Source organism: Schistocerca serialis, chromosome 5, assembly GCF_023864345.2.
Source record: "Schistocerca serialis cubense isolate TAMUIC-IGC-003099 chromosome 5, iqSchSeri2.2, whole genome shotgun sequence".
NCBI classification, from domain to species: Eukaryota; Metazoa; Arthropoda; class Insecta; order Orthoptera; family Acrididae; genus Schistocerca; species Schistocerca serialis.
In genome coordinates this window covers 727,597,877-727,669,965 of record NC_064642.1, presented here as the reverse complement: position 1 = coordinate 727,669,965, position 72,089 = coordinate 727,597,877, and positions in this window count along the sequence as shown.

Below are 72,089 nucleotides of genomic sequence, written 5' to 3'. Positions count from 1 at the left end.
TTTTTAACAGCATTAAAAAAATTGGTTTACGGAAAAATGGAGTTATCCCCTTCTTTCACTGAGTTCTTCAGCTATATATAAAACGGTAAATCCTGGTTGAACATGAAATAATCACTAATAAATGACGTGGCAACTCAAAAAATTTCTGTTATATCTAGCAAAATATAACTTTCTCGCACACACAACAGAAACCGGCGCAGGGAACTATGGATTTCAACCTGGAAATCTCAGTGGAATATTTTGGTGAAAAATGTCGCCACCATAGGGAACAAAACAAAGGCTGTTAGCCAATAGGTTCTCATCACCACCACCTAAAGAGATGGTGGTGTTCTCATTCACACCGCCTCCAAAGCGAAATTTTTGAGATTTCAGATGCTTTTGAAACACGAATTTGTTCGCTTGACACATTTGCAGAACAAGTCAAAGAACTGAAGACGCAAGCAATAAAAGCGGGACTCCAGATTTCCTTCGAGAAAACGGAATGTATTAAATCATGCGAGATCCCGGGTTACTACGGGTAGAAGGAGAGGAAATCAAACGGATTGAAGTATTTGAATACCTATAAGGGTTGTTGTTTTACAACACCTCCAATAATAAGGCCCAGAAAAACGTGTGTTTGCAGAAATCAGTATCAATTAATGTCAATGATACCGGTGTGACACTACTACACATTTTCATTTCTTTATTTGTTTCATTTCTATTGCCAATGAACAATACAATTACACATGTGTAAAGACTGCATAATCAATGCTGGGATATAAATACATACAAAAAAGGCAATTTAAATTATGATAAAATCATAAATAAGTACATTTAGAATTTATGGCCACAGAATTCCTCCAGAATATAAAAATAATTTTGAATTAACAAATTTGGCAGGGTCCTTAAATTTCTTCAGCTCCAATCCCTTAATGGAGTGCGGTATTGTGTTGAACAGCTTAACTGATGTGATCTTAAATCTGTTTTGAGTTTTAGTATAAAAACAGTATTCTTTGTTATATCTTTACATTGCCTTGTACATCGAAATTTACAGTAAAACTGGATAATCTTTTTTGGCATATATATGAAAGACAGTGATAAATATACATACATGGTAATGTCGTAACACTAAGCCTGGTGAATAAATTTGTAGAATGTCTTTTAGGTGAGACACTGCAGTTTAGTCTGACAGCTTTTCTTGCACTAAAGACGCATTTGGAGCAACAGTTGTAACCCCACCAGACAGTTTCATAGGTCAGATAGGAATAAATATAGGCACAGTAAACGGAAAGCAGGGTTCTCTCGTTTACTGTCTTCTGCAACTTTCTAATCATAAAAAGACCCTTAGAAATTTTTGGCATTAAATAATTAATATGTGGCTGTCAACTGAGGTTTTTTGTTACACGATACCAAGGAACTTAATGGATAACTCTGCATTCTCTAGGGTTCTATTTTTGTAGGAAATATTTAATTATTGCGTTTTTCCTATATTCAAAGATAGTTTATTGGCATTGCACGGTCACAAAGTATACCTGTTTTGAGTAAGGCAGTGTCATGTGTGTTGTTGAGAGAAATGGACGTCAAACAGAAGCATATAAACAGACTTTGAAAAATCATTTGTTAAATTGCTTGGAAGATCATTCATGTACAACGCGAAGACAAGGGGCGAAGACTGACCTTTGGAGCACACCATGATTGACAGACAAGAAACGGGAAAAAATTATTGTTGAAGAAAGCAGTTTGAGTTCTATTGGAAAAGTATCACTAATAGTAACACGACCCAAGGCCTATGTCCTGCACAGTTCCTTGCAATGAACAGAAAAAAATCTGATGGATAAATTATAAATAAGAGAAAGACATGTCTTGAAAAAAATCCTAGGTCCAGTCGAAGAAATTGGTGAAATTTGAAGACGACCCAACGTCGAACGCTACGGACCAAGGGCGCCCAAACCTAGGGGCAAGTTTGAAAATTAAGTGGCTGGTTTGCTTGATATTGGATATCACAGATATTTAAGTCCAAGGTAACTGACGAAAAAATATGATAAAATTGTGGAAAGAAAGGTTACGGTATGCCACACAAAAATAACGACTGAAAAATATGGGCAAGGGATGGGTGTAGAGTATGCGCCAAGAAATATTACACAGGAGTCAAACGTAAAAAACTTAGTGAATGATAAAATAATCTCACCATCTACTACTTCCTAAGTTTCATGCAACTATTTTGAATCGACAACCTGATGCATTTTAGCTCCTATTTGTAAGAAAGAATCCCTACATTCTTGAATAGATATTTATTACTTCCCGTCTTTTGGTGGAGAGCTAATACAGAAAACTAGGAAACTACATTGATTTAAGATAGACGTGATTACTCAGTAGAAATCGCGTTGTGGAGTAAAAATCCTTTTATTTTGTTCTTCGGTTTCCTTTCGTTGTCTTCATACCCTTTAAACCATAGGCCCGTATTCATATTCAACCTTGTAAATAGTGTCCTTCCATTCGGGAACAGTTGCGTTATTTCTCCACTGCGTTGTGATACGGACTTGCTACAGGGGTGTAGGTAAGATCACGAATGCTATTCGTAGAAGGAGCATTATTTACTGCGGCAACAGTGCTCTTGTGTGTCCTATAAGGTTGAGCAATCGAGTCCTCAACTAGTTTTTCATTAATAAAATGAGGTTCATCTTTGTTAAGAATGACCTGTAGGAAGAGAGGACAGCACAGGAGGGCATCCAGAAACGTATTCCGCTCTAGAAGAAGCTGAAGACAAGCTAAATGTAATAACGGACATAACATGAATTAAAGCGACTAAGGATCACAACTGGAAATAAATACGGGAATAATGTTCTACGGATAACTCCAGCGTCAAGGAAAAGAACAGCTGAAATAGACATGGCTGAAACGGCCAGAACAAGAATTTTACGCATATGTAACAATTCTTATGATGCTACTGTTGAATACAAGCGCGTTAAAAAAAGTAAAACTTACGTTTATGGAAAGGATGTAAGTTGACTCTAATAAAATCCGTGTTTATGAGGAGTCAGACTTTTACGCTCATGATCTAATTGAATGAAATTCTGTGATGACGACACTGTTTTATTATGATGAACGTTTTATTGCTGGTAATGAGAATAACCACCAAAAAGACGTTTACAGTCTAAATATTGCTGAAGACTATCAGTACACAAAAGACCAAGGTCGTAGGATATGAAGAACAAAAGTCGATAGAAGTCAACATTATAACAAAAGGTCAATGGACAAAAAGAATAAATAAGTTTATTCGTCAGTAGATATTATATTCTTAACAGAACAAATAAGTATATAAAAGAGGGTCGATTGCTTCATTGATATCACATATACACTAGTCAGCCAGAATATTATGACCACCCACCTACTGTTGATATAAACCATCGAGGCAATAGTAACGTCACCAGGCAAAGAATGACTGCTTGTCAGACACACGCACAGTAGATGTAGCATCAGTGGCATGCTGCTCGAGTGTAGAATGGGGAAGGCGCGCAATCTGAGTTTAACCGAGCCCACGTTGTGCTGGCCCGGAGACTCGGCACGAGCATTTCGGAAGCTGCATGACTTGTTGGGTGTGCGAGGAGTGCTGTCGTGAGTGTCTTCAACACGTGGCTAAACCAAGGTGAAAGCACAACCAGACGTCGTGGGGTTGGGCGGCTTCACCTTATTACAGATATCGGACTTCGTAGGCTGAGCAGACAGATAAAACAAGATAGGAGACGAACTGTGGCGAAAGTAATATCAGACTTTAATGCTGGCCAGAGTACAAGCGTGTCTGAACACACAGTGCACCGAACACTCCTGACGATGGGCCTCCACAGCCGATGATCCACGCACGTGCCAAAATTAACACCAGCTGCGACTGAAATCGCCGGCCGCTGTGGCCGAGAGGTTTTAGGCGCTTCAGTCCGGAACCGTGCTGCTGCTACGGTCGCAGGTCCGAATCCTGCCTTAGACATGGATGTGTCTGATGTCCTTTGGTTGGTTAGGTTTAGGTAGTTCTAAGTCTCAGGGACTGATGACCTCAGATGTTATGTCCCATAGTGCTTAGAGCCATATGAACCTCTCTCTCTCTCTCTCTCTCTTTTTTTTTTTTTTTTTTAACTGAAATTGGCACGTGACCATCGGCACTGGACGTTGGCGCAATGGAAAAGCATTGCATGGGCTGATGACGCTATACCTTCTTCACCATGACTATGGGAGGGCATGTATCCATCGTCTTCCGGGGAACAGCCCCTTGACACCTGTATTGCAGGATGGAGACAAGCTGGTGGCAACTCCATTATGGTCTGGGGAACATTCACGTGGGCTTCCATGGGTCCAGTGGAGCTTGTGCAAGCACCATGACAGCCAAGCAGTATCTGGACACTGGATGCAGACCACAGACACCCCTTCATGACGAGCATGTTTGCCAATAGCAGTGACATCTGTCAACAGGATACTGCGTCATGTCACAAGGCCAGGAATGTGACGGAATGGTTAGAGGAACACAGTGGCGAGTTCCAATTGTGTGCCCCAGAGGCATGTTCGGTTACCTCGAGTTGTTCACACAATAGATATGACAAGGAGAGTCACAACTGTCACATTTAACAACTTTTTCACGAAAACCTTTTAAAATTGCTGAGAAATTTTTGAAACCATTGCTAACGAAGCATTATCATCCAAATAAAATAACCTATTCTGGGTGTTGATTCTATGAACCAACCTCTACTTTAAAAAAAAAAATTGTATAATTTCAAACAAATTTCACAAAGTAATTAGTGAGAAGCAGCAGTCACTCAATTTAGTTCTTGAAAATTCTTCTGGAGTTCGTTCATGAAATTACATAAATCAGGGCTTCCCAACGAGGGGTCCGATGACCCCTTAGGGGTCCGCCGGCTCTTTCTAGGGGGTCCGCGGCCACCTTTCACCAAATCGTGTAAAATAATGTGTAAAATTATTGAATAAAAATGTGAAAATCAAATTCATCACTATTTTTTTGTCTGTGTGCAAAACATGTCTACTTTTACTTCAGATCGTATTCCCAAGCAGCCTTTGCGGTTCCTAAGTGAGAACGCATACACAGTTTAGTGCCGGAGAATGCGGCTTCTCTGATCGACTGTTTCGCAACAATAGGGGGATCGTTGTGCGCCGGCTCACGGCGCTAGGTGCGCTGAAACCTTTTACGCTTCCGCGGAGCGAGCTTTGTCGACCAGTCACAGCGCTCGCTAGCACGTATGCGGCCCCAGACATCATTAAATGTTAAACTTGCTTTGTCAGTGCACTACCTATTTCATAAGTCGATTTTTGACCAGTTTATTACTTCTGACATGGATCGGTGACTGAAGTCAGGTTCATTGAAGAAGGGTGCAGTTTCTCCATCGCCTTCACAACAAGGGAAGTTTCCAGTTGAAATGAATGAGAAGGGAGGACGACCAAAGGAAGAACAATGACAAGAAGCTCCACAGCCCGATTTATTATCTGAAAACGCTACAAGTACTCCATTGGTTGCAATATCCTGGTGAAGTGGAATAACCAAGAAGCGTAAATACAACGAAAGCTATTTAGAAATTGGCTTCATGGAGACAAAGCAGGGTAAAGCTCAGCGTGTAATTTGTGCATGAGTCCTTCCGAACAGGTCAAAGGTTCCAGTTAAATTGCGCCGTCATTTTGAAGGTACTCACTAGAATTTCCAGGCTAATGACATCGATGTTTTTCAAAAGTAGGAATGCTGAACTAGCTGCTTCTCAGTATTGCATGAAAACTCATGCAAAAACAATTAATGAAATTCATTAAAAGCTTTTTTCTTGGTTAGTTATCGAGTGGAAACAACAGGCACAGCTCATACCTTTGCAGAAAATCTCATAATGCCGTATGTTAATGATATTGTTTTTCGCATGCTAGACGAAAAGGCAGTGAAGCTTGTATCTTCGGTGCCATTATCAAACAATACTGTCAAGGGACGCAGTGTTGACATGTCAAATGATGTAAAAGACACTCTTGTTTCTCGCATCCAATACAATTCATTTTCTCTGCAGATAGATGAATCAACTGATGTTGCAGGACAGCGATTTTATTGGCTTTTGTCTGTTATGAATATTCTGGATGTTTTGAGGAGGACTTCCTACTGTGCAAACCACTATCTTCCAACACAACAGGTGCTGAAATATTCCGTCTGTTGGATGATTTTTTAAGGACTAACGAAGTTTCATGGTCTAATTGCGTAGATGTGTGCACAGATGGTGCAAAAGCTATGACGGATCCTACAGTCGGAGCAATAACGAAAATAAAAGAATACGCCAAGAATTGCAGCAGTAGTCAAATGGTTCAAATGGCTCTGAGCACAATGGGACTTAACATCTATGGTCATCAGTCCCCTAGAACTTAGAACTACTTAAACCTAACTAACCTAGGGACATCACACAACACATCCACTAACTTTTATTGATCAATTCCGAGTAGGATTACCAGAATACTGGACACTAGCACACAAATTAGACTTTATATGTGCACACATGTCAGGAACAGTCGCAGAAACCATGCAGAATGTTGCAGCGACATTCCGATCGTACGTAGATTTCAGAGAGAAGTTTCTCTCACGATATTGGTCCAGCGAAGCACAGAACAGAGTGAAGTACGAATTATTGCAGAGTCCCGTGAAATTTTTCGAATTAATGGCAAAGAAAAATCAATGCTTAGATGTACCATACAGTGACGGAGAGTTGATTAAATTATGCGCGATGAAGCTACCATTGAAATACCAGCAATCATTAGTAGGTCGCGGAGGCAATGACGTCGAAGCATTTAAAGGTATTCTAAGGGAACTAGAGTTCATATTTTCGGAAGATGACGCAAGAAAAAGACGAAGCGCACGTGAAAACGAAAGCAAAAAGCAGTGGAATCCACAAGACACAGTACGAAGAAACAGTAATTACGCACCATGTGATAACATCGCGCCAAGAAACGACAATAGATTTCAACAAAGAACCGGTTATGGATCTAGAAGAGAATATGGCAATGACTATAATTCACCCAGGAACGGCAACAACTATTACAGAGGGAATAACGACAACCGGAACGGGTACTGGAGAACCAATAGACCGACAAATTATCAACAGAGAAACCACTATCAACAAGCTGAACAAGAAAAGAGAATACAGATAGAAGAGGTGGAGGTGAGACCACCAAGCCCCGATAAACGTTCGAATTGACAGCTAAGCGCCCATGCCAAAGAGAATGACGCACCGACCCAGGACAATTGCAGCACCTTGAACAGAGAAGGAAAAATCTTATCACGAGAAGTTAAGAAGGAAGAAACAAATCCGCAGGGACCAGATGAAAACGAAGACAAGAAAATAACAATATCGTGTTGGAACGAAATTAATTGGGAGAATACTGACGAGTAAGATGAATTACCAGAGGCATGCACAACGAATGTAAGAGGAAAGGACGAAGTAATGAGTATTGCAGAGCTATTTGAGATGGAAACCAGGGAAAGCGAATTCAATGAGGATAATGCGCAGTCGACAGAAGTTGAAAATAAGTTACGAGTGGGCACACAACAAAACGTATATAATGAGGGAAATTATGAAGCGATAATTAGAGCATTTAGATGCGATTATGTGGAAGTAGCGACGAAGAAGGAGAGGATAGACGAGGATGAGGAAGAAGTAGAGGATGTTGAAGAAAGAGTAAATGAAGGAATAAATAGAGAAGAGGAAATAAAAGAGAGAGAAGTAGCAGTCGAAGCTTATCCTACAGAAAGTTCGAATTCACAAGGGAAATTCCTAAAAAGACTCATGTATGATTCAGTGGAGGATTCGTTGATGCAAGAAGAAGAAGAACAGAACCAACCCTTTCAAATTCAACCAATTGTGAAGGCCATGGTAAAGCATATCCCAGTCAATATTGTAATTGACAGCGGAAGTGAAATGACTCCGATCTCAGAAAATTTATTCATGCAGTGTAATGCCAATGAGGAATTGCCAGTTCTGAAAACACGTAAGATTAAAGTAAGAGGTCCTATTAGAAACAATGCTGCGGAAGTTACGAGACAAACAAGGTTAGCTCTTTCGTGTCAGGGTCAAAAGATCGAAGCCAACTTCGTGATTATACCTAAACTAACTGTAGATTTGATTATAGGTGCAGATTTTTTTAATGAGAGACGAGCGATAATAGATATGGGGAAAGGTAGCGTAACTTTCGAGAATGTCACACTTCTCTTTGAGCAAAAGCTAAAATTAGAAGAAATACCAGTTACAAACAAACAATTAAGAATGACGCGAGATAAAGAGGATGAAGAATTAGAATGATATGCACAAAAGGCGCAATCGCCTCAACTCATGTTAGAAGTCCATAAAGAAATCGACGAAAAATTGCAAGAAGTTCAAGGTATTTCGGAACACAGTAAAAGAGAATTAGAGGGTATTTTACGAGATAAAGCAGAGGTATTTTTACCTAAGACTGGCAGTATTAAACACTTTCAGTACAAGTTTGAAGTAAAACAGCACAAACCATTTAGAGTGCCACCCTATACAATCCCATTAAGCTACAGGAATAAAGTATTCCAGGAGATATATAAAGTGCTAGATGACGATATTATTGAACCAGCTACCTCCACATATAACAGACCGCTCCATATTGTACAGAAACGAGATAGGAACATCAGGTTAGTGTTTGATTCCAGACAGATCAACACAATCATAATCACTGAGACAGATCGCCCAGAAAAATTAGAGAAATTGATACAAAACTTCCACGGTGGTAAGATATTTTCATCAATTGATTTACGGAGTAGTTTCTGGCAAATAGAATTGGCTCCAGAATGTAGAAAATTTACAGCATTTATCGTATTCGGTAGATGTTACCAGTTTAAACGATTGCCATTTGGTTTAAACATATCATCAGCAGCGTTTATTAGGGGATTTAATACTATACTCAGTCCTGAAATTTTACAAAAAGTTACTTGTTATGTTGATGATGTGATTATAGCAGAACCCTCTTGGGAACATCACAACGACACATTAAATCAGTTTTTATAGATCATGAAAGAGCATGGGGTCACAGTAAATCTAACAAAATCCAAATTTGGAAGGTGAGAGGTCAAATTTCTAGGACACATAATTTCCGAGAAAGGGGTAATGCCCGACCCAGAAAAACTAATGGCAGTCAAAGATTTCTGCACTCTGTATAATAAGAAAACTGTCAGAGGATTTCTAGGTCTCACCGGATTCTATAAAAAATTAATTTGGATCGACTCTCTCACAACACCACGCCTATGTGCATTGACTGGAAGAAACAAGCCATGGTTATGGGATCAACAAGCCAATGAAGAATTTTCAAAAGTGAAAAACGCACTAACAACACCACCGATCTTAGCACATCCTGATCTAACACATGATTTTTGTATGGCCTCTGATAGCGCGAAAACAGGTTTAAGAGTTGTTTTATTCCAAGAATACGAACAGGCAGGACTAAGATCATATAGAACAATTGCATTTGCCCGTCGGGTACTCACAAAAAGCGAGAAAAACTATTCAGTCATGGAGCTGGAAGCATTGGCCATTGTATGGGGCTTCCAACGCTTTCGATACTACCTATTCGGAAGAAAAACAAAAGTATACACTGACCACAAAGCATTAGAATTTCTGTTATCCGCCAAACTAACTCAAGGGAGGTCAACCAGATGGATGTTAATACTACAAGAATTTGACTTCACTACTACTCACATACGATGACCAGCGAATGTATTAGCAGATGCTTTATCACGATGTCCACAGGGTGCATCCAATAACATAGGTTTGGAAGCAGCAGAAGACCAGTTTACAACATACTATATGAAACAAGTACCTTGCGAATACTACATTACGACAGCATTGAAAAACATAGGCAAAGAACAGGGCGAGGATCCCGAAACACTAGGAATCAAACACAAGTGGAGAAGTAAGGATATTCCAGACATTCGACAGCACTATCTCGTAGGAAACAATGTTTTATTTTTTAGACGGAATGTTGCAATGAGCGATTGGTTAATTTATATCCTAGATGAACTAATTAATAAATACATATGGTATACACATTTAAGAAATGGCCACTTTGGAACAAAGAAACGCTGTTTAAAAATAAAACAAACAAGCCATTTTCCCAACATGGAAAGAAGAATTAGAACAGTATTAGTCAAGTGCAAAAAATGTATGAGGCCTAAACACGTCACTTTGCAACCAAGCCACCTATGTTTCCAATAATCCCTAAAAGATTAAAACAAATAGCTGCAAAAGATTTGATGGGGCCCCTCCCATGCACATAAAAATGGACATATTTTCATAATTGTCGTTTTGGAACTTACTTCTAAATATGTTACCTTGACACCATTAAAATGGGCAACAGGTCTTGCTATAAGTAAAACATTTAGACAGGATTTTCACAGACAAGTAGGTCGAGTGGAACGAATGTTTTCGGATAATGGCCCACAATACAAATCAGTGCAATGGCAGAACACGTTAAAGCAACACAAAATAAAACCCATCTACATATATAAGTACAAACCTAGCATAAATCCAGCAGTACGACCTATGAAGGACATAGGCACTTTATGCCGATTATATGCAGGCAAAAGACACAACACTTGGGATATGTACCTTAAAGATTTTCAAGAAGTAATAAATGAAATGCCACATAGCACTACACTACTACCTCCAGTTACTGTACTTAAAAAAATTTAACCGCGAAACATAACCAGAGAAAATGTTAGATTTCCTATTGTACCACGTAGACAGCACAGACAAGTCATAGCAACAGCACTCTCAAAGATCAGAAAGGCAGCCATTAAAAGAATAGAAAGAGGAGATAGAACAGCAATTAAAAGAACATTCTCAGTGGGCCAGAAAGTATTTGTAAAAACACACCATCTCTCCAGCAAACAGAAACACAAAATACATAAGTTTTACGCTGCATACAAAGGACATGTCATAATTAGCCGAATTGCTCAGCATAATGCTGTGGAGCTAATGAACCCAAAAACAGGCAAAACCTTAGGACTTCACCATGTGAGCCATATCAAAAAGTTTGAAGATTAATTTTATTACTGGTAAATAATCAGCACAATATTTCAAGATTATGTTCCAGATACGATCGTCAGGAGAAAGAAGAATGAAGAGAGAGGAAGGTGGGAAAAAGAAAGTAGTTTCAATAAAAACAAGAATAACACCTATAGTACCATAGATTAAGGTGAAGGGATAAAGCGTAGATAGTCTAACAGCATGAAATACGAAAATGCTATACACCACGACACTACACAGAAATAAAAAACGAATTAGAGGATTCTTGTAGACGTTAAGACTCAAAATATCTTACAATTGTAACATGGGAAGGGCGCCAAAATTTGTAAAGCTTTTAAGAAGGCATAAAACAATGTAGGTACTAGACATGTTAGATAATTATAAGCAAAACTTTTTGTAAGAACCATTGTAAAAACTCCAGCAAGGACAAGATGCAACGACCCACAACTTGCAACACGAGAAGTATCAAGAAAGGAAAGGACGTAATTAGCAAGACACTATTCCTACAAGGCAGAAACATTGAGAGAAGGGAAAGGACAGCAACACCAACAGAAGGGCTTTGTAGCCGAAGTGGGCAGTAAATAAATCTGCTGCCAAGCTGAACCACAGGGTGGCAGAACCCTGCTGGGGTGGAACACAGAACCACACAGTGTCGGAACCCAGCAGTGACACGACAGGACACCGAATGCCAGAAGGGTCTCCAAATGCCCCGACTCAGCGGAGCAAGCAAATAATGGCCCGACAAGAAGCACGCTGATGCACGAAACTGAAGAAAACTTCCACAAAGTAAAAATGACACGCCCAAACAATTTATCAAACTGTTACTAAGAGGAGAACTTCAGAGCGACTAGTTCTCAATAAATATTTTCATATCCTGCCCAGAGAAGAACCAAGAAGCAAGTAAGAAGCAGAGATAAAGCAGGAAGAACAGAAGTTGAAGATTCGCAAGATTGAGACCAAGAAAGAAGAATGGTGAAGAATAGATGACATACCTTCCCTAATCTCTATCCTATTGTAAACTAGTCGTCTGCAAAGTATTACAATGAAGAACGACTGCTTTTATCGACACATTACGATGACTTTCACGCATACAATGCCAGTAACGAGTGACCACATGGAATACCACAGACTAACACAAGAATGCCTAAATGCATGTCATACCTTCCCACTGAGAGACAGACGCAGTTCCAAGGGGAGAAACGAGAACAGAAGCCGAGAGCAGAACCGTATTAAGCTAGAAGGCCCTACGATACGCGACGGACACCCACGTTGTCAGCTAGCCACCAGGACCACCCCCTCAGCCCATGTTAAGAGCTAGAGCCCTCCAGAAGAACAGTATATATCTTACGATAACACTAAAAGGGCCACCCCAGCCCAAGTTTAACGTGAGACTTTTTCGTGTCTCTGTTACGTCAGGACCACCCCCAGCACATGTTAAAAGACAGAGCCCTCCAGACGAATAGTATAGATCTTGCTATAACACTAAAAGGACCACACCAGCTGCAAGTTTTAGCGTGAGACTTTTTCGTGTCTCTCTTACATGGCAAACTTTAACAACATGCCCCACCACGAAAATTATAATGTTTCTCATTGGATCGACATTATTTTTTGTAGGCAGAGCTTAAGGTTAACATTGAGACCCTGATTGGTCAGATGAAAACACAGCCAGATAGATTTTTAAACCAACTTCGGTAAATTGTAGTAAGGAGCAGTTAGGAGGGAGTTGCTTCTGAGATGACGAGGTGAGCGGAGCTGTGCTGCCCGCTGCCCCCTGACGAACACCAACAAGGTAATGAACGAACACGATACCGCATAACAGCGCGTAAAGCTTCACTCAGAACTGCAGAAGTCTCATCTGTTACACCCCTTTTTGCGTAATACTAGTGTCGATCGTCAATTAAAGCTCATGGTGTTCACATTTGCCACTTGAAGTAAGAATCTGAAACGCGATGATTTTTCTGTTATATAGTTATTGAGAAACCACATCAGCCACTGTAATTTATGACAAGTTAGATAAGTAATTAAAGGTAATGGAGGGTCACTGTAGACCTTTTTGATAGTTTTCTCTTTTGTGAAACTTAATTTAAACCTAGATTATTGATGTGATATGGCATAGGTCATCCTTCGATCCATTGTAGAACTTGGAAACCCATTCAGGGAATATTCGTTCACATTTTTGTTGAACGCAGTTGGTTTTTACCATCCTGTACTAAAACATTTCCTTTTATCAATAGTGCCATTAAAAAACAATGTTTTGTAAGTAGAATAAAATTTCCGATGGTAAACTTAACTGCTTTTTCGACGTTATTTTACCAGCTAACTAAAAATAGGGAAGCCTTGAACCCCTTCCACTAAATTTAGTTAGTATTAAGATCCCTTTACAGGGAGTGCAGTGGAGCTGACGCTGAAATCATTACGTATTTGGTTATATCATCGCTAGTCTCACTGAACTGTTCTGAACTCTACATGTCATGTGTGGTCTGGCGTCTCCTTACCAGCAACAGGTCCCAGGTTCAAACTAGTCAATTCCCTAAAAAACACGCTCAGAGCGTCGTTGCGCGAAAGTGGTAGGGAGACACGATATAGATCAAACAGACACCACGCAGAATGTTAGAAATTTAGTGAGTAAAGTCTTCTTCCGCTAATCATTAACACCCAGGGCACCAAATGACCTGCTCCACTCAATGCTCTTGCACCTCGACAGCGGCCAATGTCTCAGTCCAGGTCCCTACAAAACGATCTCTGTCATTGTATTTTCTGTTTATGTTGTATACATTGCAAGTAGTGCAACTTTTAAGAACAAAATTTTTCTGTTTATTTTAGACAGATCTCAAGATGATTGCTACTTAATCGAAATCGGTTGTATCATTTTTATGCTAGCGATCTACACAAATAAGTTGATATTGATATTACAAATCGATAATAACACCAGTAATGATGTATACTTATATGAGGATGTGTTGCATCTGCGTATAACAAACTTGAGGTTTTCCAGAATTAAGACCCCTGAGAGTCATATTAATAGTAGTTTTGTTCATTAGAATTTCAACAAGTCAATGATGTAAAAATTAAAATTGTTTCAGAAGACGACCACTCCATATCATCAAGCATTTACAACAGACTTCCTTACTTAACTAACACACTAATTCATTAGTCATCCACATATGACATCCGTATCAACACAATAGCCGCCCGGGGTGGCCGAGCGGTTCTAGGAGCATCAGTCTGGAACCGCGCGACCGCAACGGTCGCAGGTTCCTATCCTGCCTCGGGCATGGATGTGTGTGATGTCCTTAGGTTAATTAGGTTTAAGTCGTTCTAAGTTCTAGGGGACTGATGACCTCAGATGTTAAGTGCCATAGTGCTCAGAGCCATTTGAACCATTTGAAGAAATATAATAGTCTGAGAAGTAGTACTGTTATCTCGTCACTACTTAAAATGAGGCTGATGTACATCACTATAGTTCCCATGTCTTTGTATATTGCAGGTCAAATATTGTAAATAATAATGAAGAATATTATCCAGCACATTGATGTTGCAAACCTACCACTGAAATTTAATTACTAACTGATCACTTGTAATAAGAAGAGCTTATGGTTCAAATGGCTCTGAGCACTATGTGACTTAACATCTGAGGTCGTCAGTCTCTTATAACGTGAACTGCTTAAACCTATCTAACCTAAAGACATCACACACATCCATGCCCGAGGCAGGATTTGAACCTGCGACTGTAGCGATCGCGCGGTTCCAGACTGAAGCGCCTAGAACCGCTGGGCTACTGCGGCAGGCGAAAAGCTTATGTCTTTGTTTATATGTTCATGAGTACCTTATCACGTTGCGGGGTTTTGTTGTCTACATGGTAAAAGTTTTGCCCCAGTGTTATGATTATATGTTAGTTGTACAAAATCCTTAGGTAACTAGAAGTGAGAACAAGTATCCTACAAAGAAAATTAATTTTAAAAGGCACTAAACTGTGCGATAACGCAATAAAATACATCTGACACACCTTAAAATGTTTTATTGCAAACAAAGTATATGTCACACTGATAATGCCACTGTCTCTATCGTAACACATTGACTTTCACAGAAATAAACTTGGAGCTTCTTGAAGTGAACGATCAACAATTACAACAACTTCAGAGTAAATTCATAAGTTTGACCAAATTAAAGTCTGAAATGTAACGAAAAGTTCTCAACTACTTTAGCAAGTTTAGTTCTTAAATGCAAACAGCAAGTTGTAGTCTGGGGCTTAGGCACATCTTGAAGCACAAAAGCTGTAACAGGATCACAACACTTGAAATTGCTGGGTTTGTACTTTGCTAATGAAGTCCCAACGAGAGAACCAGAGGAATTGTCTATGTCTGTAGAAATACTGCCACCAAATCGGTTTAAGTAATAAAGCAGAATATACCAATGGCTTTTTGCACGCCACCATTACAGTGACGAAGTCCCGGCCTGGTGACGTGCAAAGTGAAGAGGTGTCCGCACTGAAGTAGGTGATGTCGTGGCGAAGTCTTTCTGGGGTTGCTCGCTGCGCTGAAACTGACGTCTGTAGCCGGAGCGTGGGCGAGCCTATATCGCGCAGTCATGACTGGTTAAAATCGATTTCTGTGGAAGTCTAAAATAGTTAGGGCAGATCGTAGTTGTGCGAGCGTATTGATGTGCTGTCATGGTTGTCGGTGCCGCTGTCTGTTTGTCTGGCGCTGAGGCTCTATGGTTTCTGTTGCCACCACACCGTGGTATATGTTGTTGGCTCCTGCTGTTCGTGTCGCCACGGCACTACCTCTTTCTGTTCTTTGTCATAATAGGCTCTTCATTTAGTGACGCATAGAGACATGTAGTAGTGTCCGCAGCGCGTAGTTACGACAATAATGCTGCCTACCCATCCTGCTTACCTGGAGTAAAGACGACAGTGTTGTAATCATTACCGCGTCTTCAGTTACCGGGTAACAGATACGAGTACGGTACCTAACTACGTTCCAGTGATAGAATGTTCTGAGGGCCGAAAGGTGACCAACAGGGCGCTGTAGGTGGTTACTATGGAGATGAAAGTAGGGACGAGGCTCAGTCGTACGGTGAGAATGCCCAGCAGGCTGGCCACAGGGCGTCCAGAGGACACCTGCCTCGCCAGTAGAAGCATCTCGCTGTGGGCGGCGCCGTCTACACACCGCCCTTCCAGCAGCAGCTGCGAGCACAGTCTCAAGGTTCGTATCGCTTCTGTCTCCAAACCGTGAGCAGGCACGACGAGAAGCGTCAGTTGACCTAGGGTGAGAAAAATACTCAGCTTTCCTTCCCAGGTATTGACATTACTCGAACCTAGGAACGATAATTTCGTTGCAGAAAGGTAAATCTGAAGTGTGGCAGTCAGTGAAATAGCGATGAAGTATAACACTAGAAAACCCTCGTGAGCACTGGCAATCAAATCTGACAATTCACGGACGTCTGCATGCACTTGTGTGATAGATCGCATATACGCTGATACTTGCCAAACCTGTCTCCTGTGTGACTGTAGATTCCGTGCAGAGATCGCTTCATTCCATAAACTGTACCATAGCCTGTAGATAGCACATCGTTTCTTATATCGTGGACATAAACATTTAGAGGGTAAACTCTGTGCTTTATCACTAACTGTAAATTCGCAAACCTCAAAAGAGACAAAGAGGTTGCAACAAAGTTGCTCACAGTAAATGCTAGAAGCTTGCCGTCCTGTCCTGCAGTCTTAAAAAAGGATGCATATATTGAACAGACATAGAAAAGAAGTAAAACCAGTTGTATCTTCACTGTCTTTCCTTCAGATGCAGTCACAGGACCAATATGGGTCCTCAGAACTTTGTCACATGACGCTATGAGCTTAAGCATTTTCACACATTTTTCTGTATTGTAGAAGAAATCTCATGCCATCTAAAAGAAAAGCCAGTGCTGACAAACTCATTACATTGCAAACTGAGATAAAGTTTGTTGTAGAGAATGGATGCAGTGATCTAAAATAGAAGGGCATCAAAATACACGCAGAAATCAGATGTGATACGCTGGCGAGGGTAGCAGTAACCAAATCCGATCTTAGTCTCTTCATTGATCCAGTATTAATATCAACTGTGAATGGCATCAGACTAAACAACATGCATGTAAAGTGGAACGGCTTTTGGCCAACAACAGTTTTCTTGTATTTTCTGGCAGCACGTGGGTAGACTCATTGGATGACATCACCTGCAAAAGGGGGGAAGAATTCATACTTCCAGTCATGGCTGCTAAATACATGCATGCTGTTCATTTCCCTTCCTAATTTGTAATGCACAGTGGTATACAGGGTGGTCCATTGATAGTGACCGGGCCAAATATCTCACGAAATAAGTGCCAAACGAAAAAAACTACAAAGAACGAAACTTGTCTAGCTTGAAGTGTCCAAGGAATAGAGAAGCAACTGGAATTACTCAACAGAGGAAAGTCCACTGGACCTGACGGGATACCAGTTCGATTCTACACAGAGTACGCGAAAGAACTTGCCCCCCTTCTAACAGCCGTGTACCGCAAGTCTCTAGAGGAACGGAAGGTTCCAAATGATTGGAAAAGAGCACAGGTAGTCCCAGTCTTCAAGAAGGGTCGTCGAGCAGATGCGCAAAACTATAGACCTATATCTCTGACGTCGATCTGTTGTAGAATTTTAGAACATGTTTTTAGCTCACGTATCATGTCGTTTCTGGAAACCCAGAATCTACTCTGTAGGAATCAACATGGATTCCGAAAACAGCGATCGTGTGAGACCCAACTTGCTTTATTTGTTCATGAGACCCAGAAAATATTAGATACAGGCTCTCAGGTAGATGCTATTTTCCTTGACTTCCGGAAGGCGTTCGATACAGTTCCGCACTGTCGCCTGATAAACAAAGTAAGAGCCTACGGAATATCAGACCAGCTGTGTGGCTGGATTGAAGAGTTTTTAGCAAACATAACACAGCATGTTGATCTCAATGAAGAGACGTCTACAGACGTTAAAGTAACCTCTGTCGTGCCACAGGGGAGTGTTATGGGACCATTTCTTTTCACAATATATATAAATGACCTAGTAGATAGTGTCGGAAGTTCCATGCAGCTTTTCGCGGATGATGCTGTAGTATACAGCGGATGATGCTGTAGTATACAGAGAAGTTGCAGCATTAGAAAATTGTAGCGAAATGCAGGAAGATCTGCAGCGGATAGGCACTTGGTGTAGGGAGTGGCAACTGACTCTTAACATAGACTAATGTAATGTATTGCGAATACATAGAAAGAAGGATCCTTTATTGTATGATTATATGATAGCGTAACAAACACTGGTAGCAGTTATTTCTGTAAAATATTTGGGAGTATGCGTGCGGAACTATTTGAAGTGGAATGATGATATAAAATTAATTGTTGGTAAGGCGGGTACCAGGTTCAGATTCATTGGGAGAGTCCTTAGAAAATGTAGTTCATCAATAAAGGAGGTGGCTTACAAAACACTCATTCGACCTATACTTGAGTATTGCTCATCAGTGTGAGATCCGTACCAGATCGGGTTGACGGAGGAGATAGAGAAGATACAAAGAAGAGCGGCGCGTTTCGTCACAGGGATATTTGGTAACCGTGATAGCGTTACGGAGATGATTAGGAAACTCAAGTGGCAGACTCTGCAAGAGAGGCGCTCTGCATCGCGGTGTAGCTTGCTGTCCAGGTTTCGAGAGGGTGCGTTTCTGGATGAGGTATGAAATATATTACTTCCCCCAACATATACCTCCAGAGGAGATCACGGATGTAAAATTAGAGAGATTCGAGCGCGTACGGAGGCTTTCCGGCAGTCGTTCTTCCCGCAAACCATAGGCGACTGGAACAGGAAAGGGAGGTAATGACAGTGGCACGTATAGTGCCCTCCGCCACACACCGTTGGGTGGCTTGTGGAGTATAAATGTAGATGTAGATGTAGATGAAGGGGGAAACCAGATGGCGCTATGGTGTGCCCGCTAGAGGGCGCTGCCATATGTCAAACGGATAACAGCAGAGTTTTTTTAAATAGGAACCCCCATTTTTATTACATATTCGTGAAGTACGTAAAGAAATATAAATGTTTTAGTTGACCACTTTTTTCGCTTTGTGATAGATGGCGCTGTAATAGTCACAAACGTATAAGTACGTGGTATCACGTAACATCCCACCAGTGCGGACGGTATTTGCTTCGTGACACATTACCCTTGTTAAGATGGACCGTTTACCAATTTCGGAAAAGGTCGATATCGTGTTTGATGTATGGCTATTGTGATCAAAATACTCAACGGGCCTGTACTATGTATGCTGCTCGGTATCCTGGACGACATCATCCAAGTGTCCGGACCATTCACCGGATAGTTACGTTATTTAAGGAAACAGGAAGTGTTCAGTCACATATGAAACGTCAACCACGACCTGCAACAAATGATGATGTCGAAGTAGGTGTTTTACCTGCTGTCGCGGCTAATCCTCGCATCAGTAGCAGACAAACTGTGCGAGAATCGGGAATTTCAAAAACGCCGGTGTGGAGAATGCTATATCAACATAGATTGCACCCGTACCATATTTCTATGCACCAGGAATTGCATGGCGACGACTTTGAACGTCGTGTACAGTTCTGCTACTGGGCACAAGAGCAATTACGGGACGATGACAGATTTTTTGCACGCATTCTATTTACCGAGAAAGTGTCATTCATCAACAGCGGTAACGTAAACCGGCGTTGTTGTTGTTGTGGTCTTCAGTCCTGAGACTGGTTTGATGCAGCTCTCCATGCTACTCTATCCTGTGCAAGCTTCTTCATCTCCCAGTACCTACTGCAACCTACATCCTTCTGAATCTGCTTAGTGTATTCATCTCTTGGTCTCCCTCTACGATTTTTACCCTCCACGGTGCCCTCCAATGCCAAATTTGTGATCCCTTGATGCCTCAAAACATGTCCTACCAACCGATCCCTTCTTTTAGTCAAGTTGTGCCACAAACTTCTCTTCTCCCCAATCCTATTCAATACCTCCTTCTTCGTTACGTGATCTACCCACCTTATCTTCAGCATTATTCTGTAGCACCACATTTCGAAAGCTTCTATTCTCTTCTTGTCCAAACTAGTTATCGTCCAAGTTTCACTTCCATACATGGCTACACCCCATACAAATACTTTCAGAAACGACTTCCTGACACTTAAATCTATACTCGATGCTAACAAATTTCTCTTCTTGAGAAACGCTTTCCTTGCCATTGCCGGTCTACATTTTATATCCTCTCTACTTCGACCATCATCAATTATTTTACTCCCTTTATAGCAAAACTCCTGTACTACTTTAAGTGTCTCATTTCCTAATCTAATTCCCTCAGCATCACCCGACTTAATTTGACTACATTCCGTTATCCTCGTTTTGCTTTTGTTGATGTTCATCTTATATCCTCCTTTCAAGACACTGTCCATTCCGTTCAACTGCTCTTCCAAGTCCTCTGCTGTCTCTGACAGAATTACAATGTCATCGGCGAACCTCAAAGTTTTTACTTTTTCTCCATGTACACACTTAGAGACTAAAGTAAAAATAATATTTGTTACATATATAGGGTGGTGCATTGATCGTGACCGGGCCAAATATCTCACGAAATAAGCGTCAAACGAAATAACTAGCACCAGAAAATCCACGATGGCTGCGACAAGTGGAACATCAGCGACATTGGCAGGTTAATGTATGGTGCGGCATTATGGGAGGAAGGATAATTGGCCCCCATTTTATCGATAGCAATCTAAATTGTGCAATGTATGCTGATTTCCTACGTAATGTTCTATCGATGTTACCACAAGATGTTTCACAGCATGAGAGAATGGCGATGAACTTCAACATGATGGATGTCCGGCACATAGCTCGCATGCGGTTGAAGTGGTATTGAATAGCATATTTCATGCCAGATGGGTTGGCTGTCGAAGCACCATACCATGGCCCGCACGTTCACCTGATCTGACGTTACCGGATTTCTTTCTGTGGGGAAAGTTGAAGGATATTTGCTATCGTGGTCCACCGACAACGCCTGATAACATGCGTCAGCACATTATCAATGCATGTGCGAACATTACGGAAGCCGAACTACTCGCTGTTGAGAGAAATGTCGTTACAGGTATTGCCAAATGCATTGAGGTTGACGGACATCATTTTGAGCATTTATTGAATTAATGTGGTATTTACAGGTAATCACGCTGTAACAGCATGCGTTCTCTGAAGTGATAGGATCATAAAGATACATGTATCACATTGGAACAACCGAAATAATATGTTCAAACATACCTACGTTCTGTATTTTAATTTAAGATACCTACCTGTTACCAACTGTTCGTCTAAAATTGTGAACCATATGTTTGTGACTATTACAACGCCTTCTATCACAAAGCGAAAAAAGTGGTCCAACTAAAACATTCATATTTCTTTACGTACTACACGAATATGTAATAAAAATGGGTGTTCCCATTAAAAAAAACGCACATGATATCCGTTTGACCTATGGCAGCGCCACCTAGCGGGCCAACAATAGTGCTATCTGGTTTCCCCCTTCAAGCTATACAAGTTTCTTTCTTTGTAGTGTTTTCGTTTGACGCTTAATTCGTGAGATATTTGTCCCGGTCACGATCAATGCACCACCCCTTATATGTAACAAAAATTAATTTTACTTTAGCCTCTAAGTGTGTACATATAAATTCCTACTAAAAAGTAATTTAAAATTCACAGGAGTATTAATTTAGCGAACAGTTTGACTTTTTCTTAGTTTCGTCTCTATGAGTGAGGATATATTGCTATAGTGATATATTCGTCTAATTGTACTGTATGTGGATTCACTTTTTCTCTTGCTGCGTATAAGATCAGTTGGCAATTGATTCTGAGGCACTCCAGAGGTCACAATCCTACAGCATATTTCCCCTTCTAATAAATCAAGTGCTCTACACTTTACTGAAATTACCGCAGAGCTTACGTAGCTCTCATATTTCCTACCGCTCCATAATCCATATGTATGAGTTACCCTAACAGAACATTAGGCTGAAATTAATGGTCAGTAAGGATCATCAGGCAAGTAAGAGAGGAACTGAAGTTTTTATGTTCATTGATGTATGTTCAGTGTTGTCTGAAACTGCAGATATTGTGACGTTGACTACCAGTGAGAAACTGAAGTGTTGAGGATTAAGAACTTTGTTCGATGTTGTCTAGACCTATAGGTACAGTGACACTGTATACCACTGAAGGTAGTTCAGTTGAGGAAGAACTAACACCTCTAAAATGGCTAGTCATACAAGCTTGACAGACGAATGGAGGTACAAGAAACATAAAAGTTATGAAGCTGTATAGAATATAGGAAATACCCCAGCTGATTGACGAAATTAGGGAATACAAATGTGTCCAGTAAAGGAAAGGAAAAGAATAATATTACTCACTTAGATATGTATTCAATGGGAAATACAAAGAGGTTCTGGCGAAATTGCTGCAGAAATAGATGAAGAAAGAAGAAAGGAAACAGTCGCCATAAGGAGAGTATCAGGTTATACAAAAGTCAAAATAAGTTCCCGTGAACTTAAAACTAAGACCATTAAAATTAACAACGTAGAAGTATCTCCAGTGTTAACTGCAAAGGAAAGAGAGGGTAGGTGTAAGGAGCAGCAATAGTAACGACCTCTACAAGGAAAGGAACGGATCTATCAGGAGAGTAGAACTAAATATATACCGATTTGGAAGGCTTGGACGACTGAAGACCTAATACATAAGGAATGAAAACCTTCGAGAACGTAAAATGCTACACATTTCATAAATTCCGAAAAGAAGAGGTATAATCTACAGGGAATGATGGGTAACACCCTTAGACAGTGGGATACCAGGAGATATTGTGGTCTGATACAAAGACTGCACTGCCACATCATTAGTTGGCAACGTGAATCGATACCACAGACATATGTGAGGGCTCGCTACTGTCCACAACGACATGTGGGAGGCGCAACCTGAAGATATCGCCTCCCCTCTCAGTACAGCAGTGCGCTCATGGTGAGGTCGATATACCGTCCAGATAGCAGCAGCTCTTCTCCAATTCGAACCCTCAGCTAGAGTAGTCAACGTCATCGTCTTCTACCCACGAATAGTTATAGTTCAAGACGAACTCACCGTGTTATTAGTATTGAACACTGTACCTCAAAAGAACAGTTCGTTAATTAGTCCATCAAGTGATGCTTTGCTAGTCCATGATCGTTGTACGTTATCCATTAGCAAGGAAGTGTCATAAAGTTAAGTATATATTTTATGCATTTATGTAAAAAAGTGTACTAATATTTCAGGTGTTCTGCTTTGAGTATTTCATACAAAGTAATCGAAGAACCCACAGTTGCTGCCAGATAAATGTGATTTCGCCTCGTCACCCCACCTACTATTCATGCGTTAGAGTCAAGAGTAAACGAAAGAAATTAGAGGAACATTCAGAAGTGGGATTAAATTTCAGGGTAGAAACATGTCAATGTTACGATGTGTAGACTACACTGCTGCCGTCTGTAACAATGAGTAAGAGTTAATGCACCTCTTGAATCCGATGAACAATCTGTTGAGCACACATTATGGACTGAAACCAACGGAAAGAAAGACTATAGTATTAAACAGTAGCAGAAATGCGATCAATGACGAACCTAACATCAAAATTGGGGACTACGAAACGGCACACGTGAAGAAACTTTGATACCTCGGAAGAAAAATTACACATGACGAGCGAAGAAAGCATATAAAAAGCAGATTAGCACAGTGATAGGGGTCATTACTCTCTAAACGATGACTGTTCGCATCATACATATGTTTTAATTTCAGGAACAAATTTATAGAATGTATTTGCGGTGCGCAGTATTGTATAGCAGTGAATCCTGAGATGTGGGACAACCGGAAAAGAAGAAAATGGAAGTATCTCGCATGTGGTGTAATGAAGGATGCTGAAAAATATATCTACTAATCTCATAAGAAGTTAAGCGGTCCCCTGCAGGAATGACAAGGAATTATAAGAAATACTATGTTTTAAGGCATCAGATAACATCTTCCATGTTACTAGAGCACAAAAATTGTAGAGGTAGACTGATATTAAAATATATACAACAAAAGATTCATGACATTTTGTTTAGAAGCCACAGAGAGATGAGGTGATCGGAAAAAGTGGGGGAAACCGTGCCATGTCGCATCGACCAGGCTGCTCAGACAGCAAATAAAGTTAATAATATCTTAACAATTTTACCGTTTACGACAGACACTCGAAGCCATCCATTCCATAAAATTTTGCTAACCACTGTTTTGTCTTCAAAGTGTCCGTGAAACTGGGTGTTGGTCGAAAACAGGCAGTGTAAATGCCCCAAAACTCAGACGTTCACTTGTCGACTTTCCAAAACCGAAAAACAGTTGTTATTAGAATTTATTATTACTTCATTGTCAGAGAAATATATAAGCAAAACAGTAGAATTAGCTTAGATTGCTTTTCGTAAACCTAATTGAGCTTCCCAAACGAAGCTTCCAATGCTCGTTTCAGCAGGCTGTAGATGTAAACAGTAAGCAAAGTCTCAAATGCTGTATTATTACAATCTGATATTAAAGTTTATTGCTAGGATGCTTAATAATCCATCATTAAGGTAACTAAGTTTTAGTACATCCATTACTCAGTTTCACTCCCGGAACTTCTGAAAACGTCAGCTCTGGACCCATGCGATTGTATGACGCCAAGAGTACTAAGTCCAGCACCTCGTCACTTTAATGTGTCTTGGATGTGAAATACCCTTCTCCATGACCCACTGAAACAGTTATATCGATTAGAAGTGGGTTTCCACTATGTAACTGTATATTTGCAATTATGGAGTGTGTTCTGTGCTAGTTAGTTAATTTGTGAGAGGAAATTAGAATTATGTAATATATATATATATATATATGTGAAAAAAGTAAATGATTTGTTAAAATAATAAATTTTTAATATATGTGTATGTTTATAAAAAAAGACAATATTTATTGAAAGCTGGTTCATGCTTAGGGCACGTGTAATTGTAGTATAAAAAAGATATATGGAAGTCCCCCCACAACGGAAGTAGCAGGGAGCGATGTGAAAGGTGGTTTTGGCGGTCGAACTGGGCGGCTCCTTGGTGTGCACGGTACGCATTATGTGGCTAGTGATAGCACGGTACACTTCGGCGGTGGTAAGAGAGGCAATTGGAAGCTGCCTTGCAAAGGATTTCTGCTTCGGGTGTGGATCTGGTTATTATTTGCTATTCTCAAAATGGCTCTGAGCACTATGAGACTTAACTTCTGAGGTCATCAGTACCCTAGAACTTAGAACTACTTAAACCTAACTAACCTAAGGATATCACACACTTCCATGCCCGAGGCACGATTCGAACCGGCGACCGTATCGGTAGCGCGGTTCCAGACTGTAGCGCCTAGAACCGCTCGGTCACCCCGGCTGCCCTGCTATTCTCGGCAAAAAGGAATGGATGTAATATGTTGAAAATCCGACGCCAAGAAGATATTTTGTAGAGCATTCAAACATCAAGAACTGTGAGTACAGTTAGCCGCCATGTTGCTTGCCACCAAAACTTCGCCACTGCTTTATTAACTCCATACAGGCAGCTATGTGTGTGGGCAAGAACCAGTTAATTGTGTGTGGTCTTAATAATAATCCAAATGTTATAAATCTGTGTCCGTAAACATATCACGAAACTAAGCAGGGTCCTCACGTAAGTGCTACTAAAACCAAGTTTCCCATTTTAAATGAACAATTCTTGCATTCAGGTGTTTAAAAGTCATTTTTTTTTTGTCAAATGTAAAATGGGTACTAAAAGTTAAAGTTAAAACCACAAAAGTGAATTTAGATAGAATTTTGCTAGAGTTTTCTTAGTTTATTTGCAAAGTACAGTTTTTCTGGAGTACAGTGCCAGATTGTGTAAATGTTTTTGTGTAAAATACCTGCTTCACAGATGATAAAAAGGATAAATTAGTTAAGCTCATTTTTTCGAAGTAAATTGAGCTCAGTGTTGAGATTTTGTCTTACAAAGTAAATTATGAACTACTCCAAGTGAAGTGAAGGATTAACTTTGTTTGAATTAGTCTTTTCCCCTCAAAGAATCGTAGAGCTTGACTAGTGACACTATACTAATTCATGGGTCCCCATGATATTCTCCACATGTTAGAAAGAAAATTGAGCTATTTCTGCTGCTAAGGAGAAACTGCTATATGTAGAGGAGTATAAACAGTGTATTTATGATATTATTTATCTTTATTTGTGTCTTTTTTTTCAAATCAGTTAAGACAGAAGCCTCTCCTGTCCAAATTTAGTTCTGCACTTCATGCAGTAACATTTCTGTATTGGTTTAAGTAATGATCTAGAGTGTAGCTTTTATTGGTGTGAGCTTGGTGCGAATTTGCTTTCCATAATATCTGGCTTGTGGGTTATTGATAACTGCTTCTACACACTGCTGGGAGTGTCCTGTGTCAGTTTGTATCCTGTGCGATGTTCAGAGGGAAATATCAACGAGAGTAACTTTAATAACCAATGTTCAATTTTCCGAAACATGTATTTTCAAATTAATGTGCCTAATTGGGCTGGCGGCCGTTCGTTTTTTTAATTCACATATGATTTGTACCACTTTCATTAACTCCCAAGGTTAAAGCCCGTTAGAAAACTGCCAGTTCAGTCTATCCAAAATTATAGTCCGATACTTTTGTCCATTAGATACACCTGCAGTCAAAACTCGAAATCCTCTCAGAGGGTAGCGTTAGCTTGTTTCACGTGCCAAGTTAGCGTTATACTACAAACGGGGCTCTCCTCCAGGACGCAAGTTTCAATACCCATAACGGCTAAGTATACTCGCGTCTCGTTGGTTGTAACTTCCACTGCTTCCCTTCAGTCACTACAAATTACACGAAATCTACAGGTTTAGAACCAATAGCCAGAGTTAAAATTTCAAAATTCATCAATCGTGTGCTAATTTATTGCGTGCTTTAAGGTAAAACATGACACAGTTCAACTATTATTCATTAAATAAAAAAATACAATATTGCACAGATTAGGTTAACGGTCATTACTTTCACAAAAATGGTACTACAAATATATGTGTAGGTCATTTATCATTTGTTATTCATAGCATTTCGTGTGATACTGGAAAAACATGATTATTTTTCACTGGTTGCTGCCTAATCACAGTTTTAGATCGTAAGAGGGAACACAAACCTAACTGCACGTAAACATAAGTCTACTGAAAGAAAAAGAATGGAACAAAAAGTATGCCATAACTGCAGAGTGTCGTGCGTTACTTTTATTTCATTTAATATTGCTCAATGATTGTTGATGTGGTGCGTTAACGATGATAAGTAAATCACTGTTTGTCTACATTATTGTTCTGTAAACGGAGAGCGATTTACAAGTGCCATCTTATTATGCATTGCTGGTTATTATATCTGCTTTAGCTCAGCAGTAATATTTTTGCCTCTATAATATACTGCTCAAACAAGAATATTAATTGTAACTTTTAAAATAAATAACATGCTGTAATAATTCGCAGATCAGCGTTCGAGGCGAAACGGTGCCACCAGGATATAGCGTCACTTTCCCGAAAGCCACTGATAACCGGCATTTAAGGACTGCGTAACAGCTGAGCGCTGAGCGAGGCCATTCAATTCCTAGCGCCTAATACATCAGCGTTACAAACCGACAGGACTGTTAATAGAAAAAAAATTTCGGAAATTTGTGTTAAGGTCTATGGGACCAAACAGCTGAGGTCATCTGTCCCTAGGCTTACACACTACGTAATCTAACTTAAACTAACTTACGCTAAGGATAACACACACACCCATGCCCGAGGGAGGACTCGAACCTCAGAGGTGGGAGGTCAGCGGGGGTGGGGGGGATGAGCCGCGCGAACCGTGAAAGGACGCCTGAGACCGCGCGGCTCCCCCATGCGGCGATTGTTAATAAGCTGCAGGCTTCTCGACGCCCCAGGAACACAGAGAACACCTGAAGGAATTCTTGCTGTTTTCGCAAGAAAATTCGACGCTTCAGCTGCTATAGGAACCAGGGGCGATTGGCGGCAGGTATCCAAATGGGACACGACGTGGGAGCAACGCCGGAATGCTCATGTAATACGCTAGCCACCGCTCAGGAACTTTTCGAAGCGAGATCGGAAAGTTTGGCACCATATAAGACGACCGACGGGGGTGATCTCCCAGCATCGATCGTTCATTGGCTGACATTTTAAATTGAGCCCACCGATGACAATGACTATCTGACCGGAAATTTTGCTCACTGATTGACTCAGCTGAGGAAAATGAACAGAACTGATGAGTAGGGCAGCCTCATGATCAGTTTAGACAGATTAGTTCGGGGATTCTTTGGATGAGGAATCGTTGAGTCAGGGTTTACTGAAAGGTGTGAGAGAATTCATATGCTGTATCACAAAAAGTGTTCAGCATTTGCCTTCTAGAGGCATGTCACCCAAACTTATATTCGGACTTTGAGATTGATCCTTGCACTCATTCCGATGTCTGTTGTCGCTCTGCGACATCCGCAACTTCCATTTTGTGCCAGATGACAAACATTTCTGTGTTCCCCTCGTCTAACCTCCACTTCCGAATGCAAAATTGACAACGCCTCTGAGGACCAATTACTGCTCAAATCAGATGCAGCAAAAATGCTGAAAGTTCCCGTGTATCTGAGCCCAGGGAAGAACAATAGAACCACATCGGCAGATGACAGACATTTTATGCGGAGAGCGCTTAGGCCGTTAGTTTGCAACGAGGAACAAGTTAAGCTGCTGAGACTGTCGTCTACAAAACATGAACGTCAGAGCTCCCAGCTGTCAAACAATGGACTGGTGACGTCGAAAGAGATTCTGCAGGAAGTCGACACGTCACTCAAACATCACACCATCAAGCCACGTGTGTAGCCTACGTAATCCAACTCCATCATGTGGTCAGGTAAAGCGGCGGTTCCCCCCATTTCTTTACCTGGTCTCCTACAATGCTGTCCCTAATTCTAATGTTAAATTTCTAGTTGCTCTCATTTTTGCTGCTTTTCATTACTTTGGCCTTTCTCTGATTAATTCTCAATTCATATTTTGTACTTTTCACACTGTTCATTCCATTCCACACATCCTTTAATTCTTCTTCACTTTCACTGATGACAGCAGTATCATATTATCTTTGATATCCTTTCTCCTTGTATTTTAATTCCAATATCCTGAACCTTTCGTTTATCTTGACATTGCTTCATCAATATACAGACTAAACAGAAGGGGCGAAAGGCTAGATTCTTGTTTTACACCCTTTTTAATCCGAGCAATATGGTCTTGATCTTCCACCCCTATTATTCCTTCTGGGTTCCTGTACAGATTATACATCATCAGTCTTTCCCTATAGCTTACAACTATTTTTCTCAGAATTTTCAACATATTGCGCCATTTGACATCATCGACGGCTTTTTGCAGGTCTACAAATCGTATGAACGTATATGGGTTCTTGTTTACCTTTGCTTCCATTATCAATCACAATCTCAGAATTGTCTTTCTAATACATTTACTTTTCCTAAAGAAAACTGATCTTCATCTAACTGATCCTTAATTTTCTTTTCCATTCGTCTGTACGTTATTCTTGACATCAACTTGAATGCATGAGCTGTTAATCCGATAGTGCGACAATTCCCGAACTTGTCACCTTTTCCTATCTTCGGAATTGTGTGGATGATGTTTTCACGAAAGGCAGATGGTATGTCGGCAGTCTCTTACATTCTTCATACCAACGTTTTGTTGTCACTTCCCAGAATTGCTTTCAAAATTCCAATGAAATGTCATCTATCCCTTCTGCCTTATTTGATATTTTAAATTACGATTAAAATACAGGATCACCTATCCCTTCCCTGTCGACTTCCGTTTATTCTTCTATCACAATTACCTTCAGACAAGCCTTCTCCCCGTAGAGCCCTCCAATGTACTCTTTTTACCTATCCGGTTTCTCCTCTGCATTTAACACGGGAATTCCCATTGGTTTGTCACTGCATGCTGAGACAGTCCTTCCGGTCATATCTTTTTCTACTTCTTAACATTTTACATGGAGGCATTTCGCCTATTTGTTTTATTCCTAAGTGGCCTGTAATTCTGTATTCCTGGATTTTACTGAACCTCTTTATCGTTCCTACTTTCGTCGATCAGTTGAAGTAGTTCTTCTGTTGTGCATGGTTTCTTCCCAGTTGCCTTCTTTTTACCAATGTTCTTCTGTCCCACTTCTTCAGCTGTCCTTTTTTAGAGGTGTCCACACCTCTTCAACCGAACTGCATAGTGATCCACTCCTTGTGGCAGTATCTACAGCCTCAGCGAACTTGAAGAATATCCCTTCATTCCTTAGTATTTCCTTATCCCACTTCTTTGTGCACTGATTCTTTCTTACCATTCTACTAAATTTCAACCAACTCTGCATCTGAGTATACATTTCCTCCAAAGCAACCCATGCAATTCAGTATCGGAGTTCGGAATCCCTGCGTGACCACGATGTAATCTAACTTAAATCGTCCCGCATTTCCCGGCCTTTTTCAAGTATACCTCCACATCTTCTGATTCTTGAACGGAGTATTCACTATTAGTAACTGAAATTTGTTGCAGAACATAATTAGACTTTCTCTTCTGTCCTTCCTGGTACCAATCCCAAATTCTCCTGTAACCTTCTATTCTACCCCTTCTACAATCTCCCATAGCTATTAGATTTTCATCTCTCTTTATGTCCTGAATTACCCTTCGAATATCCTCATGTACTTTCTCTGTCTCTTCATCTTCGGCTTGATACGTTGGCATGGATACCTGAACTATCGTTGTAGGTTCTGGTTTGGTGTCAATTCTGATGAGAAATACTCTGTTACTGAATTGTTCACAGTAACTCTATTTCTGCCCTACTTTCTTATTCATACAAACCCGGTTACCATTATACCACTTTCTGCAGCTGCCGATATTACCCTATACTCATCTGACCAGAACGCCTGGACTTCTTTCCATTTCACTTTACTGACCCCCGTACGTCAAGACTGAGCCTTTGCATTTCTGTTTTCAGATATTCCAATTCCCCTACAACGTCCAAACATCGGAAATTCCCCGTCCCGTCTTGTATAACGTTATCTTTTCGTTGGTTATTCAGTCTATTTCTCATGGTCACTTCCCCTCCTTGGCCGTCCCTCCCGAAGATCCGAATGAGGCAGGACTCCTGAATCTTTTCTCAATGATGATATCATGACGACACTTTTCAGTTACACGCCAAATGCCTTGTGGATACACATTATGTCTCTTTAATGCAGTGGTTTACATTGCTGTCATCATCCTCATGCCATTGATTGTTGCTGAATGTCACTTGTGGTTTAGTTGCATCGTCTTTTAGTTGCAATTAATACGTTTTGGGTCACAGGTTCACCGCTGCTTAAATTTTGAATAAGGCCATTAGCAGTGGGTGGTCGAAGATTTACGGCATGAGAAGTCACCATCGTTCTGCCAACGGCCTTGTCAAATAGGACGCAGGAGCCTTTGGGGGGGGGGGGGGGGGGGGGGGGGGGGGAAGGAAGGAAACTGCCCCTAAAGGCGGAAGAATGCCCCCCCCCATACATGCACAGTTATGAGTCGTATCCACGTGCAGTCAGATGATTCCTCTTTCTGTTTTCGTACTGAAGGCATGTGACACATTACAATAAATGTTAATGTTTTCTTCATTTATCATTTTGAATTTATTATGTTTTAGTGCCCAGCGTGTGTTTATTTGATTTTCAATTCCTAATTTGGCTAATCTGCATTACATTGTCTATAAAATCACGTTTCAGTTTTCTCTTTTCCCTGCAGGAAACCATGTTGTTGTAGTTTTTACATTAAAATCATACATATGTGTTTAGACAGCAAGTTTGTGTTAACTTACAGAGCTACATGTCACTTGGGAAACAATCATGCTACTGCACAACTACGTGAGGGGGAGGGTGGGTGGGGGGGGGGAGGGAAATCTCCGAGATGAAGGTTGATTGATCACTAACAATCTCCGCTCCCCCCCCCCCCCCCCCGTCGTCCCCCCTCCCAGCTTTGATACTCCTGAGTCTGAAGTACTTTCACCGAGTTTTTCATTAACCTCATAGCTTGGTTGTAGGCCACCGTCCACGCCATACGACTTACAGGCTATATAATATCCTGAGATGTCGAATTCATTTCACTAGCAGCTTAGCGCTTCATCTGGATCACAATTCTTCACGTTATTGATGAAGCTTTTGGAATTATTTACAAATACAAATTGAATTTGTACCTGTGCGGGATGCAACGGTTTTCTGTTATCTAGGAATATTGTCGTTGGCTGCAAAGCAAAAGTATATTTTGTCTATGCTTCAATCCCAGTCGAGAATCAAACTGTAAGTAAAAATATCATCGAGATTGACGGCTTCGACTACCGGCATATGAAGTCATCTGGGTTCTGCCAACGATCTTATGAAAGTAAGGAGAGAAGGGTAATGTTGGAAAACTTTCACTTAAAGGCAAGTTAATGAGTGTTGATCAAAGGCATGAGAATACGCAATGTAACGGAAACCACTGAATTAAAAGTACATAATGTGTATGAACAGAACATGTGGCCAGTTACTGAAAAAACTATCACTATGATCTCTGCATTGACAAAAGATTCTTAATTAGTCTCCCATTCGAAGCTTTTGTAGAGTACTGCCAAATGGATAACGACTTTGGAAAAAAATGTAATGGTAAAATGCTACGAGTTGTAGCGTGAAATGTCAGAAGTCTCGATGTAATACAGAAGCTTCAACTGATATCTGGAACCATAAGGAACGCAATGTAAATGCTTAATTTCTTAGCTTCCAGTGTCATGGCGTATGCACGGTGCTACAAAATCTGGAAAGGGAAAAGTAAATACTCAATCCATTCAGTTTTTGGTCAGCGAAGTGAAATGGAAAGAAGGTATTGTTTCTGGTCAGATTAATTTCGAGTAATATCAACAGAAGCAAAAAAAGGTATAACTGGAACACGAGTATTTATGAATAGGAAGCTATGGCGAAGATTGTGTTACAGTTCATTGATGCGATTAGTATTACCAGAAACAACAACAAATCGACGCTAACAAACAATATTTCAGGTATATATACCTATGTCACAAGCAGCAGATGAGCTACGGACAGTGTATCACGACACTGAATGGTTATCGCAGTATGTAAAGCGAGATGCTAATCCGATAACTAAGGACGAATGGAAAAGTGTGCTACTGGAAGGTATAGTAGACAAAGTTATGTGAAGCTATGGTATCGGTATTAGGAATGAGAGTGGAAAACATATAATTGAGCTCTGCAGTAAATTTCAGCTAGTAATAGGGAATACACTGTTCATAATTCACAATAGGACGAGGTATACCTGTAAAAGACTTGAAGATACAGAAAGATATGGTTAAACAGGTACTTTGAAATTAGGCACTGCTAATACAGCAGCAATGAAGGCGTTATTTTCCTGAAGTGCCATTTCTTTGTGCTGTGTCTGGCAACTGCTACACCATTGTGAACGAGACTATATGGAAGAGATGTTAAACGTCGTGAACAATGTAATACTTCCGCAATTTATGTTCTATATTTAGGGAATATAATTCGAGATTCAGTGTCATAAGAAAGTTAATTGTGATTGTGCTTTAATTTCAGCAGTTAGTAGTTTAGATACTATTAGACAGTGAATGAAGCGTACGAGTCTGTCACAGTTACACATTACTTTCATGAACTATAAATTATTAAATACACTTGCCACAAAGCATTAGCACAAGTAGAATATGATACTTACTGCACCAATGGGTAACTGTTGCCTTAAGGAACTCAGTGTAAATGCTTAATTTGTTAGTTCCCAGTGTCCTGGCGTATGCACGATGCTACTAACGGGATCAAGACTGATGGCACTTGCACGGCCGTGCTGGTGATACATTGTCAATAGAAGCTTTCTCCATTCTCCAGTTAATGTCATGAACAAAGACTTCCACCATTAGTCAAATGACCTCCACTCGTGCGATAAGAACCATGGAGAGCTACCAACACCTTAACGAGATGACTATACAAAATGTAAACGTTTAAAAATTACATACAAAAAATTTAATGACTAGGAAATTCGTTGTTCTTTGTCATGACATAAGCAAAGTATTACAGTGGTATCCTGAAAACTAATTAGAGTTGCCACGTATCACAGGTGTGTATATTTTCTCATTCTGTTCCCTTGTAACGTGAAACTTCATTGCTTTCTTAGAGGTGATCAGCATGAGTTCTGTAAATTGTGAGTAGCTGATAAAGATATTATGAACCTTAGCTTGGTTTTCTTGATGGAATAATTTCGACGTTCTCCCGCTGCAATTAGATAAAATCAGTGAAAACGTGTTTTGCAATGGCCAGGTAAGAAAATCACTGTTGCACTGACGCGTGATGTATGTTGGTAAACATATATGCGCATTCAATCAGCTTATTAGTTCGGAATTCTGGGTGTGGTACAGGTTACATTCAGATTTGATTTACTGGACCAAACAAGATATACACGTAATAAAATTAACGAGGTACATTCATATTAACAAAAACGTTCAATCATGTAGCTACACAAGTAGCAATCTAGATATCGCCTGTTATTGTTTCGGTCATCATTGCTGACGTTTGTTGAAACATTTCTCCATTCCTTTTGGGTTTCAGACACCACTCCGTTTCATCATCTCAAACCGTGGATGATATGCATTATGCACGGTATGGCAGGCTAAGATACTTTATTGATATTTCTTTCTTTTTACACTCCGTTCGTTGAGCCCTTGCGGGAGTCCTTTGCTTCTTACTCGTTCAGTGTATATGACCTCCAGTGGTCTCCGTAATACGAATGTTTCATTTCGGTCTTCCCCATTCTCCCTGTCATATAGCTGTGGCCTGAATATAACTTCCTACGAAACGTTCTCCAGTTTTAATGTCAGTGTTATTGAATGTTAGTATGTTGTGACATCACGGCTCAATGCTCTACGTCAAGCGAATGCTTGGAATATGGTTGATAGTTGGAATGGGTAGTTTTCTCAGAGAGAGAGAAAGCTATTGCTCAGATACCTGCGCCTTGGATAGAGACAAAGAATTTCCGAGAGTCGCAGATGAAGATAAGGGTGCTGGATGGGTGACAGGTTAGCATTTCACATGTTGGGACTATTTTAACTGTGATTCGTTGTTGGCCGAATGTGTAACTTCAAGAATTAATCAGCTTGATCGTTCGATATCGCATGATACCTGAACAAGTGTGAGCATTCTTTCAGTATTCCAATCGCCAACAGTAAAAATTATATCTCAACTTAGAAATAAATGGTTCTTGTAACTCAGGCACTTTCGATGTTCTGCTTCATCTATTAGCTATGAATCTGTGAGTAGGATGCCAATGGGAATTCTGGATACAATTCGGCCTTTAAACCGTCGGTTTGACCCTTAATGCATTACATAATAAGTGACCTTCAACTATTGGCTTGACGTTAAATGCATGACATCATCGGCTTCCACAATACTTACTGTCTAATCATAGCCCAGCATTCTTCCTGTCATTAATATGAAACAGCTAGTCAGAGTCTAGTATTTTACCATCTAACGAAGCAACCAATCAGTATCTTTTCCAGTGCCATCATATTCTTTGTGTACCCTATTTGGCTCCATTACGTGACTGTATCAAGGTACAACTGTACTCATGTCATACACCACTTTAAATTGTCTGTATTAATTATCAAAAGATTAAAGATTTGTCCTAGAGGAATACAAAACATACTCCTATGTTTCTTAAGTCACACCACATACGTCTAAATTGCCGAACCAGAGAGAATAAAAGACAACACACACAAATTGAGTTCTCCCCGTCACTGCCCAGTATTTTATCACCCATTAAAGCAAAACAGCCAACCATTATGTACCGCAGAGCTGCCATCTTGCTATAATTCGCATAAACCATGCACAGTTTTGTCTGCAGAAAACACACACACACACAAAAACAGTTCTAGGCTACTACATTTCGATATTTGTACCCCATATGATGCAACAGACAGGGTCACTTGGTACAAGACACAATGGATCCCCAAATTAAATGTCACAGTTTTAGTTACTCAGCATATTGTTTTCGGCACATGTGTTTCGCACTCTTATAGAAAGTATTACATACCATTTTGATGTTGAAAAATCATTGTCTCAATTTGAGTGACGACAACCATGCTTTAGGTACTAATTCAATCTAAATGTTTAAGTTATACAATAATGCAACTCTTCCATTAACAAGACGCCTGCCATCGGGTTATGGGTCACACACGCACACACACACACACACACACACACACACACACACACATATATATATATATATATATATATATATATATATATATATATATACTCCTGGAAATTGAAATAAGAACACCGTGAATTCATTGTCCCAGGAAGGGGAAACTTTATTGACACATTCCTGGGGTCAGATACATCACATGATCACACTGACAGAACCACAGGCACATAGACACAGGCAACAGAGCATGCACAATGTCGGCACTAGTACAGTGTATATCCACCTTTCGCAGCAATGCAGGCTGCTATTCTCGCATGGAGACGATCGTAGAGATGCTGGATGTAGTCCTGTGGAACGGCTTGCCATGCCATTTCCACCTGGCGCCTCAGTTGGATCAGCGTTCGTGCTGGACGTGCAGACCGCGTGAGACGACGCTTCATCCAGTCCCAAACATGCTCAATGGGGGACAGATCCGGAGATCTTGCTGGCCAGGGTAGTTGACTTACACCTTCTAGAGCACGTTGGGTGGCGCGGGATACATGCGGACGTGCATTGTCCTGTTGGAACAGCAAGTTCCCTTGCCGGTCTAGGAATGGTAGAACGATGGGTTCGATGACGGTTTGGATGTACCGTGCACTATTCAGTGTCCCCTCGACGATCACCAGTGGTGTACGGCCAGTGTAGGAGATAGCTCCCCACACTATGATGCCGGGTGTTGGCCCTGTGTGCTTCGGTCGTATGCAGTCCTGATTGTGGCGCTCACCTGCACGGCGCCAAACACGCATACGACCATCATTGGCACCGAGGCAGAAGCGACTCTCATCGCTGAAGACGACACGTCTCCATTCGTCCCTCCATTCACGCCTGTCGCGACACCACTGGAGGCGGGCTGCACGATGTTGGGGCGTGAGCGGAAGACGGCCTAACGGTGTGCGGGACCGTAGCCCAGCTTCATGGAGACGGTTGCGAATGGTCCTCGCCGATACCCCAGGAGCATCAGTGTCCCTAGTTTGCTGGGAAGTGGCGGTGCGGTCCCCTACGGCACTGCGTAGGATCCTACGGTCTTGGCGTGCATCCGTGCGTCGCTGCGGTCCGGTCCCAGGTCGACGGGCACGTGCACCTTCCGCCGACCACTGGCGACAACATCGATGTACTGAGGAGACCTCACGCCCCACGTGTTGAGCAATTCGGCGGTACGTCCACCCGGCCTCCCGCATGCCCACTATACGCCCTCGCTCAAAGTCCGTCAACTGCACTTACGGTTCACGTCCACGCTGTTGCGGCTTGCTACCAGTGTTAAAGACTGCGATGGAGCTCCGTATGCCACGGCAAACTGGCTGACACTGACGGCGGCGGTGCACAAATGCTGCGCAGCTAGCGCCATTCGACGGCCAACACCGCGGTTCCTGGTGTGTCCGCTGTGCCGTGCGTGTGATCATTGCTTGTACAGCCCTCTCGCAGTGTCCGGAGCAAGTATGGTGGGTCTGACACACCGGTGTCAATGTGTTCTTTTTTCCATTTCCAGGATATATATATATATATATATATATATATATATATATATATATATATATATATATAACACACACACAGCCAGTTACTGGTGTTAGAATACTTTCCGAGCTCTGAACATCTGTCTGTTTGCACGGAACTGTCTGCACGGGACTGTCGGTTTTGCTGCCTTACGTGCTTCTAAGTTACTACGGTAGTGTTCACAGGTAAGCCACATGTATTTTGTTTTAGACTTCATGTGTATCTTAACCTGCAAGTGACACAATAACTGCACTCAAATAGTAGCCGACACCCACTGTCAGATTAGGGCTCACAAACCGTCAGTTTCTGGTGTTAGAATACCGTCTCAGGCTCAAACGCCTATTTGTTTGTTTTGAAATGTCATCTGTCACTGCCGACCATATAGTTTTGCCCAAAAATACTTTGTACTTTTAAAGTAAAATAAGAAAAATTTTAGGTGGAAGTAACATAGTGGCATATAATCATTTTAGACATCAAGTGCATCTTGATCTAAATAAGGTACCCCATGACTACACTCTTCTAGCGTGTGACAAACACAGTCAGGTAATGATAAAACTTCTGGCTTTAGAATACTGTTTGTGTTCTGAATGTTGTTTGGATCTGAGACTATTATTGCTTTCCAGCTAGCACATTACTTTTGCCACAAATGTTTTCTATCATTCAACAATAATACAAGCAATTTAGGTATGGAACAGACTTTTTGGAGCCTAATTTGAGAGCCCATTGTTGCGTTTTAGGTGCCAAGTGCACCTTAATCTGAGTTACACAATAATTGCACTCGTCCAGTTGCTGATAGACGCTGTCACTTTATCACACACACACACACACACACACACACACACACACACACACACACGCACACACAGAGAGAGAAAGAGAGAGCGAGGAGGGGGGGAGGGAGAGAGAGAGATGCAGAGAAATAGAGAGAGAGAGAGTGATATCAGGTTATGGCACATGCATGCTGTCGGATTCTGGTGCTGGAATACTATTTCGATTCTGAATGCCTATGTGTTTTCCAAGTATCACTGCCTTGCCGCTTGTCACGTTAGTTTAGCCACATGGGATTGGTACAATCACAAACGACTAGTATGGATTATTTATATGAGGAAATAACATTGTCACACTTAATTTGAGCCGCCTCAGTTGCGTTTTGGTGCTCCTTAATACTAATGTCACATACACTAGTAACGAAAATGTCCTGAGTTCTGGTTCGAACATATCCACTGCTTAAAATACGAATAAATGTTATCAGCAACGGTAACTATAGGCTTTCGGTACAAGAAGTCACCCTCGTTCTGCCAACGGCCTTGTCAAAATGGGTGCAGGAACTGACAGAGGTTCTGGGAACTCTCTTGCCCTTAGGTTGGGAAATTGCCCTAACAGGCAGAAGAATCAGCAATTATCAGCGGCATGAAGATGCAAAAGGGAATGAAAACCACTGCATTAGACTCATAATGTGAATCCACTGGATATGCGGCACGTTAATGAAAAAAAGTGATGGAAATCGGAAATATCTCCATTGGCAAAACACTCCATCCTATTCCACCAACGAAAGGGAAGGAGACCATGAGAATAAGGCTGAATAATCGACGAAGGGGTATCAGAGGTGAAATGTTAGAAGACTGAAAGTGGTAGGGAAACTGGAAAATCCATAAACGGAATTGCAAAGGCTCTGTGTACATTTAGTGGGGGTCATTGAAGTGAAATGGGAAGAAGACAGGGATTTCTGGTTCAAAATGGTTCAAATGGCTCTGAGCACTATGGGACTCAACATCTTAGGTCATAAGTCCCCTAGAAATTAGAACTACTTAAACCTAACTAACCTAAGGACATCGCACACATCCATGCCCGAGGCAGGATTCGAACCTGCGACCGTAGCAGTCCCGCGGTTCCGGACTGCAGCGCCAGAACCGGACGGCCACCACGGCCGGCGGGGATTTCTGGTCACATGAGTAAAGGGTAATATCAACATTGGCATAAAATCATATAACGGCTGTAGGATTCGTTATGAATAGAAAGGTAGGGCCGAGAGTGAATTACTTTGAGCAGTTCAGTGACAGGGTTGTTCTCATCAGAATCGGCAGCAAATCAACACCGACAAAGATATTTCAAATATACTTGCCGATGTCGCAAGCCGAAGATGAAGAGATAAGAAAGTACGCGAGGATATTGAACTTGTAATTCAGTACTAAACGGAGATGAAAGTGTAGTAGTCATGGGGGATTGTAAAACAATTGTAGAGGAAGGAGTAGAAGAAAGGTTTATGGAAGAATGTAGGCTTGGTGTTAGGAATGAGAGAGGAGAAAGCTAATTCAGTTCTTTAATAAATTGCAGTTAGTAATAGCGAATACTTTGTTCAATGATCGCAAGACGAGGAGGTATTCTTGGATAAGGCCTCGATATATGGGAATATTTCAGTTAGATTACGTCATTGTCAGGCAGAGATTCCGAAATTAGATATTGGATAGTAAGGTATACTCTGGAAGAAATTTAGACTCACATAGAATTTAACGACGATTCAAGAGCCTAGTCAGTAAGAATAAATGAGCAAAAAATTGGGATACGGAGGGACTACGGAATGAAGAGGTAAGATCAAAGTTCTGTGACATTATGGATACTGCAATAATGAGTAGCTCAGTAGCCAGTTCATTTGAAGAGAAATGGACATCTCTAAAAATGGTAGTCACAGAAACTGAGAAGTACAACATCGGTACAATCGAGGTATCGGTAAGATAACTATGGGCAACAAAGAAGGGCTGCAGTTGATCGACGAAAATTTGAAGCACAAAAATGTTCTGGGAATTCAGGAATATAGAAATACAAGTTAATTAGGAAGGAAGTAAATAGGACATGCATGGAAGCTAAGGGTAATGTGAAGGAATCGAAAAATATATGACTGTCGGAAAGACTAACTCAGCATACAGAAAAGTCGAAACAATCTTTGTTGAAATTAAAAACCAGGGAAATTGCATTATGTGTGCAATGTATATTCCAGTGTTAAATGAAGGGGAGGTTTAATTGTCTCTGAGCACTATGGCACTTAACATCTGAGGTCATCAGTGCCCTAGAACTTAGAACTACTTAAACCTAACTTACCTAAGTACATCATACACATTCATACCCGAGGCAGCATTCGAACCTGCGACCGTAGCGGTTCCATACTAAAGCACCTAGAACCGCTCGGCCACAACGGCCGGCTGCAGGGACGGTAGTGGATACAAGGAAAGAGAACACTGAAGGGATCTGTTGAGGGGGAGGACTTGTCTGAGAATAAATGTGATAGAAGCAGAGTCCATAGGGAAGCAATAGGGGATCCAGTATCCTAATCATAATTAAACATGGCTTTGGCGGTCTTAAGATCATGTAAGGGAGTAGGGATAGATAACATTCTATCGGAATTTCTAAAATAATTGGATGAAATGGCAAAAAACGACTATTTACAACGGGTGTAGAACGTATGAGACTTTCTTCATACCATCAGACTTTCGTAGAAACGTCATCCACATAATTCCGAAGAAACAAGAGCTGACAAGTGCGAGAATGATCGCACAATCAGCATAACAGCTCATGCATCCAAGCTACTGACAGGGATAATGTGAATGGAAAAGAAAATTGAGGGTAAGTAGGATGACGATCACTTTCGCTCTAGGAAAGGTAGACGCACCAGAGGGGCAGTTATGACGTTGCTGTTGATAATGGAAGCAAGACTGAAGAAAAATCAAGACACTGTCTTAGGATTTGTCGACCTGGATAAAGTATTCGTCAATGTCTAATTGTGCAAGATGTTCGAAATTCTGAGGAAAAACATTGGTAAGTTACAGGTAAAGGCACGTAATATACAAAATGCACAAGAAGCTAGATGGAAAAATAAGTCTGTTGGAACAAGAGCGAAGTATTCGGATTAAAAAGGCCGCAGGACATGAATATATGCTTTGGCCCCTACTTTTCAGTCTATGCATCCAAGAAGCAGCGACGGAAATGAAGTAAAGGTTCAAGTATGAGATTAAAATTTAGTGTGAAAGGATATCAGTAAAAAGATTCACTGATACCATTGCTATCCTCAGAGAAAGCGAGGGAGAATTAAGGGGTCAGTTGGTCGTGCTTTTCAGAAGTTTGTGCCTTGTAAATGGATTAAGGACGGAAGAGACCCACCTTAATTCTCCTGCCACTGGTATCTACACCCTCCCCTCTCCCTCCTCCCCCACATTTCCCCTTTTTGGGCAGGTCCCCGGACTCGTACACGTATAGTGAACATTCAAGTGCCGTAGATCATCGCCTAGTGTTTGTGTGTGTCATCGTGTTCGTGTTCCAGTGTTCCAGTGTTTCATCGTTTGTGCTCCAACGTTCGCGTATGTCATCTCTGTCATCTCTGTGTGTGTCCACGTTTCTGAATGCTTTTATTTTGGACACTGCGCCCGTGAACTGCTCCGTGTGTGTTAATTTTTTATGTCTACGTTTGTATATCCACCATGTCTGTTCTACGATTGTCTTTTTTTGTATCATTAGTCTTACCTATGGACGAAGAGCGGCGTAGTATGCCACTGCTGGCCTACCTCTATCAGGTGTGAAAATAACAAAAAAGAAAAGAAAAAACAGCTTAAGTTAACCCTTCGTCCCCTGTTGGTACTTTTTACTACGTCTTTCGATCCTTATTTATTTCTATTAAGCACATATATCCCAAACCCTGGGCTAATAGTGTGTCAAAGTACATGTCTTTCTTGAGTTGGTAACACTTCAGCGCATTCTAGTTTGCTGTTGCAAAAGTTTGTATAATCTTCGTTGACAGCTAAAGATTACCTTAGGAGAGAGCATATTTTTTATGTACATTGTCGTTCAATTCTTTGCAATTTTTGTGTTTAACAGCATAGATAAGTTGTAGGCTTCTTCATATTTTCTTCTCGTTGTCAAATCTATAATTTTTTTTTGTTGGGTGGAAATAAACTGAAAACCACATGGTACTTCAGAATACCGTCTGGCTAAGTGTGCCTATTTTGTATACTGCTACACAAGCGTAGTTTTTTGCTTTCTTTGGTGATTTTAATTGTATTTTTCTAGCTTCATTGATGTACGTCCGTAAATATCAAACTCCTTTTAGTCTTTGTGTAATTATCGTTTTTGTAACGTTTTTTCACAGGTAAGCACCAATTTTTTTGGTGAAATAATGAAAACCAATGACGCTGGTAAAAGGGGATACTAAGTGTGGTGTACGAGTACTGAAGACAGAAACGCTGCACTCTTGCTCTTGTTACTTAAGAAGGGGAAAATGAAGCTCTTGAGCGGGAATTTCAAAATTATACTTTAGAAGAATGGTAGTTTTAGGTTTATCGAAGATGATTTGCAATGATAACAGGTGACTGTACTATGATAAGTTTAATACTTCCACTACCACACATGAAAGACTAAAAGTGTAGGAAAATTTAGCTTGTTTGACAATAAGGATGGACAGAAAATATTCCTCATAATGCTTGTTCATTTACTAAAGAAATGAAAATGGATGACTTTGATTACAGACTGGCATCCATCGCAGTATTTTTGTGGAAAGAGAACAGAATTGTGTGTTAAGGTTCCAGTTACCGTGGACCAAAAGTAACATTTGTGTCCAGAAAGCAGGAGGGTGGCACAAAAATTAACCCAGTACCCATCAGTAATGAAGGACTACAGCACGCCGACTGACCTAGATCCGTTTATATGGTGGGAAGAAGATCCAACAAGCGGTGGCGATGCGTGTTCTGGTGCATGATAGAAATGGAATCTGTAAAGCTTTGTGTGGCGGTTTGTGGTGGTTAGTGTTTAACGTCCCGTCGACAACGAGGTCATTAGAGACGGAGCGCAAGCTCGGGTTAGGGAAGGATTGGGAAGGAAATCGGCCGTGCCCTTTCAAAGGAACCATCCCGGCATTTTCCTGAAACGATTTAGGGAAATCACGGAAAACCTAAATCATAATGGCCGGAGACGGGATTGAACCGTCGTCCTCCCGAATGCGAGTCCAGTGTGCTAACCACTGCGCCACCTCGCTCGGTGTAAAGCTTTGTGTGTTGCGCTGTGATCTTCGTGGAATGATTTCATTCTTGTACGCTAGGAACAATATTTTTCAGGGCCTGATGATTAAGACGAAGGAAAAGCACGCCCGTCCAATAACCTAGGCAAGTTTTGACAGAGGGAAATACATACATGAACTGAATGAATTACAATGCTCAGTCGCAAAAGATGTAAGATTAAGAAATAAGGGGATACACACTTTTACAGCAAGCAGGGGAAGATGTGAAGTATGGAATAAAAGAGAGGTTCTCTCTAGACCACATCAAAAATACTCATTTTGTGGAGTATTTCTCTGGTACAATGGAAAGAAAATTATTTTACCAAATTACAATATGTCACTGTGTAATTATCTTACTAATATCGGTTAATTTGTAGCCTATGTTTTTTCTAATACAATTTGTTTCATTAGTTTCAATATGTGCTATACTATTTTGTTACTGTTTACTTCTGTGTTCCACAGAAAAAACTTAAAATTTTATGTGATGTTGAAAGTTCAGGCAGTAATAAAAACGAAAGAGAACTTGCCAGTGACGATGGATGAAATTTAGTACATCTGTAAAGGAAATAACAACTACCACAGTACATACCTCATCAAGACATCGTGCTGAGAAACCGAGGATTCTGGGCATACGTAAAATCTTTAAGCGGTCGAAGACTCTCATCCAGCCACTCGTTAGCCAGTCTGATGAGGTAATAGAATATAGCCAAAGGAAACCGAAACATCAAATTTCGCATTTAAGAAATCGTTGACGCATGACCATCGTACAAACATACCTTCGTTTGACCTTCCTAGAGACTCCCATACTGAGTACATAGTACTCGGCCTTCCTCAGTATGGAGAAGCAACTGAAAAAGTAGAAATCATGTAGGCCACTTGATCGGCATGTAACCCCAGTTCGATTTTAAGCCATTAGCCCCTTACTTACATTGCATTTATCGTGAATCCCTCGCTCAGCCCAGTGTCCCAAGCGACTGGGAAAAGGCGCACATGACTCCTGTAAATAAGAAGGGGAAGAGAACGGACTGGTAAAATTACAGACCAAAACCTTTAACATCGGTTTGCTACAGAATGTTTCAGCATATTCCCAGTTAGAATTGTGAAATATACTGGACGGGAGCGGGCATTGGGCCCAATAAGTGCAGAACGGCCTTTTAAAATATTTATTAACCATCTATGTAATGAAATAAAACACAGTGACGTTCAGGCGTTAATTTGTAACAACAATCAAAGCTTTACTACCACAATTTGTGCTTATGTACACATTACTTAATTCGAATTAATCTTTATAATCCTCCAAGTCATCTGGGTCCACAGTCACAGTACAATCAATGTAAGTGTTTGCCTTTGCTGTAGCCGGCCGAAGTGGCCGTGCGGTTAAAGGCGCTGCAGTCTGGAAGCGCAAGACCGCTACGGTCGCAGGTTCGAATCCTGCCTCGGGCATGGATGTTTGTGATGTCCTTAGGTTAGTTAGGTTTAACTAGTTCTAAGTTCTAGGGGACTAATGACCTCAGCAGTTGAGTCCCATAGTGCTCAGAGCCATTTGAAGCATTTGAAGCCTTTGCTGTATACAATTCCGCCGACACGAGGCCGACACAAATAATAGAAATGATAATCAACATAAGCTCATCTGGGAGGAAAGCTATATTGAAACCTTGCCAAAGAAATATTCAATAACATTTACCTTTGCTTGTACCGCCGGCACTTTCGTCTTTGACACAAGCATCTTGAAACCACGAAACTAAATTTCTCCCTCTCTCTTTATTTAATTTTTTATAGAGCAAAGCTGGTGGGAAGAATGTAACGTCAAATCAAAAGTATGTAACTGAAGGAGAGAAAACTGTAGTAGTCGACTTACTTATTTTCAGATCATTTATAGGCAAAATATGAGCGCATTGGATGTCCCATCATTCATCAGTCAGTCTGTAATAACTCGTCAAAATACTGACGAATGTCAAAAGATAAAACAGGCAGAAGGAAAAAGACGGTAATAAGAGGAAGTCAGCTATAAGAGGAACAATAAAACTGTAAGACCAGAGAATGAGAAAAAATGGGGCCTTATGGAGGATTTTGAAATTAAATAACGATCGCGGTAAAAGACAGGACGTAGTATGAAATACAAAAAAGGTGGCTGTTGAACAATATTAAAATGATTAGCGAAACAGTGAAAATATGTACGAGTGCAGCTTACCACGGAGAGATGGATGGCTCATGAACTTGTAAATAATATGAATAAGAATTATAGGTTGCATGCATGAAATGGATAGATAATGTTAATAACAAAGTGCAGTAAAATGACTATTGACATATAATAAGAATCAGTTACTTGCACTGCAGTAAATTAAAATTGCAGAGTGCATTTTAATGCTTCAACTCGCTTTGGCTATTTAGTTTACATTTTGTATGACATTTCCTACTTCACAGAATCTCTCTCTCTTTTAGTATATTTAAAATATGGCGTTTGGTTTGACTATATAATATTTTTAAGTTACTTGGAAAATGTGTGATCATGTAGTTCTGTTCACGTAAACGAGTGCTTACCCTCACATGGAATATGTCAGACTGAGTGCTCTCGTAATCCGATTTCAGAACTCCTACCTGTCTGTCTTGCATACCGCCGCGGGCAGTTGTCGTAGTGAAGTCAGTAGCCGTCGGCAGCAAAAATTTGGGAATTATGACGGTCTCCCTACCTCTATACATGTCTCCAGACATATTAATTGTGAGAAACGTAGGAGCTATATACTCGTTTTATTAAAATAGAACCGATCTAATCAGAAACCTTACCGAGGTACAAAAACCTATTATAAATAGCTCCATCTGTATCTTTGTCGGTACATATCAGTGTGATTGAATGACTGTTGTGGGAGCGGAGCACTAACTTCCTCAAAAAGATTTTCTGATGGGGTGTTGACGAAATCAGAATCTTAGCCACTGCTGTAAGCAATATACTGGGTAGTATGATATCCGAATGCCGTAATTTTATGTGTCATAGGATAGTTGCAAGTGCAATCAATTGCAAGATCTTAGTTATTATTTTCTATATGTGTGTCAGATTCAAATGTTGAGTTCGTAATATGATTCTCAAACCCAAAAGAGGATTGGTGCTGCCTATGTTATATCGCATACTGAATTTAACTGTATGATGATACCCAGTTATCTCTCCAACAAAATTACTTCGTTCTTCCCTGATATCCTGACGTGTAGGAGGAACATCATTGACATATCAGCGCCGAAGAACAATCTTGTTAGTTTCAAGATTTTAAACATGGCTGCAACAGCAACTGTTGAAATTCTTCACCATAAAGGATCACAGCGAAAAACAGTTGCAGGATACAAATTTATTAAAATTCTTGATCAAAGTTTCGGTACATATAAATATACCTTCATCAGAAGTAAAAAATCTAAAATTATGTCATGCAATGGAGATTAATAAAACAATTGTGCCAAAGACGTCGTCAATAATTAAGACATCTTCTCCATTTGTACAACATTACTATGGGCACAGGGTCATTACAATGGTTCTAATCTGTTCGCTTTGACCCTGTGCCCATAGTCATGTTGTACAAATGGAGAAGATGTCTTAATTATTGACGACGCCTTTGGCACAACTGTTTTATTAATCCCCATTGTATGATGTAATTTTAGATTTCTTACTTCTGATGAAGGTATATTGATATGTACCGAAACCTTGGTCAAGAATTTTAATAAATTTTTATCCTGCAACTGTTTTTGGCTGTCATCCTTTATGGTGAATCTTGTTAGTGTGATGAGGAATGTTAGTTGTTAGATCATACTGAAATGTGATCATAGATCTATTTACAGCACAGTAATCAAGTGGCGAACCCACTGCTAATCCCTCTTTTTAAATACATGCATCAATTCTATATTTTAAGTAGTTTTATTTCGAAGTGTCATCTTAAAGAGCCAATACTTCGTTAATTTCATCAAGCGGTCTGTCACTAAGTCCATAAGCTGTAAGAGATGTTGTCTAGTACATGGTTTAAGTAAATGTTTGTATACATATTTTGGATGTCTAATGACATAACTCATAGTCCACAAGGGATAGATAATTATTTTTAACTTTTCAGATAAATGATCTCTGTTGTATATATTGTAGTGTTCGTAGTGCTGATAGTGTTTGTTCACAAGTTCAGCTAATTTATTTTCATTGAAGTAGCCCTGAACTGTAGGTCTCATGAGAATTTTATTTTTAAAGCTTAACACTGGCTCTATGTTTCAGAGTAAAAGGCTTCACTGGAATGATGTTCCTAATTCTCTAAGCTTATTACTGAAAACATAAGTCTTATTGAGAAAATTTTGTAAAACAGCCAAATATTTAGAAGTGAAATCTTTCTTGCACCGAAATTTCAGCAAAGAACTGTTCATCATTTTGAACTTAGTTAGGTTCATTAATTACAACAGCTTTAATTTTATCTGCCTGAATGGCAGGTTCCAATCCTGCCTCTGGCATGGATGTGTGTGATGTCCTTAGGTTGGTTAGCTTTAAGTAGTTCTAAGTTCTAGGGGACTGATGACCTCAGATGTTAAATCCCATAGTGCTCAGAGCCATTTGAACCATTTAATGGGACGACATGGGCTCAGTCTGACCGGGTGGCGAAGTAGCTACAAAAAGACAGATTGCGAAATACATCCGATTGGACCAGCATTCTCAAGTGGACTCTGTTATTAGACGTCCTGTCATAAATTTGACGGATAAGGATTTGGACGAAGCTACGTTATCCGTCTTAAGTAAAGGGCTAAATTTTGCCCCTACGCCAAAGACTTAGCCGATAACATCTCTCACCAGTGCCATTGAAGAAAATGTCCGACCACTATCAGAGGACTCTGCTGAAGAAATCAGACGAGGAACCTGTCGAGCAATTAAAAAACACCGTCCACAAAGAAGCAAAGTTTCCAAGGAAGAAAAATGTGCGGTTCGAAAGCTTCCTGAGGATACTGACACAGTCATCCTGCGTGCTGATAAAGGTAATGCTACCGCCCTTTTGCCTCAGAGAGTCTACAAGGAAAAGATACGTAGTCTGCTTAGTTCTGGTGCATACTGGAAGATTAACAAAGATCCTATAACAAGGTGACAATAAGGAATGCTGCCTTGCTGAACGCTTCATCACTACCAAAGAAGTTCGAAAGTGCGAGGTGCAGTACCACCGAGTTTTTATGGTCTTCCTAAAGTTCACAAGATGGGTAAGGATGAGCGTCTAGAGGACTTGTCTATGAGACCTATAACGAGCACTGGTTCACCAATGTATTATTCTGCAAAATCTTTAGCTTCCTTATTGAAACTACTGGTATGAAAATGTAGTCACCACATTCGTAATTCTATGGATTTTATTCAGAGACATAGCAATGTCTGCCTAAATAGTACGGATACGCTTGTTAGTTTTGACGTGGTATCATTGTACACCAAGGTACCTTTAAAGGACTCTTTATCTCTTATTGGACCACATTATGATAAGAATATTACTGCCTTGTATGATCATGTGCTTTAATCATCTTATTTTCAGTTTAATGGTGAATTTTTGAATAGAGTGATGACGTTACTATAGGATGCCCCTCTCCCCTCTGGTAGCTAATTTACTCATGGAAGACTTCGAGGACAGGGCACTGGACTCAGCAAGTCTTAAACCGTGGGTCTTCTGTAGGTACGTGGACGACACATTTGCGATATGGCCACATGGCATGGATGAATTACAACGATTTCTTGAGCGTTTGAATTCTATCCATGCTAGTATCAAATTTAATATGGAAATAGAAAAAGACGGCTGCCTCTCGTTTTTGGATGTTCTCGTTCGCCGTAAAGTTGATGGCACATTAGGACATGTCGTGTATCGGAAACCAACTCAAACAAATCTATATGTATATGCCGGTAGCTGCCATCACCCTTCACAGACCATAGGTGTCCTTAAGACCTTAGTGCACAGGGCGCATTGTATATCCGATGAAGATAATTTGCAAGAAGACCTCACATACCTGAAGAGCATTTTTAAATAGAATAGATTTTCACCGCAACAAATTCGTACAGCATTCAATGCAAAACCTAGAATGCAGGTATGTGTTGGGGAATCATTAAATGATTTAAGTCGAGAATTCTATGTACTTCTTCTTTTCATTTTTTGGTAAAAGTGATTACTGAGTATTTGCTATCTTTTCGGTAATGATGGTTTTGTTGTCAGTCCGATTGTGGGAAGCTAATTTTTGTAGTAGTGCTTCTGTTTCGATGAATTTATTATATTTACATTTCATTAATGATAAAAACGTTTCAAGTGTTGCAATCAATGTCAAGTAAAAGGATACGACGTTCCACCTGCAGAAATGTACATAAACCAATTGATTATAATTTTTATTTCAACAAAACTGATCTACGGTGAACCACAGCACAACTAACCGCAGTTTACACTGCTACTACAGTATGATTCAAAAGAAAAGAGTAAACGCATGCTGTCAATAGTTTCTTAGGGGTCATTGTCTTGAATATTAGTTACTACTTGGAAAAAAATGGGACCCTGACAGGTGGAATTACGTAGGAATGCTATATTTCATTATTGGCTAGGGTGGTCGATATGGCATTCAGTCATTAATTGTTCACGTTGAGATGTGATACTCGGACCGTAAGTATTGCTTCTGTGAAGGCAACCGTCAGATTGTGTCCTACTGTGTCTTAAACGCCAATGACTATCGGTGATGATTATCACTTATACTCAGAACCAAAGCCTTGAGTGACTTTCCAGTTGTAATAACTAAAGAGCCTCATTGAAAGGTTTGCAGAAAAACGTATTCACAGTACAACTATCCCTCACGCTTAATTTGCCTGTTGAAATTCTACATCTTCCAAACCAAATTATTTATTAGTAGCTGTTATTCCCATTACTAAATACTGTCTTTTCCCATATTAACGGAAATACTCCTCTTTTAACAAGAAACACACTTTTCTACTTCACTCACTGAAGTAAAAATCGTAATCTGATAACCCTCTATTCTATTACATCGCAAATATTAGGAGATTCTGTAGCTGAAGCGAGAAACCAAGACAGTTTTGAAGGCTTACCTCCAGCGTTATTGTCATGTGTGATACTTTCGCCTGTCTTCAGTCCTTCCTAGTGCAAACACACTGCATCCCTGTAATGGACTGGCCTGCACAGAAACCTTACCTGAATCCTACAGAACACCTTTGGGATGTTTTGTAACGCCGACCGACATCGATACCTCTCCTCAGTGCAGCACTCCGTGAAGAATGGGCTGCCATTTCCCAAGAAACCTTCCAGCACCTGACTGAACGTATGCCTGTGAGAGTGGAAGCTGTCATCAAGGCTAAGGGTAGACCAACACCCTATTGAATTCCAGCATTATCGATGGCGGGCGCCACAAACTCGTAAGTTATTTTCAGCCAGGTATCCGCATACTTTTGATCACACGTGTAGTCGTGTCAGTCAGTTCAAGTGGGTTTCATAAATCTTACGTTTTTCCTGAGTGACTGAAGGCACATTCATGACTCGAAATGTGATGTTATCTGCATGTGTAGTTTTCATTCGTTTGACGCGATCAGGCATTCATTGTAAATAAGTTTCGAATTTTTACTTTATGTCTGAGTGACTTACATTGCTCTGTTTCTAGCTCTCCACGAAGATTGCTATATTTTCTTTTTCTGTTTGTGACTTGTAGTACTTCTTCTGCGACCAAAGTTTCCTTCTACATTATGTATTAAGTTCTCCTAAAAATACTCCTGTCTTAGAGTAGACACTGGCGACAAATTCGTATTGATCTTGAGATATATTAAGAAAGACAAAAAAAAAATTCATGCACCTGGTTATACGAGGGCTATTCGGAAAGTAAAACCCGAGCGGTCGTGAAATGGTAACCAATTTGAATTTTTTTTCCATCAGTTAGCTACACATTCCACCTACTTCTCTACAGAGTCACCGCTTCGAATTAGACATTAGTCGTAGCGTTCTACCAACTTTCCAATATCCTCGTGCTTTCCGGTAATTCTCTACGCTGTTCCACAGTTTGTTGTCTGTGCGAGAATGTGCTCTTCATAGCCAGTGGTTCACGTGAGCGGAGATGAAACTAAAGGGTAGCCAATTACCGGCTGTTTTGTGGTTCATCAAACAGTTCGCATTGCAAACGCTTTCAATGTGGCGCCGAGGACTGGCACATAGAAGGAAACGCCTAACAGTTACGTTATGTGGGCTGACTGACATAAGGCGAAACCTCTAAGGAGGCCCTCATACTTAGCGGCAGACAATATTTATGTAAGAATTTTTAAGTGCTCACCATGCGCTCAGAACTGAAAAGAGCGACGAGACGCGATCGCAGGCATAGTAAGGACGCTGCCCAACACATCTGTGCAAAGCCTCATGGATTTTCACTGTGGTTTCGACCTCGCGGCGGTCAAATCACTTTTGGAATAGCCCTCGTCGTATTCTTATAACAAAATAAGCTAAGGAAGTAACAGACACTTTGAAATAGTCTAATTAGAATACGTATGTATCTTTGTCATACATCGTGGATTCGTGCATGCGTCACCACACGTATATTGTTATAGCTATGTTATTACTTATACAGCCGTGCGGTTCTAGGCGCTGCAGTCCGGAATCGCGGGACATCTACGGTCGCAGGTTCGAATCCTGCCTCGGGCATGGATGTGTGTGATGTCCTTAGGTTAGTTAGTTTAAGTAGTTCTAAGTTCTAGGGGACTGCTGACATAAGATGTTAAGTCCCATAGCGCTCAGAGCCATTACCCTTTCAATGTGGCGCCGAGGACTGGCACATAGAAGGAAACGCCTAACAGTTACGTTATGTGGGCTGAATGACATAAGGCGAAACCTCTAAGGAGGCCCTCATACTTAGCGGCAGACAATATTTATGTAAGAATTTTTAAGTGCTCACCATGCGCTCAGAACTGAAAAGAGCGACGAGACGCGATCGCAGGCATAGTAAGGATGCTGCCCAACACATCTGTGCAAAGCCTCATGGATTTTCACTGTGGTTTCGACCTCGCGGCGGTCAAATCACTTTTGGAATAGCCCTCGTCGTATTCTTATAACAAAATAAGCTAAGGAAGTAACAGACACTTTGAAATAGTCTAATTAGAATACGTATGTATCTTTGTCATACATCGTGGATTCGTGCATGCGTCACCACACGTATATTGTTATAGCTATGTTATTACTTATACAGCCGTGCGGTTCTAGGCGCTGCAGTCCGGAACCGCGGGACATCTACGGTCGCAGGTTCGAATCCTGCCTCGGGCATGGATGTGTGTGATGTCCTTAGGTTAGTTAGTTTAAGTAGTTCTAAGTTCTAGGGGACTGCTGACATAAGATGTTAAGTCCCATAGCGCTCAGAGCCATTTGAACCAATACTTCTACAATCAAAGATATTACGTTACATATCTGAAAATAGAATCTGTTTATAGCATCCCCTCCACCCTGGTTCATCTGAAGCGGAATAAGTAGTTGCACAGATCGACTAATATTTCCTCCGTCCGCTGTCTGTTGACTGATATGAATAAAAACGAGTTGTATCTAAGTTGTTTGTGAATAATCGTTGTAGATTCTAATATGCCAAGACGTATGTTGCCTTTTTCTGGTGGGCCAGATATAAGCTGTGAGATTAGAATCTAGTTTTCACACTGAGATATTTCTAGATTACTCGTTAGACAGTACTGGGGCACTCTTCGCGCCATGGCGATGTTGCTGCCGGTCAGACACGAGAAACATTACCAGTTTCAGAGGGATGTTAATTGATGTAAAGAAGTGTTGGGATTTGAAACTGAAAATACAGACTTTTCAATTTATGGATTTATGCTAGGATGTGATTAAACACGCGGAGAACCTTGATTTTCCGAAAACGGATGGAGATACTTTTTCGTTGTATGCATTCCAGACTGATGTGGCCCAAGATTTTAGGGTTGATTGGACAACAGTATGTAAAAAAAGTGAACGAAGTGATGGCTCAGATAGTTATAAAAGCTTACAAGTGGATTCATTTCCCGTTTCCCCATATGATGGAAATTAATGCGGCTAAGTTAGAATGGCGAAAAACATTTCTACTGTCAACTTTTATACGGGATTTGGATTGTGCCCAAACAGAAAGTAGAAGAGGAGCATTACATGGCGATGAATTCATAGGTTGCAAGGACTAAGTCCGTATTATTGTGCTGGTGATAAATTTACTGGCGTAAGTGCAGAATGGTATGGAAGCGTCCTTGACGCTGGAATATGGAGACATAGCCCAATTAGAAATATAATTTCAGTACACAACGGGCATGCTTCCTTTTTGATAATTTAGTGTATGGTAACCTCTCCATGGTTAGACACTCCATTGAAACCAGTAAGAATCGCTGATTAGCGACGATTAAATTTGACACATACCAGAAAAGAGCGGTAGTAACGTGCGCAGCACTGCACAGCAACTGTATGTACCTGAAAGATCGCTTCCAATATCATTTGAAGGAGAGGAAAGACGCAGAAGAAGGATGTGAAGGAGTATAAGAAAAAGAAGACGAACACGAAAGTGGGATTTATGATGAACACAAGCCTACTGACAGACAAGTGGAAAGCAATGGAAACAAATTTCGTTCTTAACACAAGCGATACCAAATGTTCGGATTTATTTAGGTCTTTTCCTCTTGGTTTAATTGTGTGCTGTTGAGATGTAATAAGAGATAAATAAGTACTGTAATTATAATTTAAAATCACGTAATTATAAGAGCACAAGAGAAATGTCCAAGTTATTTATATTTATTTATGTTTGGGAATACAGAAATGGAACGGAAAGGATTCAGCAATGCGAAGCGATTGCAATACAACACTTATGTTTGATATCTTATAATCCGTTCGAGTAGATATCTGCTCTGCTAATTTTATGGCTATTTCTTTCTGTTTTCTATTTTAAGATTATGTATTTAGAATTGTCTCAATAACAAAAGTCTCTGAAATTGGGATGAAGACAAGTCTTTCGTTTCCTCAGTTCAATTTGATATAAGGATTTTCTCTCCAGATCGAATGTACAGGGTGATCAAAAAGTCAGTATAAATATGAAAACTGAGTAAATCACTTGATAATGTAGATAGAGAGGTACAAATTGACACACATGCTTGGAATGACATGTGATTTTATTAGAACCAAAAAAATACAAACGTTAAAAAAATTTCCAACAGATGGCGCTTCATCTGATCAGTATAGTAATAATTAGAATAACAAAGCAAAGATGATGTTCTTTACAGGAAATGCTCAATATGTCCACCATCATTCCTCAACAATAGCTGTAGTCGCGGAATAATGTTGTGAACAGCACTGTAAAGCATGTCAGGAGTTATGGTGAGGCATTGGCGTCGGATGTTGTCTTTCAGCACCCCTAGAGATGTCGGTCAATCACGATACACTTGCGACTTCAGGTAACCCCAAAGCCAATAATCGCACAGACTGAGGTCTGGGGACCTGGGATGCCAGGCATGACGAAAGTGGCGGCTGACCACACGATCATCACCAAACGACGCGCGCAAGAGATCTTTCACGCGTCTAGCAACACTTTGTTTTTTGTTTTTTTGCTTCTAATAAAACCCAGTGTCATTCCAAGTATGTGTGTCAATTTTTACCTCTCTATCTACATTATTCCGAGGTTTATTAAACTTTCAAATTTATACTGACTTTTTGATCACCCGGTATGTTGAGGTAACCGGTTTTGTTGCCGGTCGAGCAAGAACTGGGTACATACTAGGGTAAGATACTTCCCTCTAATCATTTCTATCGCAATCTTTAGTTGCGCTTAATAGGTGCTTGACGCTAACCAAAATAGCGCCTGCAACGTTTCTAAAAAAGGATTATTTTTCTATGCGTGGAATACCAGCAAATTCTTTTCCCAGATTTAAGTTTTATCGGTTTGTTTCCTGTTTCCTTCATATAGATTTTCTTTTTTATTTTATTCTTCATATCCGTGAACAGTTTATCAAGCTGTCTACCAGTGTAATGTTTGCTAAATCCGCGGAGTATTGCTGTGTAATAGTATTCCCTGTATTCTTCTTTTTTGACACTACGTTAGGTATTTTGAATTTTTTGCAGCACAATCATGTGCTCGGATTGTTAGTTGTCGTCTTGTCGGCATCTTCACTTTCAGTGGAAGACATGTCGATTATAGACTCTTCAAATAGCACAATACTCTACATGCGGCTAACATATGGTATGAGTACAAAAGGTCGAGACGGTAGGGGATTGGGAAAGCTGCCTCAGAATAGCTGAGATTTGTCGTGAACAGGCGAACGCTGACTCACAGTGAAAAACAAGATGTATCTTGCCCTTGGGTTTTTCCTACTTCTGTAAAATGTACTTGCATTTTCCGAATGAACAGGATACATCTACCTACATTTAACTTCTAATTATTAACTTCAGATATAATGTAAGTCCTATCGACTAATAAGTAGATTCCATGCTTCAGCTACATCACTCTGTACCTGTTCTCCTAGTCTCATCTCAATTAAGTGGGCTTTCTTTCAAATCGGCTTTATGTCTTCCTGTAAGAGGATAGTATCTCCAATTCGGTATTTGACAGGCTGCCTCTCAGGACGCTGTGCTTCATGATAGTTTCTGAGTTCGAGAAGTTATTCTTTCTTCCCTTTCTTTATTAAGTCTGTGACTAGTATCTCTTCAGATATCATCTAGTATAGTGGGTTTGGGATAGGTGGGTAGTGTAGTCAGCCATACTGAACAGTGTTAGTATAGTCCTTTCAGTCTCATTTCCTTTTGAAATTTCACAGACCTTTTGTATCTTTCTCTGCTGTCGTGTCTAGAAATACTGTCGCACACGAACATTTAAATAATGTAGTGCCAAATTACTGTCAACAGATGGCGCTATCTCGGATTACCGTTAAAGCGATCACTCAAAGACTGTATAACAGGACAAGTATTGCACGGCTTGGCACATGGTTCATTGTTTAAACCCTCGCTGCTTCTGTTATCGATATTATCCTGTGCTTGTCTCCCGGAAACAATGCCCAGACACTACCATGTTAAGCCGTTGGCGCTCTTACCTAGAGCCCGATGACGTTCCCTTCTAGGAACACCACTGAGAAAATTTAGAGAAAGGCATTGGAAGAGGACTGCAGAACGATTCTACTGCCTCCAACGTACATTTTGCGTCAGGACCAAGAAGACTGAAAAATGGAGGCTCGTACGGAGGTATATAGGTATCAGTTTTTCCCTCACTCTTTTTGCGAGTGCAACAGGAAAGGAAATCATTAGTAGTGGTACAGGTTACCCTCCGCTACGTACCGTACGGTGGCTTGCGCAGTACATACGTAGATGCAGATGAAGATTCCACAGTAAGAATGGCATAGTGGGCTTTGCCTATGTATGAACTTCACAGTAATTGCGAAGATCGCCGCGCGGGGTGGCCGCGCTATTATAGGCGCCATGACATGAATTGCGCGGCCCCTCCAGTCGGACGATTGAGTCCTCCATCGGGCATGGGTGTGTGTGTTGTTCTTAGGATAGTTTAAGCAGTGTGTAATCTTAGGGACCGAAGACCTCAGCAGTCTGGTCACTTAGGAATTCACACACATTTGAACAGTTTGAATTGCGCAGTTCATTCAGTATGCACTCTCCAGAACACTAAAGCGCCCTATTTCACATCTGTGCCAATGTAATGTAACTGCAGGCTGCTCTGCTATAGCCGTCTCCGCCCTTACCTCTATCTGACTACGTGTCGCACTCGGCACTAGTTTTCCGTCTTGCAGCTGCAGTCCCACGCCACCGTAACACAGGATTCTGGGTTTCGACACCGTGTTATAAGTAGTGTATTAACGAACAAGGCTTCACAACTGTCACTTGCAGCTTTATTATTGCTTCTGTAGCCAAAGGTATTACTTTACAGATATGAATAATGAACAGAGAATTTATATATAGTCGTCAAATTACATTCGGTTCTTAGAAAAATGTGTACGTTATTTACATTTTCTGTATCAGTTGATATATTTCTTGATTCACTGGTGATTAATCTTAGAAGTTGTTTCACAACGTGTGTGAAATATTTGATGAATCACTGCAGTTTGATGAAAGACTACATATGTACCGTGAGATATGAAGCATTACTTGCCAATAAAAACTGGAACAAGACCAAAGGTTGTAAACAAAAGTATAGTCTCGCAGCCGCTATATTGATAGCTGAGCCAGTTCACTTAACAATTTATGAAGGTGTAATTCCTGGATTGGCCTCCTGAAGACAACGCCCGGACGGCAATGAGTTGAGCCGTCGGCACTCTCTTATACTCGTATTTGTTGTACGTTCTCAGTACCTGTAACTAAAGAATGATGCAAATCATTTTATGCACTGATGTAACCTATATTAACTATTTTAGTCACATCATTAACGCACTGATGCAACTTATCTTAACAGATTTATTTTTAAGTAATTTCTGCGATAGCCTTGATATCGTATTTAGTATTACTGATAACTTATTGTTTTGAGAAACTATATACCCTAAATGACTGTGTTCTATTCGATGCATTGCATTGGTACAGCACTATCGTTGGAATAAATAATGTCAGTCGCACGCGCGTGTGTGTGTGTGTGTGTGGGTGCGTGGGTGGGTGGGTGGGTGGGTGTGGGTGGGTGTGTATGTGTAGGGTGGCAGGTGGGTAGGCTTCCGCAGCCATCGTCGCAGCCAGTAAAGTTTTTCTGGGTTTGTGACTGCATTGTCAATATGTAAAACTACCGACGTTTCTTCAGCGTGTTTTCGTTTACTGGTAAATGATTTCTTTCCTTTCTTGTAATTTCATTCCCTGTCGACATATAGGCAGGGGAGGGCTGTCAGTGGCACAGTCCACCGTTCTGCTCTTCAGCCGAGTGACAGTACAAATAAAAAGATCGAGTGATATACATAAAAGGCGATAAAAATGGGGACATAAGAACAGAAATAAGGGGAGACAATGGGAGTTAAAATATTCACTTACTGGGAGATGTTTACTGTACCACATAAAGATAAAAAATACAGTTGGTGATGTGCATAGCACAAAAATACACTGAATTCACAAGCACAAGTTAAAAGTTGGTGACAGTTCAAAACACCAGAACCATGACACTTTAAAAACCGTTGCACAAGACGGAGCACACATGACGAATAGTAAAAACTGGCAGGAGTGATATGTGGGATGAAAGGAAAGGGGGTCAAGAGGTGCACCAAGGGGCAGGAGACGGGCGAGGTGAGAGATGGATAGGGAAGGCAAGTCAGGACGGAGCGCAGAGATGCAGAAAGGGTGCACTGGAAGGAGAGGAGATGGAGGAGGGAGGAGAACACCTCTCAGGGGAAGAGTAAAAGAGAGTAGAGGGAGCCCTGAAGAGACCTAGGGGGAGGTTAAAGTTGATAGGAGGGGTAGCTGTCAAGGCAAAACTAATCATCCAGGAGGGGTAGGTGCTTGAAGTTGTGTTGGGTCAGGAGATGGAGGGTGTGGAGATGGAGAGAGGGCAGGACACCATGATAAAAGGGGCAGAAGGGGCTGGGGTTAGAGGGGCAGAAGACGCCAGGGGATTGGGGCGGCGGATGATGTACAGGGTGCGGATGTGTTTGAGGTGAAGGAGAAGATGTTGGAAGGCGATGATGTAATAGAGGATCTGTGTGTGCGACATGAGGTGGGTACAGAGGGCGAGATACAGAAGGCGAGATGGAATGCATGATGTTCAAGGATTTGGAAGGCTTGGTAGAATCTGGGTGGAGTGGAAAGCTAGCATAACAGGGGATGGAGTGGTTCAACGATTTGTGAAGGATGGTGGAAGGATGCAGTCCCCAGGTCCTGACAGACAGGAGTTTCACGAGGCAGAATCTATTGTGGGATTTGTGTTGGATTCTAAGGAGATGGGGAGTCCAGGTGAGGTGACAGTCGAGGGTGAGACCAAGGTATTTCATGGTAGGAGTGAAGAGGATAGGACGACCATTAATTGTGAGGTGAAAATCGTGGATTCGGAAGGAGTGGGTGCTACAATATCAGACTGGGTCTTGGAAGGGTTGATGTGAAGGAGCCACTGGTAGTACCAGGTGGTGAACTGCTCGAAGAGTGTTTGAAGGGTTCGTTGGGACCATTGAAAGGTAAGATAAAGAGACAGGAAGCCGGTGTCATCAGCCAATTGCAGGATATGTACAGGCAAGGGAGGTTTGGGCAAATTGACAGTATACAGGAGACAGAGGAGAGGGGAAAGGACAGAACCTTGGGGCACGATGCCAGTGAGAGAGGAAGTACGGGAGTGGGTATTGTGGATAGTGACATAGGAGGTGTGATGGGAGAGGAAGGAAGCATTTAGATGGACGAAATTGATGGAAAGAACATAGATCTGGAGTTTAAAGAGGAGCCTGGGATGCCAGACATGGTCGTAGGTGTTCTGAAAGTCAAGGAAAATAAAAAAAATTAGAGCGACACGAGTTGGAGGGAAAGAAGATTGGTAAGGTTAAGGAGGTGTTCGTCAGCTGAAGAGGAGGGTAAGGGGAAGGAAGTGGTGCTGGTTATGGTGATGGTGAATATGGCAGGAGAGGAGGATCTCAAAGACCTTACTGAACACGGAGTTGAGGTAGATGGGACAATAGGAAGAGGTGTCACAGGGGGGCTTGTTGGTTTTAGGGAACAGCAAGACATAGGAAGTTTTCCACAGACAGGGTGAAAGCCAGTGGAAATGAGAATGTTATTAGGATACTAAGGACAGTCAGGAAGGAGGGGGGAAATTCATTGCAGTGGCAGTCGGTGACACCATCATGACAAGGGGTAGTGCTGCATTGGGAATGGAGTATGAACTTGATGTCATGGGCAGTCTGAGGGGGGTAACTGAACCAAGTACTGGAAACTGGGGGCAAGTGGCGGGACAGATATGTTGGATCGTTCAAGGACCATGGGGAAAAGAGAGTAATTAAAGTGAGGATCATCAGTAATGGAGAAGACCTTGGAAAGGTGGAAAGCAAAATGGTTACAATTACTGAGATCGTCAGGGAAGGTGCGGTTGTCGTGGGGAGGGGGATAATGCAGGGTGGAATGGCTACCAGTAAGGCAGTGGGAAGTAGACCAGTACTTTGAAGAATTGGCAGGGAGGGCGGAGTTGTGGGGTGTACATGTTTGGCGCCAGTCCCGACGTTTCTTTGCTGTTAAGAGGTTTCGGATGTGTTGTTGTAATTGCCGTTGGCGGAGGACTGTATCCCGGTCACGGTTACTGACAAAGGAGCAGTAGAACCTGTGAGATTCACGAAGAAGGACGGTCTGTGGAGGAAGAGTAGGGCGGTGAGAGTGGATACATTTCAGGAATGTGGGCCTCCACGGCATCAGGGATGGTCTTCTTTAGGAAGGACGAAGGAGGAGTGGTGTCTGTGGGATGTTGAAAGCTTACTAGGTGGATTTCGACCTGTGAATCAAAGGGTTTCCGGTAGGCATCCAAGTCGGCGCGGGGGTAGTCATGGATGAACTTCGGATGGGCAGGAGGGTGGGGGGCAGGAGGGGGCCAATGGGCGAAGTAGTTGGTGAGAAGGACTGGGAGGTCACTGCTACCAACGGGGTGGAGGACGTCCCCAGCGATACAACCACGAATGTTGGGGGAAGAGTGCTGAATGACAAAATAATTTCTTATATACCTGCAGACGTGGCTGTTATCTAATTCTGATAGGCTGTTAAGGATGAAAGACAGGGATGTTAGAAGTCCTTTACTGGTGTTTTTATTATTTCTTTTCGTTAGTGTAAATCCGACGTTTTGATTGGTGTTTGCGTTACTGCTTGTGACTGGTGGAAATCGGTGAATAAAGAACCAGGCGGCATTTCTGACGTGGCGTTGTTTTCCTCCTTTCTAGCGCCTTCTGAGGCGCGCCAGTACTCTACGTACTCGTACTTGAGGCCGCTGCAGTCTCCCCCGCTCCTTGGTGTATTGCTTCACGTGAGTTGTCGTTCCATGGCGCTGCTACTGCTGGCAGTCAAGATGTCGGAAGTTGGTACCCGCCTTCTCTGCTCATATTGGCGGTTCGCTTGCCTATTTCTATTGCCTCCCTAATCTTCCTCCTGAAAGTAAGAGGTTGTTTCGCTACTACGCGAGCTTCACCAAAATCAATGTTTGCCGCACTCATCCTAGTGTTTCGCCACCGCTGACTTGGTTGTTGTTTTAGCTGGACATACCTTTCGTATTCAGTTATACGTGTGCTGATGGGTCGCCTCGTCTCGCCTACATACCCTAATCCACATTCGCACCTGATTTCGTAAATTGCAGCAGCATGTAGTTTCTCAGCTGCATCTTTCGTCGTACGAAGAACATCATCTATTCTGTTGCTGCTTCGGAAAATCGGCTTGACGCCTGGTCGGTGGAGAATTTTGCCCACCCTCGAACGTATGGCAATAGAGCGATATTTTGTGCCTCCTTCTGCTCTCCTCTGTTGCCTTCATTCTTTGTCACCATAGATTTATCTACTGGTTTCATCCCACATCCACTGGCACCAAAACTCGAGGGTTAGTAGTTCATCCCTTAGATGTTCCTTATCGCTGATGCTGTGAGCCCCCTCCATTAAAGTGTGCATGGCGGATGATGAGAGGAGGCATGTAGGTATCTGTCAGTACTTGTTGGCTTCCTATATACTCTATGACCAAGGTTAGGTTAGGTTAGGTTAGTGGTGTTTTAACGTCCCATCGACAACGAGGTTATTAGAGACGGAGCGCAAGCTCGGGTTAGGGAAGGATGGGGAAGGAAATCGGTCGTGCCGTTTCAAAGGAACCATCCCGGCATTTGCCTGAATCGATTTAGGGAAATCACGGAAAACCTAAATCAGGATGGCTGGAGACGGGATTGAACCGTCGTCCTCCCGAATGCGAGTCCAGTGTACTAACCACCGCGCCACCTCGCTCGGTATATGGAAGATTTATACCATATACACAAATGAGGGAAAACGTCCCGCTAAGTCATAACACGGACTAAAGTTGTCTTCTGTGATTTTGACAGACAATCATTGAAGAGGACTACGAGGAAAAATATGAGGACGACACCTGCAAAAATCACTGTAGAACTGAATGTCGCACTCGCAGATCCTGTCAGCACCAAACCAGAGTGACGCGAGCTCCGTAAGCGATGAACTGCAGGGCATACTGGAACTCCAAAACCACTCATCACTGATCGAAATGCCTGTCACAGGAAAACGTGGTACCGAGGCCATAAAACTTGGTCTGTGAAGCTGCGGAACAAAGTCATTTCGTGGGATGAGTCCCGCTTCACACTGTTTCCAATTCAGGTCAAGTTTATGTCTCAACAGTTAAAATTGGTGGTGGTTCGCTGATGATATGGGCAGACACATCGTGGTATCCCATTGGCCCTGTGGCTACTCCTCAAGGCCGCATTACTGCCAGGGATTATTTGATCATTTTGGGTATCTTATCCAGTTCATCGCAAAAGTTTGCTCTCCAATGATGATACTGTGTTCCAAGACAAGGCCCCTTGTCACACAGATCGCATTGTGCGGGACTGGTTTTGTGAGCACGAGGACGAATAACCATGTCTCTCCTGGCCACCACAGATACCAGATCTCAATATTATTTAACCTTTGGGGTGGGTGATCTCTATAGATCTACGTCTTGTTTACCTGAACTTGCCACTATTTTGCAGGAAGAATAGTGTAAGACGCCCTTAAACACCGTAATGACCTGTGTTTATCAAGTCTGTGACGACTAGAATCTGTTTTGAATGGAGTGTACACTACTGGCCATTACAATTGCTACACCACGAAGATGACGTGCTACAGACGCGAAATTTAACCGACAGGAAGAAGACACTGTGAAACGCAAATGAGTGCTTTTCAGAGCATTCACACAAGGTGGGCGCCGGTTGCGACATCTACAACTTGCTGACATGAGAAAAGTTTCCAACCGATTTCTCATACACAAATATCAGTTGACCGGCGTTGCCTGGTGAAACGTTGTTTTGATGCCTCGTGTAAGGAGGAGAAATGCGTACCATCACGTTTCCGACTTTGATAAAGGACGGATTGTAGCCTATCGCGATTGCGGTTTATCGTATCGCGACATTGCTGCTCGCGTTGGTCGAGATCCAATGACCGTTAGCAGAATATGGAATCGGTGCGTTCAGAAGGGTAATACGGAACGCCGTGCTGGATCCCAACGGCCTCGTATCACTAGCAGTCGAGATGACAGGTACCTTATCCGCATGGCTGTAACGGATCGTGCAGCCACGTCTCGATCCCTGAGTCAACAGGTGGAGGCGTTTGCAAGACAACAACCATCTGCACCAACAGTTCGACGACGTTTGCAGCAGCATGGACTATCAGCTCGGAGACCATGGCTGCGGGTATCCTTCACGCTGCATCACAGAAAGGCGCACCTGTGATGGTGTAGGCCTACTCGACGACGAACCTGGGTTCACGAATGGCAAAACGTCATTTTTTCGGATGAATCCAGGTTCTGTTTATAGCATCATGATGGTCGCATCCGTGTTTGGCGACATCGCGGTCAACGCACATTGGAAGCGTGTATTCATCATGACCATACTGGCGTATCACCCGGCGTGATGGTATGGTGTGCCATTGGTTACACGTTTCGGTCACCTCTTGTTCGCATTGACGGCACTTTGAACAGTCGATGTTACATTTCAGATGTGTTACGACCCGTGGTTCTACCCTTCATTCGATCCCTATGAAACCCTACATTTCAGCAGGATAATCCACGACCACATGTTGCATGTCCTGTACAGGCCTTCCTGTATACAGAAAATGCTCGACTGCTGCCCTGGCCAGCACATTCTCCAGACCTCTCACCAACACAAAACGTCCGGTCAATGGTGGCTGAACAACTGGCTCTTCACAATACGCGTCACTACTCTTTATGAACTGTCATATCATGTTGAAGCTGCATGGGCAGCTGTACCTGTACACGCCATCCAAGCTCTGTTTCACTCAATGCCCAGACGTATCATTATGGCCAGAGGTGGTTGTTCTGGGTACTGATTTCTCAGGATCTATGCACCCAAAATGAGTGAAAATGTAATCACATATATTTGTCAAATGAATACCCATTTATGATCTGCATTTCTTCTTGGTGTTGCAATTTTAATGGCCAGCAGTGTGTATGAGGAGGTACCCCATGACTTCTCGCACCTCAGTATGCATCGTTAATGAAGACAAATGTAGGAATGGCGTGCAGCGCACCTGGCGGCAGGAAGGTGAGCAACACGGTGCAGTAGGTGGTGACGGCGGAGACGAAGGTGATGACGAACCGCAGGTCCACGGCGAGCGTCCGCAGCAGCAGCGCCACTGGGCGCCTGGCGGTCGCCTGGCGAACTAGCAGCCGCAGCTCGCGGCCCACCGCGCCAGGTGCCGACTGGGAGCTCTCGAGCAGCAACTGGGAGCTCAGTCTAGCCGACCGCCGCGCCTCCGTCTTGGTGAGGTGGGCGGAAACCAGCATCACGCACAGTAGGCTCAAGTTGTACGCCAGCCAGAAGCACCACTCCCCTGAGGGTGCACTGCTGCCGAAGAACATATCGTGTCTGAAAATCAGGTACAGCTGCGAGACAACCGAAAGTATCTGCGTGACCAGGTAGTGCACCAGAAAGTTTTCGTGAGCCGAAGTCACTACGAGAGACAGCTCACAAAGCTTTGTATGTACTCTCCTCAGGGATCTGATGTGGAATGGCAGGTAGCTATAATCTGCGATATTAATGTGACCCTTGTCATATAATGCATATCTTTCCGAAACAGGTACTCGTCTGCGTAGTGTACCTCGAATTACGTCTCTCACGCCAAGCAGACAAATGTTGAAAACGGAAGTTCTGTTCTTCACAATCAGCTGCAGGTTTGAAAACCTGAAAATCGTCAGAACCCCAACCGCAAAATTATTTATGGTAAGTAAACTACATAACACCCAGTAGGCACTAGTATTCAAGGCGAACAGGCGCATAAAAACCCATAGATAGGGGAAAAGCAATACGAATAACTGCATTTTTACGATCTTCCCAACCATTCCATTCTGAAGTTTGCTGTCCAAGTACGAATTCATAATCTTATCACATGACACGATCAGTTTAAGCATTTTTTCATATTTGCATCGATTTAATAAGTGGTCAGTAAGTACAGAGACAGCAGATGAGGCAGAGAAATTTAAAGTGACTACAATGTTAACAATATCTATCGAAGATAGTCGCCCCGTAATACGGACAAGGAAATACGGTAATCCACAAGCAGAAATTAGCTGATACGTGCAGGCAACAACAGAGATGACTAGGCCGCTCTTAGATGTCCTCAGCGATGCTGTTGTCGTATCCACTGCGAATGGCATTAGACCAAACATTTTGCATGTCGTGCTGAACAGTTTGCTGGCCACCAGAAGATGTCTCGTGTTTTCTTGCATTGGAAAAGATGTTCCCGTAGGTGACACCATCTGCAAAAAAAGATATTGTCTGCTCAAATCTCGTCCTATGCTGTCTAAAACACTACATCCTCAACATCTTCCACGATAAAAGTTTCCATCTCAATGGTAGTAAAATATCGTCATTTTGTTAAAAAATTAAAGTTTTTGTATGGTTTTCCTAATTTATGTGCCTCTTACGGTAGTTACTCATTTCTTAGTCATCCATGATATATGAAGTAACGTGTACGTTCTGAAAAATTTTCAGTAAATGCATTTTCAAATGTTACCGGAAACTGCCAATATTCGAAACGGGAGACGATGCGAGCTCTGCAGTAGAAGTATACTAAGACAGCTGGAAGGTTTCTTTTAATCGAAAATTGAGGCTATCCAACACACTGAGTTCAACCTGAAAAGGTATAATGTAGTTCAGCATCACATTCATGCACTTCTGTGTCACCTTTGATTCTAACAAAAAGTGGCATCACTGGCTGTAGTCATTTCTGGCTACATACGTGCAATGAATCCTTCAGCGTCATTGTTTTATTTCCTTTTATCTTAAATGGGAACTTTTGCTGCTGGGCATTATTCTTGAGCTTCACGCTACTTTTCCTAAAGACATTTCCCACAATGTTTTCTTCTCGTAACACACAATCCATACGTATATATTCTGCAGTTCTAATGCTCCTACAGCGTATTCCGCTTCTTCTGTCCCTGTATTTAAGAACTCGCGAAGGCACATCAGCATACACTTTGCTTGGCTTTGTACATAGCTCTGTCCTCCAGAGAGTTCACATTTCTCATGTGATTACCTACGTTGTCAGCATCGAGTCCAAGGGATTGCAATGCCTTTTTCCTTTCCTGTGCACCAATTTCACTCTCTGGCTACATCTTTTCTCTGCATTACTCTCTACCACAAATTCATTGCTGGAAAGCTGTTGCTTTATTTTACGCCACGTACGTCGTTTAAGTTATGTAGATATAAGCAGCCATGTAATGTCAGTTGTGGGTCAAGGAAGGATCCACCTTCCCTCCTCAACTATTGTTTCAGAACGAACTGCTCTTGTTCTGTAATCCCCCTGTGGTTCTCGAATCCCCCTTTTAGGGTATAAATACTTACCTTATAGTGTATTAATGTTTGTATTACATATCTCCGACTAGTAATGTAAATAAAGCTGTGAGAACGATATTTGTTGTCCTGTCCATTACTATGTTGTTGTTTTTGTTGAGGTCTTCAGTCCAGAGACTAGTTTGATGCAGCTCTCCATGCTACACCATTCTGTGCAAGCTTCTTTATCTCCAAATACCTACTGCAACCTACACCCATCTGAATCTGCTTAGTGTATTCATTTCTTGGTCTCGCTCTACGATTTTTACCTTCCACGGTGCCCTCCAACACTAAATAGGTGATCCGTTCATTGCTCACAAAGTGTCATACCAACCGATCCCTTCTTCTAGTCAAGTTGTGCCAAAATTTCCCCTCTCCCCAATTCATTTCAGTACTTCCTCATTAGTTACGTGTCCTACCCATATAATCTTCAGCATTTTCTGTTGCACCACATTTCGAAAGCTTCTATTATCTTCTTGTCTAAACTGTTTATCGTCGGTGTTTCACTTCCATACAAGGCTACTCTCCATACAAATACTTTCAGAAAAGGTTGAAAGAGCACTTGTAACACGGTTCAGAACGGCAACTGATGAAAGAGATACAAGAGAAGATACAGATTTTGAGTACATTCGGAGTCGACTGCAAGAGACGTTTGATCATTTGAGAGTGCTTGACGATGCAGTTAATGATCTGCTTTCCGACACAATGACGCCGATGTCAATAGGTGCGAGGAATATGTAGACAGTTTTGAGGGCATCTAGAAATACTAAGGTTAGTTTGTCATCATCAATTACATATCCGACACCAGCTTCTGCCGCGACAGTAGCTCTCACGACCGCGACACATAATGTCAAACTTCCGTCCATCATGTCAGTGTTATTTTCAGGCGAAGTGGAGAAGCGGTCTCGATTTTGGAGACAGTTTCAGTCATGCATCGACAGCAGTCCTACGATTTCTACTATAGGCAAGCACGTCTTCCGCCGGTGATATTCAGAAGATGAGCCAAAGAAATTGGTTGAAAGCATTTTCAACATTGTGGATTCGTATGAGGAAATGAAACTCTATTAGTATCTCGCTACGGAGATGAAACCTTATAATTCGGGTTCATCTCGATTACCTTGCAACTACGGAACCTATGTCACATACGTCAACAGGTACACTAAACGCAACGTTTATCGAATGTAACAAACTCATACAAGCCTTACGAGCCGTCAGGGAAAATGTAGACGATTATGGCTGCATGTTAGCACCCAAAATTCTGCTTGCGTTTTCGGAAGATATAATCAGTCGGTGGGTTACTCAAGCTAGCAGAGAGTTAATTGCTGAAAGCCACATCATTAAACCTACGGAATTAGAGTTGTAGCGTTTCAGATATATTCACATCCACAGCTGCGACTCTGCAGGTGAATACAACGGGGGAGAAGCCAGGTAGAAAGACAAAATGAGAGCAGTCGAAGTACTGCGTGTTTTGCGATTCACATCTTCATTGGGCGCAAGAGTGTATGTTCACATCGAGCATCAAGGATAGGATCGACAAATTTAAAACCTCACATCGGCGTTTCTTCTCTCCAAAGAGGGGACTTAACATAAAAGAATGCAGCAAGAATAATCACATATCTATCGGCAATGAAGAAACGCGAGTCTCAGTGGGAAAGATTAATGTTGAACGACCTCCTTTCACATATCTTCAAACTGCCACTGTTTAGATCACAGGTCCGACTCAACTGAAAAATACACGCTCTTTACTGGACGCTGGGAGCCAATGAAGCTTCATTAACACGAATCTGTTCAACAGCTTGTAATATGAGTCATCACCGACAGCCAATAGCTGTTTTGGGACTTGAGTGTCCATGTTTCACGTCAGCAAATCACCGGCTTGTACATTTCCAGCTGAGAGGAGTTTATGCCAAAAATACCTCCATTTTTTCCTCCTTTGAAAGTGGGAACCAGTATTCATCACTTCCTGGTATTCCTCAAGATATTAACATCCATAAGCTGAAATTTGCTGATTCGATGGAGGAAAGAACAGATACTGGAAAATGAGAAGAGACGACCCACCAATACGCCTTACTGATTCGACATTTCTTCTTCCGTATAGATTTGGATGGACTTTCAGTTAGTGCTGGTCGTTACTGTTAGGAATGTTAGTGTTAGCAACGTGCACCTCAACGAAGTTTCGACGTCTGTAGACAAGGACATGCGTCGCTTCTAGGGATAAAGGAAGAACAAGAATGATCACTCCCACCGAAACATGCCGCCGTCTTGCAGACCTTTCATAACGCGTTCCCAATGGCAGAAGGTAGGAAGGCTAGTTTCATAGCTATGAAAGGCCGATCTCATCCTTTCTTCAATTTTTTGCAACTCAGAAAGACCTTTTACGACGTTAAAAACAAAATGTTCTAGTAATCTTGCTTTTCGTCACACGCGTTACCTTCATATTTTGCTTTATATTCAGAGTGAAAACACTGGAAGCTTCAGCATGCAGGATTCCTCGAATTATGTATTCTGCCTTCCTCACTACGCAGTGAAAAGGCAAAGACTGGAAATTGGAAAATAGGGAATTGTATTTGTTGCTTCAACATGGGGAAATAATTCAACGCCATTTAATGACACACTAGATTCGGGACAGAATTTGTTGCCTGAAGTAGTATCAATTTCAATTCGTTCCAGGGTGTACCAAAAGGCTATTGTTGGAAATGGAAGTCAAGCAGTCTTACAACAGTCACTGAATGAAAAGGACAGAGATTTAACGCGATTTTCCTGGTTTTATGTCTAGAAGGGAGAAGATGCAATTTGCTAAACACCAAATGATGTCGCCATTTACAGATTTACACGTTTACCATTTGGTCTCACATGTAGTCCATTTCTCCCATTTGCAAAGTTGCGTGGACTGGCTATAAGGTTTAAAAGCATTTATTCTATTGCAACAATAATTATAGAGAAAAGCATTTCCATTAACCACTTAGCTACCAGTTACGGGAAAGTCAATGTTGCACATCTGTATAGTATCAGGAGTCACGTATGTTCCAACAAGTAAAATTTCCAATGACCAAATGTGCTACAAATTCTAGACTGGAAAACGAAGAGCAGTCAGTTAAAGAACATACTACAATGTTAGGCATCGACTGGGATACGGAATCAGATTCAAACCTCTTCGATTGCCGTTTCACTAGCAATAAATTACAAGATGGATCCGCACCTATATGTGTTTTATGACCTTCTTGGCATCTTCCACTGATATCCATAACAGGAAAAACCTTATTTCAAGATATATGGTGTAAAGGCATACATTTGAATTAGACCTTGCCTCCCGACGTAGCTCCTCGACGGTAGTTTTCGACATCACAACTTACCCATCTGCCATCATTCAGAGTACCCAGACAGATAGACTTGTACTACCAAAAATCACAAATTTTCGCAAATTTACGTTTTTTTTGATGCCTCAGAAAGGGTACATTTGAACATCCGACACTAAAAAAAATTGTCCCCTTGGTTGGGAGTAAAAACTACACTCCTGGAAATGGAAAAAAGAACACATTGACACCGGTGTGTCAGACCCACCATACTTGCTCCGGACACTGCGAGAGGGCTGTACAAGCAATGATCACACGCACGGCACAGCGGACACACCAGGAACCGCGGTGTTGGCCGTCGAATGGCGCTAGCTGCGCAGCATTTGTGCACCGCCGCCGTCAGTGTCAGCCAGTTTGCCGTGGCATACGGAGCTCCATCGCAGTCTTTAACACTGGTAGCATGCCGCGACAGCGTGGACGTGAACCGTATGTGCAGTTGACGGACTCTGAGCGAGGGCGTATAGTGGGCATGCGGGAGGCCGGGTGGACGTACCGCCGAATTGCTCAACACGTGGGGCGTGAGGTCTCCACAGTACATCGATGTTGTCGCCAGTGGTCGGCGGAAGGTGCACGTGCCCGTCGACCTGGGACCGGACCGCAGCGACGCACGGATGCACGCCAAGACCGTAGGATCCTACGCAGTGCCGTAGGGGACCGCACCGCCACTTCCCAGCAAATTAGGGACACTGTTGCTCCTGGGGTATCGGCGAGGACCATTCGCAACCGTCTCCATGAAGCTGGGCTACGGTCCCGCACACCGTTAGGCCGTCTTCCGCTCATGCCCCAACGTCGTGCAGCCCGCCTCCAGTGGTGTCGCGACAGGCGTGAATGGAGGGACGAATGGAGACGTGTCGTCTTCAGCGATGAGAGTCGCTTCTGCCTTGGTGCCAATGATGGTCGTATGCGTGTTTGGCGCCGTGCAGGTGAGCGCCACAATCAGGACTGCATACGACCGAGGCACACAGGGCCAACACCCGGCATCATGGTGTGGGGAGCGATTTCCTACACTGGCCGTACACCACTGGTGATCGTCGAGGGGACACTGAATAGTGCACGGTACATCCAAACCGTCATCGAACCCATCGTTCTACCATTCCTAGACCGGCAAGGGAACTTGCTGTTCCAACAGGACAATGCACGTCCGCATGTATCCCGTGCCACCCAACGTGCTCTAGAAGGTGTAAGTCAACTACCCTGGCCAGCAAGATCTCCGGATCTGTCCCCCATTGAGCATGTTTGGGACTGGATGAAGCGTCGTCTCACGCGGTCTGCACGTCCAGTACGAACGCTGGTCCAACTGAGGTGCCAGGTGGAAATGGCATGGCAAGCCGTTCCACAGGACT